Raw genomic sequence first — 60,948 nt, forward strand, 5'->3', positions numbered from 1 at the left:
TATCGTGTCCTGAGCCGCCCACCGCCAAGCAGCTTCTGCAGCCACAACTCAAAAGAGCTGCTGTGAGTAGAGAGCCCAGAATCTGGGGCCCAGGGTGGGTTATGGGATAGGAGGCGCCCAGGTCACATCAGATGTTCCAGTTCACGGACCCCCCATTTAACCCCTTCCCAGGAAGTCACCGGTCTCACTGGCGGCCGGGGAGGGCCCGGTAGCGGGACTGTCTCGAGCCGGGTGCCCAGTGGTCCTGCCATTCAGTGCCACTCGCAAAAGCCCCGGCGACGTGCCCAGGCTGACAGCCCGACTCTGGGAGCGCCTCCTGGGGCGGGGACACCACGGAGCCACCCTGAACTCACAGGGGCTCCAGAGAAAAGCCAGAGGAGGGGACATCTGCAACAGAGACCCCCAAGATGCAGATGTGAGGGCCGGAATACTCCTGCCCTCGGGATGGCGGAGGCAGGGGGGAGAGCGCTGTCCCCACGCAGCCCCCTCGACACCCGTCCCCGACTGCCCTCTGGGTTCCAAATGCTCCCAGTGGGTCGGGCAGCTGTCCTGAGCTGGAGACCCCATCAGGGGACGAAATTCTTTCTCCACAAACGGAGAACCCCTTGGTCTGGTCCTGCCCTCCCCGACCCCAACCTGCCTGAGGCTGGAAAGAACCTGAGGGTCCGAGTGGACTGTGGGCTGAGGGCATCTCAGCTCCCACACACAGCCGCCTGGACTGTCCCCACCTCGGCCCGCCTCTGGCCCCTGGAAGTTTCTAGAGTCACAGGCAGACCCTCCAGGACCAGCCTGGTGACCCCTCCCTGTGGGAGCCCTCCCTGGGAGAGCTGACTGCCTCGGGGTCAACAGAATTGGGAAAAGCAGAGCCCAGACATGTGGGACGGGGGGACAGGAGGGGGAGACGCCTTCCGGGGAAGCAGCCTGGCCCCTCTTCGGGGCTCCCGGCCCCCAGGAGGCTGCCTGTGCTGGGCGTGTGGACCTGCTCCCCTGTGAAAGGGCTGGCTGCCCCGACAGGACGGGGGGGTGGGGTGACCAGAAGGTCCAAGAGAAGCTGCCCCTCAGGAGGGGAGGCCGGGGTGGGGGGCAGCTGACGGGCTGTGCTGCCTGAGCTCCCCGGCCTGGGGGTGCCACGGAGCTCACTGGTGCTCACAGGAAGTTGTTCTTGAGCACGGAGTGTTTGTGGGAAGGCCGCTGGGAATCAGGGCTCAGAGCGCAGCCCCGGGCACCCCCCACTCACAGGATCCTAGGACGTCACTTCTCCAGCACCCATCGTGCCGCTCGGGGGTGGCCACGGTGCCCAGGTGACTTGGGCGCTGCACCCAGGCCAGCACCACCCAGAGGAGAGCCCGGGGCTGGGCAAACTCGACAGGGGCTCCAGGACGTCTGACCCCCAGCTGCAGCCCCTCCTGCAGCTCCGGCCTCGCTCCCACTCCCTAGAGGCTTGCTGGCATCAGGGCTGGCCCCATGTGAGGGCCGCGGGGGTCCCTCCTGGGGTGTAGGAGCCACGGGGTCCCTCCTGGAGTGTAGGAGCCGCGGGGTTCCTCCTGGGGTGTAGGAGCTGCGGGGTCCCTCCTGGGGTGTAAGGGCCTCTGTGTCCCTCCTGGGGCTCAGCCCTGCACCAGGCAGCAGCTGCGCGTCTTCCACTCCAGCACAAACCCGAGGCCTGGTCTGTGCGACTGGCCCACCCTGGGAGCGTCCAGCAACTTCCTTCTGCCAGTCCCTGGCGCCGCTCTTCTGTGAGTCAGGACCTGGGGCAGAGGCGGGAGGCCTCAGGTGACGGCTACAGTCATGGGGGGGGCGCCCGCTTCTACTTCTTCAGGGGCCTTCTCCTCCCCCCACATCCCCTCACATCCCTCCCCAGGCCGGGGCAGCGTACGTGGAGTCTAACCTGGGTGGTTCCTGGAGCGGCACCCTGAGCGGGGGAGAGATCCTGGGTGGGGAGCAAGGAGCCCCAGGGGGCCTGAGCAACTCTTCTCTGACTCCAGAAGTTTCGGCTGCGACTCTCGAATCCCTGAGTCCCAGGAGGGTCAGTGGCTCTGTGGTGGGCGCCGTGTCTGGAGGTGGGGCAGGGGCCAGGACGGGCACGGGCCGGGCTGCCTCCTGGGTGGCTGCCGGGCTGCAGCTGGTCCTGTGTGCTCATCTCCAGATGCCCGGGACCCTCCCCGCAGGGCCCAGGAGAGGGTCGGGGCTTCTCCCTGGGGCGGGGGGTTGGAGTGGCTACGCCTCCCCCAGCCCTTGAAGTGTGGGGGGATTTCTGCTTTCAGGGCACCCTCCCGTCCGCCAAGCCCTCCCATCCTTTCAAGGGGTGTTAATAACTGAGGGGTGGGGACGGGGTGGCCGGTGGATGGGCAGAGAGGGGTGGGAGCCCCCAACTCCAGGCCCTGGAGGGCGAGCCGGGGACTACCCTGCTCGCCAAGTGCAGGGCTGCAGCTGGAGGGTCTCCGTGCTGGAGCGCCCGGGCCCCGGCCTGCCCAGGGGACACATGTCTCCTCCGCTCGGCGATGCACGCGGCCCCTGCTGCCCTGAGGCTGTACCTGGGGCCCCTGTTCTGGGGCAGAATTTGGGTGGGGAGGGGCTCCCAGCAGGTGCACCAGGAGGACACTCACTTCACTAACCCGCCTCCCGGTGCCCCTCGCTTGGGGACCACTGGTGCCTCCAGCCAGGGGCTGAGGGCCAGGCCGGTGGCTCTGGCATCAGCCGCGTCTCCCTTTTGGGTTATCGGCCACTCCCTCCCCAACGCGTCCCAGGACGGGGCTGGGTGGGGCGGGACGGGGGGACAGGGAGGGTGGGAGGGGGACTCGGCCTTCCTCTCTTCTGCGCTGTCACTCAAGCTCCCCAAAAGTTGACTCTTCCTTTCCGTCGTTTATTCCGATCAAGCCCCCCTTCTTCCCGCCCCGCCCCCAGGACGCTGGTGAGGACGCGGAGGCCCAGGATCCGGCCTGGGGACCTTGACCAGGAGCTTCGCCCATCTGCAGAATGGATGTCACTAGGACCCACGGTCAGTGGGTCTACGGCACGGCCGCTGTCACCCCTTCAGCCCTCGTGGCCCCCAGCCCCACCCAAGGCCCAGCACAGTGAGGGAAACACGGGCAGGAGCTAATAAATGGACACGTGTGGGGCGGAGCCACGGGGCCCTCTCCGTGGTGCTCCCCATCCCCTAATCCCCCACCCTCCTCCCATCGACGCACAGCGGGAGGGGCACCCCAGGTGTTTCTCATTGAGGCTTTTCTGTGGCGTCTCAGGGCTGGCTGGGGACGGCCGAAAGCGCTGCCTAACCCCCCAGGCCGAGCCCCACGCAGTGGAGTCGGGTTACTGCACAGGGGTCTGTCTTTTCCCACTCCCCGACACTTCTCGGGTCAGCTGGAACCCAGCCCCAGCCTCCAAGCCCCCGCTCCTCCCCCTTCCTTCCACAGCAGCCGCCAGCCGTCCTTTCAAAGAGCAAAGTGAATTATCCCAAGCCATTACTTTAAAATCCTCCAAAGGCTGCCCGTTTTTTTCAACAGGCTCTGATGGGTAGTGTTTTCCAGCTCCCGTGGTGTAAGCATTCCCACCACGGCCAGTCTCAAGCTTGGTACACAACCAGCTGTCGCGAGCCAGCGGGAGCCGGCTCCAGCCACCACTCCAATCCTCCTGGACCTTGGGCCTGGGGTACAGGCCTCCTCTACGGGCCCAGCTGACCTCCCCACTTCTCCCCTGGCTGCCTTCACACCAGGCAGACAATGCCTCCCTCCTGCTGTGCTCAGCCAGCCCCTCTGACCAGCCCTCCTCCTCCAGGCAGTCTGCTCTCACCACCACCCCGCCAGGCCAGACCAGGTCCCCTTTAGCTGGGTCCTAAAATCCTGTCCTTGGACATCGTAGATTGTTTAACACTGTGTGTCTGCTCTTGCCACTAAACTGTGGGTTCTTCAGATGCCAGGCTGTGTTCTTGCCCCTTTCTGGATCCCTAGCCAATGGCCCAGAAGACACCTCTGTGCTTGGATGTTGAAGGAATGAGAGGACATGGAGCGAGGATCCAGGGCCCAGGGCTTCCACAGGGTCCCCGTTGTTCTCTGGGACCTCCCTGGCAGAGCCCGGAGCTGCCTTCCTGGCCAGCTTTCCAGGGGGGCTGCAAGGCAGGGCCGAGGGCATGGCCTGTCCCAGCCCACTGTGGGAGGGGGTTGGCCCCTGGCTCCTGCATCTGAGACAGGCCAGTGCCACCCCCAGGTGCCACCCCAGCCTGCTGCTGGCACATAGGGACAGGGCGGGAGTGAGCGGGCACCCCACCCCCAGGCCTGTGTGTTCCTGTGCCTCGGTTTCCTGCAGGGCGGGTTGTCGTTGTTGGCTTTGGCACCAGCCCCCGGGGGGGAGGCCCTCCGGCCCGTGCCTGGGAACAGCCCTGGGGCCTGCTCAGGGCCGTGCCAACCCTGCCCGCCCGGGTGGTCCTTCCTGACCATAATGGGCAACACCGTGGCTTCCAGCGGGGAAGACCCAGCTTACAGGTTAGCTCGGCCGCGTAGCAGCTGTTTGACCTGGAGCTTCAGTTTCCTCCTCTGTAAAGAGGGGGACCCCTAGCAGCCTTGTGGGGGTTCTGGGAATGTACTAGAACAGCCTCCAACATGGAGTGGCTGCAGAGAGCCCGCCAAGAGGCCAAGCAGAGTGTCCCTTGGTCTCACCCCAGCCCTGCCCCGTGGCCCTCGAGGGAGAGCCGGCAGCTCCCCTCCTGCCAGGGGGAAACCAGCTTCCGAGGAGTTCACGGCCGCACAGTAACACGGAGCAGCACATCTGGTGTGGCAGGAAACCTTCATGAAAAAGGAAACATGTCTAAGTCTTTTAGAGCAGGCCTTTCCTGTAGAACCTCGAGGGGCAGAGCTATTGATAAAACCCCTTCTCCGTAGGTGGACACGCCATGTCCCACAGGCCCTGTCCTGGGCCAGGGGTGGCCGGGCCGGCACCAGAGGGAGGCTCTGGGGCCCATGTGGAACGTCTTCCTCAGGCCCAAGGCTGCAGGGGTTCCTCTCGGAAGGGTGGACACTGGGTCCGGCAGCAGGGGGCCACTAGGCCTGGCTCGCGTGGGGTCAGTCACCTGCCTTAGCAGAACGCTGGATGGTGCTAGAGGTCACCTCATCTGCTGTCACATCCTACAGGAGGGGAAACTGAGGTCCAGAGGGAGAGGACACTAATGAGTGACCAACCTCCCTGGGGCTCCTGACCCCTTCCAAGCCCCTTGGTGCTGTCACCAGTTTAAGAACAGTAGCAATGTCTATGTTTTATTGAGGCGGGTAGTGGACCAAGGGCTTTCCATGTCCCCCCTGGGAGGCAGCCACACAGCTGGTGAACGGCGGAGCCAGGATTCTGAGTCCAGGCACCGGACTCTGGAGGCTTTGCCATAACCACCATGCTCTCCTGCCCCGCTGTGGGCTCTGAATGGGTAACCTCTCCTCCTGCCCCCTGCACACCCCTTTGCTTGGGGCTGACCGGGTGGCTAAAAGCCCCAGTAGGGGAAGCCCTTACACCTGAGGCTGCAGCTGCAGGAACAGGTTTACCAGTGGAGGCCAGTGTGGGTCTGGCCAGTCAGGCCCTCGGCCTACCAGGGCGATGTGGGTTTGGGATTGAGATGCTCCCCTGGAGACGCCCCTCGGGGGCAGCCCAGGGAGGCCAAGCACCAAGCTCCTCTGGGTCTCCCTAAGGGGAGGAGGCCCCGACCCTGGGCTGCCTCATGTGCCCGTGCCTAGGAGAAGTGGAGCCCAGATCCAGCTGTGCAGGTGCACGGACCGCGGGCCTGCGGGAGACAGCGCCTTCCTTACTGGATAGAGACGCACCCGCTCGCCGAGCCGTGCCCCAGTGGGAACCCTTCTCCAGCTCACCAGGACAAGGTCAGCCAGGTGGTGTCCGGGGCCTGACGCAGACCACCCCTCCTGTCCTCTGCCCGCTCACCTTGCAGGGTCTCCACGGTCCTCCTCACCCAACCCAAAGGGTCATGCTTGCGGATTCTCAGTCAGGGTCTGAACTTGGACAAAGGAAGGGTTCTGATGTAAGAAGCTGGTCATAAAGAAATCCTTATAGGTAAAGAACGTTTGGGTTCTGCTGGGTTTTGGAAGGACAAATAAAGTCACTGTGCTGGTTTAAATGTATTATGTCCCCCAAAATGCCATTATCTTTGATGCAATCTTGTGTGGGCAGGCATATTAGTGTTGATTAGATTGTAATTCTTTGACTGAGTGTTTCCATGGAGATGTGCCCACCCAACTGAAGGTGATAACTCTGATTGGATAATTTCCATGGAGGTGTGGCCCCGCCCATTCAGCATGGCCTTGATTAGTTTACTAGGGCACTGTATAAGCTCAGACAGCAGGAGCGAGCTGCTACAGCCCAAACGGACACTTTGAAGAACTCACAGGAGCTGAGAGAAGAGCTGCAGCTTACAGAGACATTTTGGAGATGGCCTTTGAAAGCAGATTTTTGCTCTGGGGAAGGTAAGAGAGGACAAATGCCCCAAGAGCAACTAAGAGTGACATTTTTGAGGAACTGCATCCCAGAGAGGAACATCCTGGGAGAAAGCCATTTTGAAACCAGAACTTTGGAGCAGACGCCAGCCACATGCCTTCCCAGCTAACAGAGGTTTTCCAGATGCCATTGGCCATCCTCCAGTGAAGGTACCCCCTTACCTTGGACACTTTATGGACTTAAGACTGTAACTTTGTAACCAAATAAGCCCCCTTTATAAAAGCCAATCCATTTCTGGTGTTTTGCATAACAGCAGCATTAGCAAACTGGAATAGTCACCTTATCCATAAAATGGAACACTACTCAGCACTAAAAAGAAATGCAACTTGGATGAGGCTCAGAAGCACTCTCCTAAATTAAACAGCCAACCCAAAAGACTTCATACAACATTCCAGAAAAGGCAAAACTATAACAACAGAAAGCAGATCCCCTGGAGGGAGAAGGGGCCAGTACAAAGGGACTTGGGGAAGTTTTGGGGTGTGATGAAACTTCCACGTCATGATCGTGGTGGTAGTTACGTGACTGTACATGTCTGTAAAAGAATTGTACAAGAGTGAGTTTCACAGTGTGTAAATTATAGCTTAATTTTTAAAAAAGATAAAACTTCATTTCCTTCTCTGCCCCTTGTCTGCTCATTTGCCCTGCATGTACATTTGGATTGTTGAGGGATTTCACTTGGTGAATATTCCTGAAGGACCTCCTGGGTGCCAGGCGTGAGTCCTGCAGGGAGTAAGCAGTCAGGTCCAGAAACCCAGTCTCCGTGCTCACTCGGGAGGCTGGGACCCTCCCCAGCTGTGTCATCCGCCCCCCACGCCAATCTCCCCACCTCCAGACACACGTGTCCAGGCCAGTGCACCCCTCTGTCCCTTTGGGGGGACTTCTGGATCCCTACAACCTAATGCTGAGCATGGGGTCAGTCAGTTCCTATGTGCCAAACACTGGAGTTTCAGAGACCTTGTTATGGTTTATGGGACCATAACATTAGCAGTGCGAGCTGGGACCCGACCTTGACTCCTCCCACCCCCCACGCCCACACGCACCCAGGGGAGGGCCGAGAAAGGCAGGTGGTCCGAGGGGGTCCCAGGCTTGTCAGTGCACTGCCCTCCATCCTGGTTCCCTTCCGAACGCGTTCACAGCCCCTTCCCCCCGTCCTTTGCTCCAGGCCTCCCCGCTGGGACCCCCAGTCCTTCTGGTCTCCCCCAGGTGCCCTCACACTGTGCCAGAGGGATATTCAAAGACAAAAACCTGACAAGTGACTCCCTGAAAATCCCTCGCATACAGGAAAGTCATCCCGATCCATCAGGGAAACACAAAGAGCCATGAGAGAAATGGCCCCCAAAATATGAAAAAGCAGTTCCCTGCAAAAGAAACACAAACGGCAAAAACACGTGAAAATGCACAGAGTTTCTGATTGGGATGAGACAAAAGTTTTGATCCTGGACGGTGGTGACGGTGGCACGACTGCGAACCCAAGCAACTACGCTGGGTTGTTTATGTGAATGTGGCTAAAGGGGGAATGTTAGGCTGTACATGTGGTACCAAAATAAAACTAAAAAAAAATCCATGGAGCTACACAAACAGTGAACCCTAAGTTAAACCACGGACTGTAGTTATTATAAATATGTGCTGTCATCAGTTGTAACAAATGCTGCACACCAACGCAAGGTGTGAATAGTAGGGTGGTGTATGGGGATCCTGTGTTTTATGCATGATCGTTCTGTGAACTCAAAATCTCCCTAATAAAAAATAAATAGATAAAAGCACATGGAGAGGCAGGGCAAGATGGCGGACTGGTGAGCTGTATGTTTTAGTTACTCCTCCAGGAAAGTAGGTAGAAAGCCAGGAACTGCGTGGACTGGACACCACAGAGCAATCTGACTTTGGGCATACTTCATACAACACTCATGAAAACGTGGAACTGCTGAGATCAGCGAAATCTGTAAGTTTTTGCGGCCAGGGGATCCGCGCCCCTCCCTGCCAGGCTCAGTCCCGTGGGAGGAGGGGCTGTCAGTTCCGGGAAGGAGAAGGGAGAACTGCAGTGGCAGCCCTTATCGGAAACTCATTCTACTGATCCAAACTCCAACCATAGATAGACTGAGACCAGACACCAGAGAATCTGAGAGCAGCCAGCCCAGCAGAGAGGAGACAGACATAGAAAAAAAAAAACAACACGAAAAACTCCAAAATAAAAGCGGAGGATTTTTGGACTTCTGGTGAACATAAAAAGGGGAAGGGCAGAGCTCAGGCCCTGAGGCGCATATGCAAATCCCGAAGAAAAGCTGATCTCTCTGCCCTGTGGACCTTTCCTTAATGGCCCTGGTTGCTTTGTCTCTTAGCATTTCAATAACCCATTAGATCTCTGAGGAGGGCCCTTTTTTTTTTTTTTTTTTAATCCTTTTTTCTTTTTCTAAAACAATTACTCTAAGAAGCCCAATACAGAAAGCTTCAAAGACTTGCAATTTGGGCAGGTCAAGTCAAGAGCAGAACTAAGAGAGCTCTGAGACAAAAGGCAATAATCCAGTGGCTGAGAAAATTCACTAAACACCACAACTTCCCAAGAAAAGGGGGGTGTCGGCTCACAGCCATCATCCTAATAACCAGGAAACACTCCTGCCCATCACCAGCCCCATAGCCCAGAGCTTCCCCAGACAACCCAGTGTGATGGAAGTGCTTCAAATAACAGGCACACTCCACAAAACTGGGCGTGGACATTAGCCTTCCCTGCAACCTCAGCTGATTGTCCCAGAGTTGGGAAGGTGGAGCAGTGTGAATTAACAAAGCCCCATTCAGCCATCATTTCAACAGACTGGGAGCCTCCCTACACAGCCCAGCAGCCCAGAACTGCCCTGGGGGGATGGCACTCACCTGTGACATAGCACAGTCATCCCTCAACAGAGGACCCGGGGTGCACAGCCTGGAAGAGGGGCCCACTTGCAAGTCTCAGGAGCCATATGCCAATACCAAGGACTTGTGGGTCAGTGGCAGAGACAAACTGTGGCAGGACTGAACTGAAGGATTAGACTATTGCAGCAGCTTTAAAACTCTAGGATCACCAGGGAGATTTGATTGTTAGGGCCATCCCCCCTCCCTGACTGCCCAGAAACATGCCCCATATACAGGGCAGGCAACACCAACTACACATGCAAGCTTGGTACACCAATTGGACCCCACAAGACTCACTCCCCCACTCACCAAAAAGGCTAAGCAGGGGAGAACTGGCTTGTGGAGAACAGGTGGCTCGTGGACGCCACCTGCTGGTTAGTTAGAGAAAGTGTACTCCACGAAGCTGTAGATCTGATAAATTAGAGATAAGGACTTCAATTGGTCTACAAATCCTAAAAGAACCCTATCAAGTTCAGCAAATGCCACGAGGCCAAAAACAACAGAAAATTATAAAGCATATGAAAAAACCAGACGATATGGATAACCCAAGCCAAAGCACTCAAATCAAAAGACCAGAAGAGACACAGCACCTAGAGCAGCTACTCAAAGAACTAAAGATGAACAATGAGACCATAGTACGGGAGACAAAGGAAATCAAGAAGACCCTAGAAGAGCATAAAGAAGACATTGCAAGACTAAATAAAAAAATGGATGATCTTATGGAAATTAAAGAAACTGTTGACCAAATTAAAAAGATTCTGGACACTCATAGTACAAGACTAGAGGAAGCTGAACAACGAATCAGTGACCTGGAAGATGACAGAATGGAAAATGAAAGCATAAAAGAAAGAATGGGGAAAAAAATTGAAAAAATCGAAATGGACCTCAGGGATATGATAGATAATATGAAACGTCCAAATATAAGACTCATTGGTGTCCCAGAAGGGGAAGAAAAGGGTAAAGGTCTAGGAAGAGTATTCAAAGAAATTGTTGGGGAAAACTTCCCAAATCTTCTAAACAACATAAATACACAAATCATAAATGCTCAGCGAACTCCAAATAGAATAAATCCAAATAAACCCACTCCGAGACATATACTGATCACACTGTCAAACACAGAAGAGAAGGAGCAAGTTCTGAAAGCAGCAAGAGAAAAGCAACTCACCACATACAAAGGAAACAGCATAAGACTAAATAGTGACTACTCAGCAGCCACCATGGAGGCGAGAAGGCAGTGGCACAATATATTTAAAATTCTGACTGAGAAAAATTTCCAGCCAAGAATACTTTATCCAGCAAAGCTCTCCTTCAAATTTGAGGGAGAGCTTAAATTTTCCACAGACAAACAAATGCTGAGAGAATTTGCTAACAAGAGACCTGCCCTACTGGAGATACTAAAGGGAGCCCTACAGACAGAGAAACAAAGAAAGGACAGAGAGACTTGGAGAAAGGTTCAGTACTAAAGAGATTCGGTATGGGTACAATAAAGGATATTAATAGACAGAGGGGAAAAATATGACAAACATAAACCAAAGGATAAGATGGCTGATTCAAGAAATGCCTTCACGGTTATAACGTTGAATGTAAATGGATTAAACTCCCCAATTAAAAGATATAGATTCGCAGAATGGATCAAAAAAAAATGAACCATCAATATGTTGCATACAAGAGACTCATCTTAGACACAGGGACACAAAGAAACTGAAAGTGAAAGGATGGAAAAAAATATTTCATGCAAGCCACAGCCAAAAGAAAGCAGGTGTAGCAATATTAATCTCAGATAAAATAGACTTCAAATGCAGGGATGTTTTGAGAGACAAAGAAGGCCACTACATACTAATAAAAGGGGCAATTCAGCAAGAAGAAATAACAATCGTAAATGTCTATGCACCCAATCAAGGTGCCACAAAATACATGAGAGAAACACTGGCAAAACTAAAGGAAGCAATTGAGGTTTCCACAATAATTGTGGGAGACTTCAACACATCACTCTCTCCTATAGATAGATGAACCACACAGAAGACCAATAAGGAAATTGAAAACCTAAACAATCTGATAAATGAATTAGATTTAACAGACATATACAGGACATTACATCCCAAATCACCAGGATACACATACTTTTCTAGTGCTCATGGAACTTTCTCCAGAATAGATCATATGCTGGGACATAAAACAAGCCTCAATAAATTTAAAAAGATTGAAATTATTCAAAGCACATTCTCTGACCACAATGGAATACAATTAGAAGTCAATAACCATCAGAGACTTAGAAAATTCACAAATACTTGGAGGTTAAACAACACACTCCTAAACAATCAGTGGGTTAAAGAAGAAATAGCAAGAGAAATTGCTAAATATATAGAGATGAATGAAAATGAGAACACAACATACCAAAACCTATGGGATGCAGCAAAAGCAGTGCTGAGGGGGAAATTTATAGCACTAAACGCATATATTAAAAAGGAAGAAAGAGCCAAAATCAAAGAACTAATGGATCAACTGAAGAAGCTAGAAAATGAACAGCAAACCAATCCTAAACCAAGTAGAAGAAAAGAAATAACAAGGATTAAAGCAGAAATAAATGACATAGAGAACAAAAAAACAATAGAGAGGATAAATATCACCAAAAGTTGGTTCTTTGAGAAGATCAACAAGATTGACAAGCCCCTAGCTAGACTGACAAAATCAAAAAGAGAGAAGACCCATATAAACAAAATAATGAATGAAAAAGGTGACATAACTGCAGATCCTGAAGAAATTAAAAAAATTATAAGAGGATATTATGAACAACTGTATGGCAACAAACTAGATAATGTAGAAGAAACGGACAATTTCCTGGAAACATATGAACAACCTAGACTGACCAGAGAAGAAATAGAAGACCTCAACCAACCCATCACAAGCAAAGAGATCCAATCAGTCATCAAAAATCTTCCCACAAACAAATGCCCAGGGCCAGATGGCTTCCCAGGGGAATTCTACCAAACTTTCCAGAAAGAACTGACACCAATCTTACTCAACGTCTTTCAAAACATTGAAGAAAATGGAACACTACCTAACTCATTTTATGAAGCTAACATCAATCTAATACCAAAACCAGGCAAAGATGCTACAAAAAAGGAAAACTACCGGCCAATCTCCCTAATGAATATAGATGCAAAAATCCTCAACAAAATACTTGCAAATCGAATCCAAAGACACATTAAAAAAATCATACACCATGACCAAGTGGGGTTCATTCCAGGCATGCAAGGATGGTTCAACATAAGAAAATCAATCAATGTATTACAACACATTAACAAATCAAAAGGGAAAAATCAATTGATCATCTCAATAGATGCTGAAAAAGCATTTGACAAAATCCAACATCCCTTTTTGATAAAAACACTTCAAAAGGTAGGAATTGAAGGAAACTTCCTCAACATGATAAAGAGCATATATGAAAAACCCACAGCCAGCATAGTACTCAATGGTGAGAGACTGAAAGCCTTCCCTCTAAGATCAGGAACAAGACAAGGATGCCCGCTGTCACCACTGTTATTCAACATTGTGCTGGAAGTGCTAGCCAGGGCAATTCGGCAAGACAAAGAAATAAAAGGCATCCAAATTGGAAAAGAAGAAGTAAAACTGTCATTGTTTGCAGATGATATGATCTTATATCTAGAAAACCCTGAGAAATCGACAATACAGCTACTAGAGCTAATAAACAAATTTAGCAAAGTAGCGGGATACAAGATCAATGCACATAAGTCAGTAATGTTTCTATATGCTAGAAATGAACAAACTGAAGAGACACTCAAGAAAAAGATACCATTTTCAATAGCAACTAAAAAAATCAAGTACCTAGGAATAAACTTAACCAAAGATGTAAAAGACCTATACAAAGAAAACTACATAACTCTACTAAAAGAAATAGAAGGGGACCTTAAAAGATGGAAAAATATTCCATGTTCATGGATAGGAAGGCTAAATGTCATTAAGATGTCAATTCTACCCAAACTCTTCTACAGATTCAATGCAATCCCAATCAAAATTCCAACAACCTACTTTGCAGACTTGGAAAAGCTAGTTATCAAATTTATTTGGAAAGGAAAGATGCCTCGAATTGCTAAAGACACTCTAAAAAAGAAAAACGAAGTGGGAGGACTTACACTCCCTGACTTTGAAGCTTATTATAAAGCCACAGTTGCCAAAACAGCATGGTACTGGCACAAAGATAGACATATAGATCAATGGAATCGAATTGAGAATTCAGAGATAGACCCTCAGATCTATGGCTGACTGATCTTTGATAAGGCCCCCGAAGTCACTGAACTGAGTCATAATGGTCTTTTCAACAAATGGGGCTGGGAGAGTTGGATATCCATATCCAAAAGAATGGAAGAGGACCCCTACCTCACCCCCTACACAAAAATTAACTCAAAATGGACTAAAGATCTCAATATAAAAGAAAGTACCATAAAACTCCTAGAAGATAATGTAGGAAAACATCTTCAAGACCTTGTATTAGGCGGCCACTTCCTAGACTTTACACCCAAAGCACAAGCAACAAAAGAGAAAATAGATAAATGGGAACTCCTCAAGCTTAGAAGTTTCTGCACCTCAAAGGAATTTCTCAAAAAGGTAAAGAGGCAGCCAACTCAATGGGAAAAAATTTTTGGAAACCATGTATCTGACAAAAGACTGATATCTTGCATATATAAAGAAATCCTACAACTCAATGACAATAGTACAGACAGCCCAATTATAAAATGGGCAAAAGATATGAAAAGACAGTTCTCTGAAGAGAAAATACAAATGGCCAAGAAACACATGAAAAAATGTTCAGCTTCACTAGCTATTAGAGAGATGCAAATTAAGACCACAATGAGATACCATCTAACACCGATTAGAGTGGCTGCCATTAAACAAACAGGAAACTACAAATGCTGGAGGTGATGTGGAGAAATTGGAACTCTTATTCATTGTTGGTGGGATTGTATAATGGTTCAGCCACTCTGGAAGTCAGTCTGGCAGTTCCTTAGAAAACTAGATATAGAGTTACCATTCAATCCAGCGATTGCACTTCTCGGTATATACCCGGAAGATCAGAAAGCAGTGACACGAACAAATATCTGCACGCCAATGTTCATAGCAGCATTATTCACAATTGCCAAGAGATGGAAACAACCCAAATGTCCTTCAACAGATGAGTGGATAAATAAAATGTGGTATATACACACGATGGAATACTACGCGGCAGTAAGAAGGAACGATCTCGTGAAACATATGACAACATGGATGAACCTTGAAGACATAATGCTGAGCGAAATAAGCCAGGCACAGAAAGAGAAATATTATATGCTACCACTAATGTGAACTTTGAAAAATGTAAAACAAATGGTTTATAATGTAGAATGTAGGGGAACTAGCAATAGAGAGCAATTAAGGAAGGGGGAACAATAATCCAAGAAGAACAGATAAGCTATTTAACGTTCTGGGGATGCCCAGGAATGACTATGGTCTGTTAATTTCTGATGGATATAGTAGGAACAAGTTCACAGAAATGTTGCTATATTATGTAACTGTCTTGGGGTAAAGTAGGAACATGTTGGAAGTTAAGCAGTTATCTTAGGTTAGTTGTCTTTTTCTTACTCCCTTGTTATGGTCTCTTTGAAATGTTCTTTTATTGTATGTTTGTTTTCTTTTTAACTTTTTTTTTTCATACAGTTGATTTAAAAAAGAAGGGGAAAGTTAAAAAAAAAAAAAAAGAAAAACAAGGAAAAAAAGATGTAGTGCCCCCTTGAGGAGCCTGTGGAGAATGCAGGGGTATTCGCCTACCCCACCTCCATGGTTGCTAACATGACCACAGACATAGGGGACTGGTGGTTTGATGGGTTGAGCCCTCTACCACAGGTTTTACCCTTGGGAAGACGGTTGCTGCAAAGGAGAGGCTAGGCCTCCCTATGGTTGTGCCTAAGAGCCTCCTCCCGAATGCCTCTTTGTTGCTCAGATGTGACCCTCTCTCTCTGGCTAAGCCAACTTGAAAGGTGAAATCACTGCCCTCCCCACTACGTGGGATCAGACACCCAGGGGAGTGAATCTCCCTGGCAACGTGGAATATGACTTCCGGGGAGGAATGTAGACCCGGCATCGTGGGACGGAGAACATCTTCTTGACCAAAAGGGGGATGTGAAAGGAAATGAAATAAGCTTCAGTGGCAGAGAGATTCCAAAAGGAGCCGAAAGGTCACTCTGGTGGGCACTCTTACGCACACTTTAGACAACCCTTTTTAGGTTCTAAAGAATTGGGGTAGCTGGTGGTGGATACCTGAAACTATCCAACTACAACCCAGAACCCATGAATCTCGAAGACAGTTGTGTAAAAATGTAGCTTATGAGGGGTGACAATGGGATTGGGAAAGCCATAAGGACCACACTCCACTTTGTCTAGTTTATGGATGGATGAGTAGAAAAATAGGGGAAGGAAACAAACAGACAAAGGTACCCAGTGTTCTTTTTTACTTCAATTGCTCTTTTTCACTCTAATTATTATTCTTGTTATTTGTGTGTGTGTGCTAATGAAGGTGTCAGGGATTGATTTAGGTGATGAATGTACAACTATGTAATGGTACTGTAAACAATCGAAAGTACGATTTGTTTTGTATGACTGCGTGGTATGTGAATATATCTCAATAAAATGAAGAAAAAAAAAAAAAAAAAAAAAAAGCACATGGAAAAGTTCCAGCCTCCTTTGCAACTAAATCAGTGAAGATAGAAACACTGATGCGAAACCATCTCCAATCCACGGGCCCCGCACCCCCAACCCTGAAGGCACCTGCCGGGAAAGAGAGAAACGAAGTGAATGATGGCCTCGGTTGTGGTGAGGGGTGGTCTCGGGACGCTCACGTGCTGTCCCGGGCGTGTGAACTGCTGACCCCAGGAGGGCCACCGGAAAGGATGTCCCCTCCGGCCCAGGTGGGAGGTAGCCCAGGTGTGTCCTCGGCAGCTCACGGTGATGTCTGCCCAGTGAGGCTCCAGCAGGGTGGGCAGCAGGTAGCAAAGCCTGGGGGTGCAGCGGCCACAACAGGGACAGTCTTGGCTGCAGCCGTTGGAACTGCACGGGTCAGACGGATACGGGGGAAAAGGGGAGCTGCAGAGCCCGGCATGTGCAGCCCTGCTCCTGGTGCATCTTTGTAAAAGCGTAGGCACATCTTCACAGGTAATGCATGGACATTTTTCCCGAAGCCTGCACTGCAGAACAGTTAAATGACATTGCCTTTGTGGGGACAGACAGGTGGAGGAAGAAGGCTCTCACTTTTCTTTTTGGGCTTTTCTGTTCTTTGAGTTTCTAACCATGTGCACATAGTATTTTAATTTTTAAAAGGTTATCAGGAAATGTCCAGGTGGGGGGGTTTGAGGCCAAAAATCAAAATCAATGTTTGTAAATGTTGCAAGGCAAACATGGCCTGGGACTAAAGTCCAAGCCTCCGAACAAGCCCTGGGAGGGCCTGCGGCTCCTGCAGCCTCCACAGCCCCCGCAGCCCCTCTCTCCTCACCCCTGGCCCGCCTGCCCCAGCCCCATCAGCACTGGCACCCACAGCACCTGGCTTTCTCTGACTCCTGGGCTGTGGTCCTTGCTGTCCCACCCACAGGGAGTGCCGTCCCCTGTGCACCCACAGGTGTCCGGCCTGCCCCCGCGCACCCACAGGTGTCCGGCCTGCCCCCGCGGCACTCCTGCTCAGCTGCCCTCGCCCCATAAGAGCCTTGACAGGACAGACAGCCTGGTCCATCGGTGACGTCCAGCGCCCAGCACCGGGCTGGCACACAGGAGGTCTCCACACTACTGTGGAATGACCTGGACGAGAGGTCAGGACCCCAGGCTTCTCCCCGACCCGGGTGGCTGGGCAGTGGGTTCCTTGTCCGGCTGCAGACCTACCACCGAGCCTCGGCTCCCAGCCTCGGGGGGCAGGCCCAGCACTCGGCCAGGGGCCCCCGCCCGGCTCCATGGTGGCTTTTATTTCCTCTTCTGTGGGTGCCAGGTCCCTGAACAAATATTTTCCTGGAGTGGAGGAGCAGCTTAGCTCCCAGCCTTAAGTGCTGGGAACACCCTGACGGGGTTGGGCAGGTTCCAGGAGCCAGAGGAAGCACAGGCTCTGACTGCAGCTGGGCCACGAGGGGTCACCGGGGCTGCCCTTCCTGGCCGTGCCCACCCTCCCGGATGCCTGAGGAGGGGCCGCCCAGCCCCGCTCGCCCGGGCAAGCAGCCACTTGCTCTGTTCCACATGTGTCTCTGAGGAGCTTCTGCCCTGGGCCTCTGCCTGTAAATTACCATCCTCTGGGGTCCTGGCGCAAATGAGGCCCATTGGGGCCCCCTCATTTTTGCTGAAAAAAACCACAGTGCTGTTTGAGGGAATTAATTAGGATCTCAGAAGCCCTCTATAAACTTTTCTTTTTCTCCTTTAACTTTCTTATTGTGAAATAACACACACAAAATACACTGATCTCAAGTGCATGACTTGATGATTTATTTACTCAAGCTTCCATCCTTATAATCACCGCCACAGCAAGCCACAGGACGTCTTCAGCACCCACTGAGGGTTCCTCCATGTCCCCAGCAGAGCTATCCACTGGCTTTAGAACCATCCATTTGTTTTGCCTGCTCCTGAACTTTGTGTAAACGGGCTCTTCTGTGTTGGCTTCTTGTGCTGACATGTTGCCTGGGGCATTCACTGATGTGCATGCAGCAGTGATTTGTTCTTTTTCATTGCTGAGTAGTATTCCACCACTATAACTATACCACAGTTTATCCCTTCTGCTCATGGTCATTCAGGTCATTTCCACATGTTGGCTGTGATGATTAAAGCTGCTATGGACATCCTATAGACACTGATAAAATTAGGTAGAGAAAGCCCTGGGGACCCCTCAGAGCCAAAAAACACCCGTGTCTTACTTCCTCTTTGAATTCCCTCTTGAGTTTCCTCTCCATAGTTTTTAAAATCAGAAATCCCCACCAGGCAGCTGACCCAGATAGCTAATCAAGCCCCTAGTTCATTACCTTTGACCCAATGCAAAATAAAGCCCACCTGCCCTAAACCCACCCCTATAAGACAGACAAACCCCTGTGCAATCAACAGGAGTGAAGTCAACATCCTTTTTATGTTTATAAAAATTGTCTGCCCTCCTTAGAACCCAGAAGCTACTTCCATCCTTGCAGTCATCTGGCTTCCTTTGCCGTAGCAACACTTTGGTGTCCCGAATAAAACGCTGTAGTCTGCAGACTCGACTTGGCTTTGTCTTCTCGACAGATTTGGAGGCCCCAGTGAGATACAGAAGGTGCCCTCTGGGCAGAGCACCTTGTACCTGCTGTCCATAACTGAGACCCCGCATCCCCCACGGAACCCCATCCTAGAGCTGATCGCAATTTGTATCGGGTTCTATTGCCTTTTATTCGGACTTTGATTTAGGTGTACCTTGGCTTGGTTTGGGCTCTATCAGCAGATCTTCCATTTGGTTTCATTTCACTTCTCCCTCCAGCTCTCTCATTTTCTGTTTCTCTTGGAGATTTAGGATTTGGGAATCCACGCGGACTCTGGACCTGGGTCACCTGGCAAGCAGTGTGCCAGTCCCCTCTCTCCCGTGTCCTGATTTTCCACCCACATGCTGGCTGGGCTCCTGTCCACCCGCCGGGGGTCCCGTCCACTCACCAGGGCTCCCATCCACCTGCAGGGGACCCTGCTGTGGGCAGAGCGGAATCTGATGGGCTGGGCCCAAAGGCCTGGGACCCGGGGGACATTTCATCCTGCCACAGCTCTTCTTGCTCTAAATCTCCCTCTCCTCCTCCACTAAAACTCCCTCTGCTTACATACTCTCACTATTGACCCGCGACTGTCTGTTCATAGTCGAGCTGACTAACGATGATCTGTCTTTGTAGTGGCCACTTTGAGAAACTTTATAGGAACAAAATCGTGCAGTTGAGAGGGCCTTAAAAAAAAGAAAGGATCAGAGATTGGTACTTGGAGGCTGCTAGAGGACAATCGGCCTCCACAATAGCTTCACTTAAAGGCTCATTAGAGAAAGAAGAGGCCAAAAACAGAATCACGGGGAACAGACTCCAAACCAAACCTGTAGCTTCCCCCTTCCTAACCCAGGCTTTCCCCCACAGCTGCTCCAACCAGTTCCTCCTGACCCCGGAGGGAGAATTATCTAGTCCAGGCTCATTTAAAGGTTAAGCCTTCTATGGAAGCTGGCTGCCAGCTAGAGTAGAGTTTAAACCTTGGACCTGAACAGAATTAAGAGCCAGAAGTAAAGGTTTCCCCAAATAAGCCCAGCATATATGGATGGGAGAATTTAGAATTCCTTTGGGCGCGTGAAATCCAGGGCTACCTACATCAGCTTGTGCACACGTCAGTCAGACCCTAAGGGGCCAAATCTGAGAGGGCAAAATCTTTGTGGAACAACCCAGAAAGGGACCTACAGGATCCTGATTTCCACAGGAAATCTGAGAGTGAAAAAAAATTGAGAAACAGGTCAAAGTTTTTGTAAGATTACACATCACAGCAAAGAAAATCTTCAAAGTCTCCGCTACAAATTACAATGGAAAGCTTCAGTCCTCGTATTAAATAAGTAATCTCAATGGTCCCATCTGCCAAGAACAAAAATTCTAATGAATATGAAAGAGTGGATCAAGGAGAGAAAGCCAGCTCTTTTATATGAACTAGTGAGTTTTATATTTCTATGTTTCTGTGCTTTTATGTCTGACTCATGGCTGAAAAATTTTAATTGAGGTTAGAAGCTCTCCATTTGTGTCTGCCGGTATAATTGATTTATATTTTCCTACTACCAGATGGTAATACCAAATTAATAAATAAAAATCCTTAAAAGAGCTCTATTCAAATTGCTTTAAAAAAAATCAGTGTTTGCATATAAATTAGCACTCCTAAAATCCCAGAAATTAAAGAAACCAAACTTCTAATACTTTCAATGTAAAAAGAGTATTCGTAGAACAAAATCCAAATGTTTTAAAAATTCAAGTGCACATAATCTACATAAAACTTTAGCAAACAAGACTAGTTTAAGATTGATAGTTAAATAAAAACAGCTGTGTCTCCTGAGTTATCAGTGTTAAATACAAGTATATTCTTTTATTCTACTTGGGTAGATCAAATAAGCTAGAATTATATCTATTAGAAATTTAAAATGATGAAAAATGTGTTTTTCCAAATTGAGTTATTATTCAGACAGACTTTATTTCAAGTGTTAATGTGTTTTGTAGGATGTCAGCTTGAACAATTTCCAAGGCCATTTTGGGTACTTAAGTAAGGTATGCAGGACATGTTTTTCTTAAGGAAAAAGAGTAGTTTTGTCTTAAAGTAAGTGGATTGGGTATTGTAGAATGAGAAACAGGAAAGTATTGGACAAAACCTAAATGGACATAGAAAGTTGTAGATTTGTGGAAATGAATTTTGTCATGGTCAATGCTAAGATGAGATAGGCTTACTTATAAGATTTTTTGAGAGCTTTCGTATCAAACAGTATATTCGTGCAAAACTAAAATTTGTTTTTTGTCTGTTAAAATCATGAAATTTTCTTGGATTATTGTTGTGCTCTTAGTGAGAAGTCATAAAAGTTTTTTCTTAACTGAGTAATCTGCCTAGAAGACAAAGATTATATGTCCTAACATTAGACTATCAGAATAATATCCTCATTGATATTTGTATTGACCTAATCATCCTTTATTATTTTAGATTAGTTAAATTATGTAGATCCCTCTCTCTACCCTGGCCTAGGGTTCTTCCCTTAGCCTTGACGGCCATAGATCTAGCCCATTGGGATAACTCCAGCTAACCCCTATGACACCATGGTGGGGAGACCCATGAGGCTTATTATTTCTACTTCTTTATCGACTCCAGTGCGAAATTGTTAATTATCATAAGGGACTAATTGCATAGACCCCATTCCACCATACACAGACCTTGTCTAACTTTCCTGAGATTCTCTACAGTGGACTCGACGTGGCCTTCAACCAGGAAACGTGATGCACTGGAAGAGACATCAATGAAAGGCTCCTCCAGCACTAGACGGAAAGGACCTTATGCAGTCCTCCTGACAACCACTACGGCTGTAAAACCAAGCACTTCCATTTTGGATCTCAAGCTGAAATCAACATGAGGATTCCAGAAGTGGACAGCATCTGATGGAGACAGCTTCTGCCCAAGATGTCGGAACAAGTATATGACCCCAAGATCATGGACTAAGATGTGAATTTCCTTCTCTTATTCTCTGTCTCTTCCTTTTCGTCTCTGTCTAAACCTTCTCTTATTCATCCTGTACTCCTTACAATGCCCAGTCTCCATCCCCAATAATACCCTACTGTCACCATGATTTTCTTTTACGTCTTCTTTAACCTTTTTCTCCCCTTTGTCCTCATGCTTTGAACACAATTCCTTTGTCCTTCCAGTAACCAAACAGCAAATGAAACCAGTCAGAGTTGCTGCTGGGTCTGTGCTCACCCCCTCCCTCCCTGCCAGACTTCACCCCAAAGCAAGTATTCCTCCAGTATCCATCCCCTTCCTCTTGTAGACTCGGCCCTGTCAGATACCCCGTCAGATAGAGCTTTCTGGAATGACTCTGGGCTGTGCCTCAAGAGTCGCCAAGGCTGGGAGTACAATGTGGCCTCTCTCACCCAAGGAATGTGGTGTTTTTACCAGTAACCAGACAGACGGCACCGGGCACCCTGGAGGGCACAGTAGTGTTCAGTTTCTATATGGCGAGACCCCTTTCACGGCCACGAGCCAGGAGCACACTGCAGAGCCAGACTCCCTTTAAAGACACCATTTTACTCCAAGCACCCCAAGGTTTTAGTAGCATAAGAACTTATTCCTGAAGGCACAATAGGCTGAAAGTTCAGTCAAGGGAAATTGTTGATTAAATTGGACTAAGATATCAGATAACAATGAAGATGATTGTTCTCCATTGATTCTTCTTTTGGAGTTTTCATCTAATTATCTCTACACACCAATACCCCACTCCTTAAAGGCAATAGATCCCTTATTAAGCTCTTCCAGGGCATTGTTTCGTATGTGGACACAGACATGAAAAGCACCACCTGTAAGTTGGGTTAGATCCTGTTACATAACTTACGCTGATTCCCAGATGGCTATTTATGATAAGCTTCCAAAAAGGAAAATTAGAAACATGAGGGATCTTATGACTTCTCCCTGTCCTCTAGAAACTCATGAAGAGACTGTTGCCGGAATAGAGACAGCTTTAAAGGCATCATGGAAAACCCATAGCCCAGGCTAAACCCGTGGGGTGTTGTGTTCTTAGTCTTGGTCCCCTTGTCATTTCCCGTGTTGGAAAACACACTCTAAGATTACAGATGGTGATGGAGAAGGTAGCTTTATAGTCAGAGGAAATCTATCTCCCACTTAGGGCAGGCCATCGGCTCACCAGCTGATGGAATACTGCAACATCACGAAATGACACGACAAAATCGATAAGCACTAGACTATATTCTGGCTCCCCAAGGAGGTGTGGGTGCACTAGCGGGTACCCAGTGCCATATGCTTGTAAATGTCAGTCAAGAGGAAGTTTACCGAGAGGCAGTGGCTGCTAATCCATGCTAGAGAAGCAGCCAAACCAGCTGACACATCTCCCGAATCTGGTTCGTCTGAGTCGCTTTTTGGTTGGCTGCAGGGTCATGGAGACCTGGGCTCAGAAATGTCTTAAAAGGGGAACTTGTTATCCTCTTAATCATATTCATAATATCCCTCATTTGTTGTCTAATCTCGACTCTTAATTGCTACTACGTAGCCACTAACTTGACGATTGATACAACTGAGGCTACAAAACCAGTGTGAATGGGACGAAGAAAATCTCAAACTTCCACTAACCCATGAAATTGGTGATGAAACAAGGGACTTGATGAGCGACTGATGCTATCTTTGGTCAAGCTCTTGTAACCCAGGGAATGACATAAAGGGGGAAATTGATAAAATTATATAGAGAAAGCCCTCAGGACCCCTCAGGGCTAAAAAACAAAAAACAAAACAAAACAAAACAAAAACCATGTCCTACTTTCTCTTTGAACTCCCTCTTGAGTTTCTCTCTGTATCATTTGAAATTGGAAATCCCCACCAAGGCAGCTGACCCAGATCAAAAGTAGTTCCTTATCTTTAACCCAATACAAAATAAAGCCCACCTGCCCTGAACCTGCCCCTGTAAGAGGGACAAACCCTCATCCAAGCAATAGCAGTCAAGCTCACTTCCTTTCCACATCTATAAAAATTGCTTGCCATCCTCGAACCCTGAAGCTACTTCCTTCTTTGCAAGTGATCTGGCTTCCTTTGTTGCAGCAAAATGTTGGGGTCCTGATAAAATGCTGTCATCTGCTAAATCGACTTCGATTTGCCTTTGACAACGCCTTTCAGCAGACATGAGCTCTCATTTCACTTGGATCATGGAGTAGTCGTGTGTTTAGCTTTAGGAGATAGGGCCATGAGAGTTCCAGCTGCTCCACATCCTCTCCCTGATATTGTCTGCCTCTAACGTTAGCCTCTCTGGTGGGCGTGAGGTGGAGTCTGGATTGTTAAGAAGCTTCTATAAATTGCTTAATTCACCACAGGACTGCAGCAGGGGGCAGCCAGAGGGAGAGCCGCAAGGACACAGCCTTCCCCTATTTGCAGCGAGCCTCCTGCAGAGGCTGATCGATTCTGTCCTCAGGGGACAGCCAGGGTAGTATGGGGGCCCACACGGACATGGACGTGTAGTAACGTGGCGGGAGAAGCCCAAGAGGAGCAAGTGGCCAGGAGTTATGGATGCACAGAGAACATAAAATGCCTCTCCCTGGAGGAAGGCCAGGCTTGGAGTCGAGTAGACATGGGGTGGAGCTCCTGGGAACCTGATTTTGGGGCACACACCACGAGGGCACAGAAGCTGTCCAGCCCTCCCCATCACATGCTCGGGTCCCGACACACCCAGCACGAAGCCCAGCTTGAGGATGGGGACGGGAGCAGGAGAAAGGGGGAAAGCCTGCCGAGCGGCTATTGACAGGGCTGGGCAGAGCTGGGCAGGATGGGATCCCCCAGCTCACTCGATCTTAGTGCAAGGTAGGCCCAGAGCAGGTCCCAAGCCCCCTCTCTCCTCCCTGCTCAGTGAGCTCCGAGGGCCGGAAGCTCACGTCCTCCTGCAGCTCCAGTTCACCTGCCTTTCCGGCCAGTCTGGAGAGAAGGGGATGGGGCGTGGTTGGTGGGGTGTGGGTGGACAGGGTGCTGTGGAGGCGGCAGCATGGCCCATCACCTCCCTGTGTAGCTACTTGTGGGCCTCTTTTGAAGCCTTTTCTCCTGGATGCTGTTGTGAGCCCCTCCCATCTGCGCCTAACCTAGGAGGGCATCCGTGGGACCACCCACCACGAATCGCAGCCCTGGGACTTACTGTCCCTTCTGCTGCCGTTAGCCTCCCCCTTTGGCTGCAGTGAGGACAACCTCATCACAGGTGCCTCTGCCCTCAGGCTCCACCTGAGAGCAGGTACTTGTGGAGAGCAGGGCAACGCCCGTGAGGTGGGGCCGAGCCCCACAGGTCCTGCCAGTTCTCTCTGAGGTCGTGAACTCTCTCTGGGTCTCTGAAGCAGCCCCTGAACTGTCACTGGGCCTCTCGCCCCTCACCCCTCTGCAAGCCTGATCGTTTGGGAAATGCCGTCTGCTTCCGAGCCTTCTGGTCACCCCGGCACTCAGAGAGGCTGCTGGACGCAGAGAGGGGCCCGGCCATGGCCCTCCAGGCCCGTCTCTCCCCGGACCTGCCTTCATGTCACAGGCGCCCAAAGCTTCCGGAGTCCTCACTTGTGCCTCGGCTGTGCCCCCTGCCCGGAATGCCATCTGCCCTTTGAGAGGTTAATGTGAATTTGTCCTTCAAGACCCAGTTCAAGTGCCCCCCACCCTGGACACCTCCCATGACCCAGACCCCAAGCCGAGCTGGGTACCCCGGGACCCCCAGAGCCCCAGCCTGCACCCCACCAATGTTGTTGAAACTGCTCTTCCGTTTGTCTGTCCCCAGCCTCCCACCCCCCAGAGCACAGCTCCTGAGAGCAGGGAGCCGAGCCTGGGAGAGAAGCAGGGCAAACGCTGCGATTTAAAACAGAAACCGACCACAAATTAGGACTGCGACATAATTACTCCAAGAAGATGGCTCCCGGGTTTTGGGGGTAACTTGAAAGAACTCTTAGGGCAAGACTCGCCGAGTCCCCGACCCCGTACTCACCCCACCCCGGCCGTCTCTGGGCACGGCCTAGAGGTGAGGGCGGGAGGAAGTGGGGCGCATTTGCTCTGCTCCCGGGCAGAGAGGGGGGTGGTCTAGGGAAAGCAGGAAGGAGGCAGGAGAAGGGGCTGGAGAGGCCGCAGGGAGGGCTCCTGCGGCCGGAGGCCCAAGGGACACGCAGGCGATGTTCAGACGACTTTGCCTCTTAGCTCCTTCACTGTGGGCCCCAATATTCCCTCAGCTCTGTCTCATGGCACAGTCCCGTCCCGGGGGCCCTGGCAAGCGTGGCCCAGGGCAGGGTCACAGGGCAGGAGGAGGTGGGCAGAGGGCAGCCTAATCCACCGGGGTATCAGGGAGAAGGTGGCCGGGGAGGCTGGAGACTGGAACCCTGCAGGTCAACGAGTTAGGGGACCCCCCTCCAGTTCAAGCACCGGTTCAGCGAGCAGCCCGGCCCCTGTGGGTTCCAGAGCCAGGCTGCCTGCACCCAAACCCCAGCTTCTCTGTCTGCTGACGGTGACCTTGGCGAGACGCTCCCTCTGGACCACAGTGTCTCATCCCTAACGTGGGGAGGACGAAAGCAGGGCCACCTCCTCGGCGTGGAGCAGTCATGAGCAGTGAGTGACATCAACCCGGTGGCGTGCCTCACACGTGAGCTCAGGAACAGTTTTATTCCCAGAGCGGCCAGAGTGGCCACAGGCCGCACCGTCCAGCCTGGGGACAGGCAGAAAATAGGCCCTGAGTGTTTTCACTGTTTGTTGAATGAATGACTGACCTGGAGAGCTTTGTCTGAGCCTCCAAACCCCTCAGAGCACAGTGTGGTGGGGACAGTACAAGTCTCCACCATGAACCGCTGCCCAAGCCTGCAGCCTGGGAGGGACCAGGCCTCCTCACCTGCCAGGAACCACCTGAGGCCTCGTGGGGGGCTGGCTGGGGGCCCCTGGAGGGGAGATGCCACGGGACGGGGAGCTGAGGGCCTGGGGAGGGCACAAACAAATGCCCTCAGGACACTGGGGTTCCTGCCCCAGTCCGGGCCTGTCAGCCCAAATCCTTCACTGCAGCTTTGTCCCAACCTGCGGACGACTGTCCTAGACCTCCGGCCCATGAGACTGTTTGCCGGTGGTTTTCCTGAGCCACACCAGTGAGCGAGCAGGAGGGAGAGCAGCCTTTGAAAGGGGCCACCTGTGTCCTTGAGGAAGGGAATGATTGGTCGGAGCCCCGTTTAGAAGAGGAGGGACTGGGCCAGGGAAGGGGGGCAGAGAACCCCAGGATGGGGTGAGGGTGAGCAGGGCAGAGAGGGACACCTACTTTGGTCACAAGGAGGGACCGGGTGAACCCCAAGTTCTCTACTCAGCCCACCCCAGAGCCGCTGCCCCCTTCCCCCTGGAGAAGACGACACAGGCAGGACGTCATCGGGCCTGGGAGGGACACCACCACCATAGCAGCTGCAGCCAGAAAGGACAAGTGCCTCTTGTTACAGTCACACGGGGGCCTGGCTAGCAGCCGCGGAGCAGGGGCGGGAGGGCTGGGAGGGGGGCACTCCCCGTGTCTGAGAGGCAGCCCCCCGGCTCCAGGCCTCTGCAGGGGCCCATCGGCCTCAGGTCCAGCCGGGCCGGGCCGGGCCACCTGTCCTCTTCGGGCTGCTCCAAGCTTGGCGACAGGCTGGCCTCCACCAGGCCTTATGTAACCCTGGCTGAGCCCACCGACCTCTAGGAGAATTTTAGCCAAGACCCAAAACAAATAAACCAAAGGGACTGTGGCCCTGAGTCCCTCACCTCGGAGAGACAAAGGCACAGAGATTTTAGCCAAGTTTCCAGGTACGGTGGGTGTTGGGGCAGAGACTGGTCACGGCCCGGCCAGCACAGCAAGAAGCAAGGTGTCAGAGCCCACGTGGCTACTTTATATTAAAGTTTATTACATTTGGAAAACCTACTGTACAGGGAAAAACCCATTGGATTAAGTACAGTTTTGCCAAAAGCAAAAGACTATCCCTCTTTGGAAAACATTCCTGATTTCCAGCCCCGGGTGGGGCCACAGGAGCGAACTGAAGGCAAACCTGGTCCTTTGCCAAGGAGCTCAGTGCTGGGGGGTCCCGAGACCCTCGTGTCCAGTTCCAGGAGGATGTGTCCCACGGAGATGGCTCCAAAGGAAGGAATTCCAGGCACTGGCCGCAGAAGACTCCGGACTCACAGCCACTGGCCCCCCACCCCAGTAGTCCTCCTCCCCAGACTCCAGCCCGGGGCCCCCAGGACCCCCAGCTTCACTGCAGCTCCGGCCCCAGCCATGGGCACGAGTTCACAGACAGGGGCCTGGCCACTTGAGACAGGGTGGCCCCAGGACAGTGCATGGTAGCTAGACCCCCGATGGGGGTCATGGGATGTTTCGTACCCTGTCGTGCACGTGAGCGACAAGCTCAGGCAATGCACAAACGAAGCCTAATGTCGGCTTCGGGATTTGGTGATCCTAGTTTAAAACCAAACGAAAGAGTCCTCTTAACCCTGATGCTTTCTCCTGACTGTAGATTAGGGGATACCAGATCAACTAACTTACCTGGGAAAGAACCAAGTCTACTGGGATATGAACAAAGAAACTATAGGAAACGTGCAAAATCAGTTGATAAATGAGACCTCCCCACGAAACGGTGAATTCAGGTAGAGCCCTGACGCCTCTCCCCTGCACCCCAAAGCCCCTGGTCCCCACTGGTAAGTGCTGTAGGCATGTCAGCCAGAAGCCAGAAGCCCCCCACCAGGGCCCCCGGCCACAGGGGGCCATCCAGGTCCCAAGCAGTGCGGAGCCGGGCTGGGGAGGGGCTGCTCCCGTTTGCAGAAACTGAGTCAGAATGGCGAGATGCCAGGTTCTAGCTGTGGTGGAAAGTTCACCAGCAGGAAACTCCCTGCACCCCAAGTCTTTGGGCAGAGGTCAGAGAAGCAGAGCGGCCCCCCACCCCACCCCAGGCCTCGGGGGGCCGGGGGCAGGCTGGGGAGGCTGAGCTTGCAGTTCTCCTTGGAGGAGCGAGCGGGGTCTGGAGTGGCTGCCCCGTCAGGCATAGAACTCCTCCTGCTTGCTGGGCTTCTGGTAGGCGCCGCCGTTGGCTTGTTTCGGCTCCTCCAGGGAGTAGCTCCCCTCGTCCTTCTTCTTCATCCGGTACAGCATGAAGCCCACCAAGCACACGGCAAAGATGAGCCCCACGACGCCGCCGGCGATGACCCCTAGGGCAGGCGGACAGGGCCCAGCTCGGCTCAGCTCCCCCCCGGGCAGCCCCGCACCCGGGTAAGGACAGCGAGTGAGCCCCCCACCTCACCTCCCCACCCACCGACCAGAAGGGAAACTGACCTCCCAGGACCTCTTTCCTGTCCAGGAGGCCCTGGGAGGCCCCCGGGCTCCCCGGCTCCTCGGGTTGCTGGCTCCGAGGCCCAGGCTCCACGGCATCCATGCTCTCCTCGGATGTTTCGAAGATGAAGTCCTGGGGGAGGCAGACGGAACCAGGCTGGGGGTGGGAGGCCCTGCCCGCTGCTGCACCCAGCTCCGCTCGCAAACCCAGAGGCAGCTCCTGCCTGGCGATGGCCCCAGCCACCCACGTGGACCCACCCACCACCTGCACCCATGCCCCCCTCCACGGCTCACTGACCCGGCTGCACACATCAGGGGATAAAAATCACATGTTTTTAATACTAAAATAACCAGGTCTACTTTTGTATAACGTGTGACCTGACCTTGATGTGAGCTTTTACCCTTGCAGCGGGGGCGCCTGCATTTGGGAAACCCCTCTTTTCATGATCTTTAAGGGCTTTTTGGCTCTGGTCACACATTCAGACTGTCCTGCCCCAGGCGTAGGGGTGAGTAGTGGAGACTATGATGTACTCCAGGGTACAGGAGCCTGGGCTCCCTTTATGACTATGCCAGGCCCCCACCCCACCCTCAGGCCACCCGGTGTCCCCAGAGAGACAGCGGACAGCAGTGGACAGCACCCACCTGCTCCCCGGAGCCCTCTTCTGCTGGGAACGGACTGGAGGCTCCGTCCTCCATGGCAAGAACCTGCAGGTCGAGCCGGCTGGGCTCTGTGGGCGCCAAGGTCTCGGGGTGCTCAGGCTGTGTGTCCCTGTGGGGACGGGTGGTGGTGGGTGCCTGAGCTGTGGTGGCTCTGGCTGTTGAGCCCTGGGGGGTGGCTGGGTGCTGTGTGGGCCCCCTGGGGGGGTGGGTGGTCTCCTTCTCCTTGGCAGTGAGGTCAGGCTCTGCCTCTGCCAGGACCACCGCGTGCTCCTCCACGGGCCCCTCTACAGCTGTCGGGGTGGAGGTGGGGGCAGCGTCGGTGCCGGTGGGCTCCGGAGCCTTGGGCGTGGTTGTCAGGAGCCATGGGTCCTTCCAGGTAGAGGGGGTCTGATGCGACAGGGTGATATCTTGCAAGGCACCTGCAGAGCCAGAGCAGAGCTTGTCGGGTGGGGGAGGCCCAGAGCAACCACACAAGCCAAGCTCGGGCTGCCCAGCGGGCAGGAGGGATGTGTCCACCCTGCATGAGGACCCAGGGCCCTAACCCCAAGCCAGCAAGGCTGCAAACCCTTCCCTCCATGAGAAGCTGTGCAGTGGAACTGGCTGAGGCTAAGCTCAACTTTGGATACAGGCAAGGAAAGTGGCTCTTTGCCACTGCAAGTGCCTGAGACAGCCCGGTCCCTGCAGCTACAAGAAGGAGCCTTTTCTAGAACCACTGACATCGCTCCCTGGTGGGCTCCTTGGGGGCACAACGCCTCACCCAGGAAACACACTTCTCTAGCCCCCTCCCCGTCACACCTGCCCCCTCCCAGAAGGGCCTAAGCTCCTAGAGCAGAGGCCTATAGCCTACCTTCCAGCTCTCGGGCCACTGTTCCCACCAGACAGCCTGACCCTCCCGTCTCCCAAGGCCTCACTCAGGGGCTGCTTCCTCCAGGGGGCTTCCCTGACCACACCCCCCCCCCATGGTTTCTCTCCCCCGGAAAAGGGGAAACAGGGAAGATAAGGGAACATTTATTGACAGTCCCCAACCCACAAGTCTCTGTGCAAATTTATAAGGCCCAGGTGTCATTCCCATTTCACAGATGAAAAAGAGAGGCTCAGAGAAATCAGATAACCTTCAGTGAGTAAAGAAGAGACCATGCACCTGCCTCTGTCTGCAGCAGCCCCCCAGGGCCTCCCGAGCCCAGAGTGCACTGCACGCCCTGCGTGTTTTCTGCGTGACCAGGTGCACGCTCAGTAAAATGCCCCGACCACAGCCTGGCCGCGGTGGCTGCCTTCTGAGCTCACCTGCACCTGAACCGGAGAAGTCAGAGTCATCCCCAGAGCTGTCCTGATCTTCGGGGGGCACATTTGTGGTCACGATTTGCTGGAAAAGGATGAGAAAAGGGTGTAAGTGGAGGCTTGAGTGGGGCCCTGTTGTTTCTTGGCCCCCATCCCTGTGCTCTCACCCCCAGGCAGGAGGTTCTCTGAGTGGCCTTCCAGGAGCTCTCAGTTCCGGGCAGCCCTTCTGTCCCTCAGCATACCCCCTGCTGCTGCCCCGGGTGCTGGAGTGCAGGGACACTCAAGAGGCTCAGCCTGGGGAGGGAGTCCCAGGCATTTTAGAAGGGCAGTGAGAAGCAACCATTCCTGGGAACTTAGGTAAGGAGCGGGTCTCGTGAGCTTAGCCCAGGGAGCCTCAGGGCCCTCGCACAACAGAAGGGCTTTCAGGAGCCCCCCAGGAAGAATCCCACAACGACCTGGGTGTGGAGAGGCAGCTTCTCCATGTGCTGAGCACCAGGTATGGGGGGCAGGGGCGGCACAGCGGTGAGCTGTGTGCTGGGGCAAGTGTCCCCACACCAGGCCAGGCTCCTCACCCGCACCCGGCTGTGACCAGGCCCTTCAGCTGGAGGATTTTCCTCCATGGAGGAGGAAGGACATGGCATACATCAGGCCAGGGACAAACCAAGGCTGCTTTTGGAGGGGCGCTGCCTGGAGGAGCCAGCCATGGCTGAGGGCCTGGGCTGGGCCCTGTGTGCCGGGAATGTGCCACCGGCCCAGCTCCAAGAGGCTGCAGGTGCCAGGGTGCATTTCCCCAGCTCCGGGACGGTCCAGGCCGGCAGGATGGGGGAATGGGGCCAGCAAGGAGCAGAACACACAGCACACAGCGGAGCAGACCCGGCCAAACCAGAGCAGAGGGTCAGGGCCATAGGCCACCAGTGCCGGCTCCTCGGTGGCAGGTGGGCAAAGAAGGGACAGAGATGATACTGCCACTCAGCCATGGGACTCGGATCCAAATGGCCCCATGGCACAGACTGTGTTACGAGGGCCCCAGGGTCAGGGGCCGAAACAGAGAAGGAGCCGAGAAGCAGGAGCGCAACACCCAGCACGTGGCCTTCAGAGGCCAACCTGAGCTTGGCCACTGGCTTGCTGGGTAGCCTCAGTCTCCCCATCTGTGCAATGGGGGCGACACTAACATCTACACCCCAGAACTGGGGCAAAAAGTAAATGAGGCCATGCACGTGGAGAACCTCACAGAGCCTGGCCTGGGGTAAGAGCCACCAACAGAGGCTGTTGCTCCTGGACGGGAGCAAAAGCTTTGGGGCCCACAGCAGCCTCGGACACTGGCAGGCCTGGCCGGAGGGCGGGTGGGATGGAGGAGAGGAGGGTTTCAGGAGAAGCGGGTCCATGCGGGACTGCACAGACTTGTCCGGTGAGCTGTTGCCCCTGCACCTGGGCTCCAGGGGAACCAGCCCGGAGGCCTCCTTGGGTGGAGCAGAGCGGGGTGGGGGCAGCAGGCCAAACCTGGCCCCCCAGGCAGCCTTGGTGCAGAGCTGGACTGGGTCAGAGGGCAGCATCCGACACGTGTTGAAACCGCGAGGCTGGAAATAACACCGAGCTTCCTTTGAAAGCACGAAACCAGAATCGCACCCCCACCCTGCCCAAGAGAAGGGTCTTGGGCCCAGAGGAGCTTGTCTGAGCCCCCACAGCCCCTCCACAGCAAGAAGAGCATATCCCACATGCCACATGCCCTCCTCACGTGGTGGGGCCTCCACGGAGCTGGGAAGCCGCCCCCAGCCTCCTCCAGGCCTCTTCAGATGGAGACAACACCCAGCAGGCGGGCCCCAGAGCACAAGCGCCCCATCCCCCCTTCTGCCCCCACCTCCCACCCCAACATATGCGGCCGGCGGGGGGAGGGCAACCCACTCGGGACCGGCCCCACTCACCGAGGCCACTGCTGCACCCCCACCCATCGCCTCTGCCCAGCCCTCACTCCCGAGGGGCCCCTTTCCCTCCCTTCAAGAAAGTGTTCAGGGTGGCAGAATGGGGCTCCAGCCAGATGTGCAAGCACCACATCCAGAAGCAGCACCGAAATCACAGCGGGAGCTGGGTCGTCAAGTGCAGACCCCACAATACAGGAGAGGTGACGGTGCCCTGGGGCCAGGACCACCTGGGGGGCAGCGATGACACCCGGCCTCTCACCTGCACAGCAGAACCCGCGGGCTCAGCTTTCCCAAGAGAGCTGATAAGGCTCCGGTCTGCCCAGGCCCTAAAAACAATTTGTTCCCTTAACTCCACTCAGCTTATCCCGCTGACATCTTGTTTACACAACAAGCTCTTGAGCAAATGTTGTCTCCACTGCAACCACCTCCCCAGGCCGCAGGGGCCTCTCCCCTCTATGAGCTCAGGCCCTAGTGAGGGCTGAGGCCGTGGTGACGCCCCCAGGCCCCCTCCAGCATTAACCTCCTGCGATAATATCGGATAATGTGGGATGATGAAAACGTGAGACTTTGGCTCCAGGGGAAGAAATTAGTTGTAACTGCCAAGTTTGGGGTGCCAGCAGACGTGGGAGCTTCTGGCAAGACGTCCAGGGGCTGACAGTGTCCAGCTTTGGGTGGGGACATCCTCCGAGGGTCCCCGGGGAGGCCGGCTCAGCCCAGAGCCCACTTCAGGCTGTCTCAGGGGAGCGGTAGCAAGCAAAGCCCGTGCCTTCAAAAAGGGCCCTTTAACCTCGCCAGTCCCAGGAAAGTCGGCTTTTTCATACAAGAAATCAAAAACCTTGCGGAAAGTAAGATCTAGACTTGCACGCACTCGGTTTACTCGAAGCAAGGGGCCATCTGCTTCTTCCCATCCACGGCCCAGAGCCCAGAAGCCCACTGGTGTGAGAGCCCGAAGTCAGGTTTGGCACGGCTGGGGGGCAGGGGCCACAGGGCAGACGCATGAGTCTGGGGGCAGGGACCAGCCCACCTGCCTCAGCCACACTGACCCCCTGGCACACCCGGGGGCCGCTTGGGAAGGCACAGGCTTGAGTTCCTGGGCCAGGCGTGGGAGGAGCAGGGCTTTCCCTGCGGCTGGAAGGCACTTGCCACCCATGGCCGCCTTGGGGTCCCCCTCCCTGGGTGAGGTCAGCACCATGACCGATAAGGCACGGCCGGGGCAGGGTGAGTGACAGGCCCAAGGCCACTGGCCAGGGAGTGTCTGCAGACTTGCTCGCTCCCCTCACCTGCCACCTCTCCGCCTCGGCCGGCCGGGCCGGGCCTCACCTCCCTGGCAGGCTGCAGGGTTGTGGGACGGGCATTTCATCAAGTAAGAGTCCCCGACCCCAACAGCGCTTCTGTTTGGGATGACGGAGAGATCTGGGTAGTGGGTGGTGGTGGTGCAACGCTGAATGTGATCGACGTCACTGAATTTGTGCTTGGAAGTGGGTAGGATGGGGAAGAGCCTCTTGTATCTGTTATATTACAAATTAAACAATGAACCAAGAGTCCCCGCCCCGCCACAGTGGCAGGGGTCCCAGGATGCTGGTCACACCTGCGGGTCAGGGCGACTTGGGCTGACGGCGTCCGTCAGCCCCTCCCAGAGGAGGCCTGGAGACCGGTGGAAGAAGCTGGCTGAGAAGCTTCCGGAAGGCAGCGTCCAGCCCACTCCCACCAGCCCTGGAAGAAAGGGGGCCATGCTCCTGGGCCGTCTCCAATGGAGCGGGGCCCCGTCCTGGCCGAGGCACCCTGGGGCCGAGGGTGGTTTGTGCCGCTGCATCTCTCCAAGGCCTTGGTGGGGCCCGGGGCTTCTAACTGCGCCCCCACCCTCACCCACCCACTGTCAGCCCCCAGGCCCAAAGACTGCAGCTTCCAGCCCGCACCCCGGGTCACTAACAGGTCGCACACGCTGCTCTGCTTGGGTGAAGATAAAAACACACATCCCGTGAAGGGCATGACTGTGTCCGCAGGGTCGCGTGCTTTCCAGCCGACAGATTCTAAAAGTGCAATAGCATTTGAGGGGGCCATGTTTTAATGTTTAACAGGGTCCTCAACTTTAAAAATCTGAGAACTGATGGGCATTCTTATACACTATATAGATAGCACTTTTTAGGTTCTAATGTATTGGCACAACTAGAAGTAAACATCTGAAACTATCAAACTCCAACCCAGTGGCCTTGACTCTTGAAGACGATTGTATAACAATGTAGATTCCAAGGGGTGACAGTGTGATTGTGAAAACCTCATGGATCACACTCCCTTTATCCAGTGTATGGATGGATGAGTAGAAAAATGGGGGCAAAAAATTAAAGGAAAAATAGGGTGGGTGGAAGGGTACGATTTGGGCGTTCCTTTTTCACTATTATATTTTTTTACTCTTATTATCACTTTTTCTGGTACAAGGAAAGTTAAAAAAATAGATTGGGGTGATGAATGAACAACTATACGATGGTAATGTGATCAACTGATTGTATATTTCGGGGGATTGTATGGTGTGTGAATAAATCTTAATAAATAAAAAAAATTTGAGAACCTCCGTCGAGGGGCTCTGGAGAGAAAAGAGCCCCCAGCTCCGACACACGGCGGGTGCCCCACTGCACGGGGCCCCGGGGGGCTGGTCCGGGGCCTGGCCTTGAGCCCCCACGCAGACCAGGAGAGGAGCCCACGCTCACCCCGGTGTCGGCGACGCTGGCAGGGCCTCTGCGAGGGCAGCGGACTTCGGCCCGAGTGGGAAGGAAGTTTGCTTTTCGGTTGGGTGTAATTGAACTGCTGTGATAAAGGCAGCCGTCGGCTCCAGAGGGCGGGAGCCGGACCGAACAAACAAGCCTCTGAGTCACAACACGCAGCGCGCAAGTGAGGATGAAGGGCTGCCCCTTACCGAGGGGCCGGACCACAGGAGGCCTCTCCCCGGCGGCCCCGGGCGGCCTTGGCGCTGAGGGACAGTCGCGCTGGGAGCCTGGAAGGGGGGGTCACGTCGGGGTAAAGACCTCCCTTCACTCACGTCCCTTCAAGATGCCACTCGGGAGCAAGGCCCTGAGGAGGCGTCAAAAGGACTTGCTTGCTTTTTCTAACTCTTCTTCACTTCCCGCCTCCCTGGTCAGAGCCACGGATTAAAACCAAGGCGAATGGCTGACCACCTCCAGACACAGCAGCAGGCACTGGGCTCTGGGCCAAGCCCGCACCCACCCCAAGCCCAGATGCCGAACCGGCGAGGGACGCATCCACACCGTGACCTGCGTCCAGTCCGGGGACTCTCCCGCTTGGGTTCCACACCCGGGCACCATCGCAGAGGCTGACTTGTGGGCCTGGGGTCCTGGGGCACGCAGGCGGGCTGCAGACTGCACTTCGAGAACCAGCCCAGGGCCGGCAGAGCTGGGACCCCCACTTCGGCCCCCTGGCTGCACCCAGCATTCAGAGAGGCACGGAACAGCAGCGGGGCCACGGAACCTGGGAAGGCTCTGGGGCATCCCCTCCTCCACACTCCCCATGTACCATGGAGCCCCCATTTGGAGGGAGGCCTCCAGCTGGAGCTGGGGGAGCCCCGGAACTACCAGAGGCACCTGAGCCCCTTGATTCCAAGCAGTGGCAAAGGCAGGTCATAGTGCAAAGCAAAAACTGTCCTGACACCAGGCTAAGAGTCCTTCCTGCCTGGACCGAAAGGGTGAGCCCCCTAGTTTTGGGCTAAACCCACAGGAGCAAGCAGGAAAGCACAGCTGAAGCAAAGTGGCCGCAGGGTGGACGGCCTCCCTGAGAGGAGACACAGCCTGCAGAGTCCCTGGGGTCCCCCTGGGTACATGTGTGCTGGGCGAGGGTGAGAGAACAGAAAGCTGGGTGAGGGTGGGGAGAGAATGCTGCAGAAACGCCCTGTCCACTCCTGTGCCCACCAAATGCCCCGGTGCCCTGCAGGCCACCTCTCTCTTTCAGCCCTGGCCAAAATGACCTGAGCACACACCAGGGGGGCCCAGCAGGGAAAACCAAAGCGTCTTGGAGCAGGGGTCTCAGGAAACAACCAGATCCTGGGGCCTCTGGGGTGGAAAGAGCCCTCATGGGGGAGGCTGAACCCCAAGGTCAGGGCCCATCTGCTCCCCAATGGCTCTCTGCCTCTTTCTGGACCTGTTCTCCACCTGGGCAAGAGAAGGGGCTTGGATGAATCATCCAGAAACTCCCTTAAGGCTCTGAAAGGCTAAGCTGGGATCTGGGAGTGGCCCCGCTGCCTCATCAGTGAGACCAGGGTGGTGATAAGGGGGACACAGATGAGGAGGCGGGACCCAGGAAGATACGTGGCTCCCTCCTGCCCAGGATTTCAAGGCAGTCTTAGACAAATCACTCCCTCTCCGAAGGTTCGTTTCCTCACTTGGGAACTGGGGAAACCACAACTTGCCAGGACACTGAGGACACTGCTCAACCAGCTTTGGCCTTGAGACTCCCGCACCTCCCTGCTGGAGAGCCCCCTACTCCCCATCCCGGCCCCCCACACTCCCCACCCGCCCTGTCACCGCCCAAAGCCACAAGACAGCATCAGTATTTCCGGCCGACAGGCAGTGATTTATCAGCTCACTCTGGCTCTGGCGAGGTGCAAGTCAAGCCGGGACCTGCCGGTAGGACAGGTGAGGAGTGACGGGCACAGCCTGGGGCAGGAGGGGCCGGGGGGGGCGGGCAGGCCAAGGGGAGGCCCACTTCCGCCTCCTCCCAGGATGTGCCCCACTGAGGGCGTGCCTGGCCTGGGGGAGCCCCCGCCTCCGCCCCCACCCATCAGCACTTCCACTGGGACCTCCTGGGCACACACCACACACCGGCACCCCCCGGCCACACTCAACCCGGCCTCAGCGGCCCCCACCCTGGCCACTCGCTCGGACACAGATGCCACTGCCCGCGGGGGCTCAGGCTCGGCCTCCAAGGCTCCTGCACGGTAGCTTTCCCGTGGTACCAACATCGGGGCTTTTGCAGGTGGGAGAGCCTCCCAGCCCCAGGCCCTTCCCACTGCCCCCCACTGCCAGCTTGGGGCACCCTGGGGGGGCTTGGGCCTGCTGTGGGGCCCCTGTGGGAAAGCCGGGGTGCTGGTTAAGGGAGGGGAGATCTGGCATACCGCTGCTGCCAGGCCTGGTGCCTGAGCCAGGGCAGCGCCACTGCCAGCGGCCCTCTACCCACCCCTCCACGGGCTGGCGCCTGCTCCAGCAGGGCCCGCGTGCCAGGACTAGTCTCGGCACAGGCTCGGCCGAGGGCTGGGCGTGTAACCTGCACGGCGGGAAGACCAGTTCCTCTGCTTTTCCCCACCTGCCGGAACACGGGCTGGGCAGGGCCCACTTTCACTTGGGCACTGAACAACGAGCCTTTGCACCCGGTGCCCCTGCCAGCCAGACAAGGGACGTCATCCCCCAAGACTCGTCAGCCGCCCCCTTTGCAGAGGCCCATGCTGGCCGCGGGGCATGGCCAAGGGAATGTGTTGGGACCCAGTTGGGAACCCTGCCTCAAGTCTGGGCTGTTCTGAACGCAGCTTGTGCCCTCAGAAAAGGCCCTGCCCTGCCTCGGGCTGCCCGGCTGTACAATGGGTCAGCCAAGGTGGTTGCAAGAGGGCTCCCGGTTCAACAACCCAGGCTTCTATTCTCCCCGTGGCACGGGGCAGCCGGGCATAGCAGCCACAGCAGACTGCCCACTCGAGGGACGTGCACTACAAACACGCACTCAGGAAGGGGCACCCACGATGTCAAGCCGGGGGAGAGGCCTGCCCTTAATCAGGGTCCCTCAGGGTCATCCTTCCCCCTCAGCTCCCCGAGGCGGGTTACGGCCAAGGCAGGACGCTGGAGTTCCCCCAAATCAAGTGGTTTTGGAGATAGTAACCCATGGTGGCGGCCAGGGCCGCCTGCTCCCCCACCTTCAGTGACCAGAGGGCACTGGGCCTCCCTTAGCCCTGGACAACTGAGTGAGCCAGCCAAAGCCAGAAGTTCAGGGCAGGATGCCCCAATCAGACACCACCCCTGAGGGCCCTAACACTGCTATGCAGCTCAGCAGTCCCCAGACCCCACGGGGCTTGGGTCTGGCCCCTCTGACATATGGGCTTCTAGAGACACCCTCTCCCTGCTCTGGCTAAATAAAGCATCCTCAAGCTTCACTGAGGCAGAAACTGCAGCTGGGACACACCTGCAGCCAAATGGGTCTCCAGCTGTTTGTGGATGGGGGGATGGGGGGAGACACTCCACTTTATCACCAAAATCTCTCTTATCCATGTCCCTTCAGTTAGTCACAGTATCCCATTTAAAATAAAAATGCTTCTGAGAAGACAGCGGATTGCTAGTCGTTCACACTATAGTATAAATCAGTTACATAAGGGGGGCAGGGGCTAACTCTGAAACTGGGGCACGAGTAGGAGTTAAGGGAGATGGAGAAGGATTATGAAAGAGAGAATGGAAGATGCCAAGGGCAATTTTTTTTTTACCTCTGTCAGAATATGGTCACCAGGCAACCCCACACCCAAGCAAAAAAAGTCTCAATTCTCTTTACTCCCACTTTGAGTCACAGATGTACGTGGTTTCTCTCCCCTCCAGAACAATGTGCTAGCCTGGAAACCTGCCTCTGAGATAAAGCACAGTTCGGGCAGAGCAGGCACTGAGGTCCCTGGAAAGTCTGCACAGGGACACAGGTGGGACAGAGCACCCCGAGGAGGTCCCCTGGGACCAAATGGGGCAAAGCAGCCAGGCCCCTTCACTGCAAGCCCAGCCCCTCCTCAGGACCACCCAGGGTGGCTGAGAGACTTGCAGAGCCCCAAACACTCAGCGCTGAGCTATCCTGGGCCCTGGAGGCATCTGCAAACAGCAGGTGCAGAGGTGGTTGAAAGGGGGCTGAGGGTGCAGGCCCAGTCCTGGGAGCTCAGAGTCACCCCAGAAAAGGGAAGTAGCCACAGCTCCTTGCCCAGGACTCAGGGACAGTCGGAGAGATTGGCGGCTGGAAGGCAGGGTCGGGGGAGAATGTAAAACTCTGGCTTGGGCTGGCCTTGGAAAAAAGAAAACAATGGTAATCGCAGCTAATGCTCATTGAGTATTATACACCAGACACTAGTCTAAGCACTTGACCTGAATTGAATTTTCACAACATCCTTAGAATCTAGTACCACGTCCATCTTACAGATGAGGAAAGTGAGGCACTGGGGATAAATAACTTGCCCAAGGACACACAGATCCTGACGTGGCAGACAGAGGGTTTGAGGCCAGGCAGTTTGGCTCCAGCAGGCAAGCTGCTAACGGGGCCATCAGGTGAAGGTCAGGAGACACGTCCCCTTGGGGAAAAAAAGCCAACATTCCCGCCTTCTGGAAGAGGGCGGGGAAAAGTGCAAAAGGAATGGGGGGACCCGCAGCCTTGCCCGGCCTTGTGGGCATCCACAGAGAATCCAGCTCACCTTCAGGGCGACCTTCAGCCTGGAGGTTCTGGGCACAGGCCACTGTCCCCTACAACCAAGGACCCCCTCGGTGGCCTGAGCCCCCACCCAGGAAAACTGGTGTCTGGGTTTGCCCAGCCTCCTGCCACTGCCCCAGAGCCTCGGGCCGAGGAGAGCAAAGTCTGGCTGGCAGCAAAGGCTCATCTTTCTGAGAAGGGGCAGAAGCCGTGTTTGCAGACCCTGTCATGCCAGCATGGCTGGGGTAAGGCCAGCCGGCCGCTCACACGGAGGACAGCACAAGGGCTGGGCCACCCCACCCCTCCCCAGGCACAGCCACCTGGGCCCCCCACAAGGCTCCCCAACCCGCATCAGTCCCAGAACTCTCCCAAACTGGCTCCTCCAGGCAAGGAAGGGGCTGCCAACAAATCACCTAAAAAATATTTCATTGAATCCTTTCAAAAGCCTCCGAGGCACAATAAGAAAACCCCCATGTTACAGGTGAGGAAACCGAGCCTTAGAGGTGGATAAAGACACCTGCCCAAGGCCACCCAGGGAGGAAGTGATGGAGCCTGGCTAGGATCCAGGTGGGCCGGACTCGGTCCCTGGGTGCTCCAGCCTGGGGTGAGGGGGACGACGTCCACGGGCGGCAGACCCAGGCAATCCGGCTCAGGCCACTGCTGTGATGCAGGGAGGACGGGGTGGTCAGGACCCTCTGATGACCCTGCTCCACAGGGGGTGAGGGGTGAGGGTGAGGGGTCAGGGCGAGGGGCCCTCCCCCAACTCCCAGGACCAGCCCTCCTCAGCCTGCACGGACTCAGCCTCAGGGGCCGGTTTCCTGCTTTCCAACAACCTTCCCACCGCTGCTCAGCCACTGGTCCCTGACGCCTTCAGGTCCCCTGTGGGGGTGCAGGGTGAGGCTGGGGTACGGTCCGCGGACTCCACCCGGCCCGGCCCAGCCTTTGTTCTCTTGGCCCAGCTCATCCCCACGCCCTACCCAGGAAGAGATGCGCTCAGCACTGACGGTGGCACCGCACCCGTGTCCTCGAGGGAAACTGGGGTGACGTCAACCTCGACAACGGTGTCAGAGGCTCCTGAGACACCCCACAGCCTGCGGCCCGGCGAGCCCCAACCTGACCCCCAGGCCCGCCCGGCCGCTCCCTGGAGACAGGACATCCAGGCCCAGTCAGGATGCGGAGAGGCTCCAGGAGCGCAGGGGATGCCTGGCTGCCTTGGGCCCCGGCCACGGTGTGGACACACAACAAGGCCCAGGCCAGGTGAGGCACGGCTCCTGGGGCGTCCGACGTGGCACAGCCGGGGCCAGGGCTTCAAGGACACCCCGAGACCCCCAGAGCTGCAGGGACAAGAGCACCTCAGCCCACCTTCCTGCATCCCAACCCTGGTAAGAGGCCAGGGCCCCTGGGAGAGGCGTGACACTCAGCCTGCCCACCCACCCGGGCCCGGGCCCCAGAAGCCCGCCGCCTCACCTGCTGAGGGGGGCAGATTGCACCCAAAGGGGTCAGGGTGGCCACAGAAAACACCAGGTAGACCCAGGGAGAAAACACCTGAACTCAAGTTAATGTCTTGCTTGTTTTCAGGCTGCTAAATCAAATCCCATACAACGGGTTGACTTAACAACAGGGCTTGGGCGGCTCATGGTCTCAGAGCTGGAAGGCTGGCTCCCTCCAGGGTTGGGACCTGCTCACCCGCCAGCAATCTTCGGGGTCCCCTGGCTTTTCCGTCACATGGCAATGCACATGGCGGCCTCTTCTCCTTTCTCTTCCGGTTCCGTTGACTTCAGCTTCTGGTGACTCCCTTTGGCTTCTCTCTCTGTGGCCTTCTCCATAAAGCTTCCAGTAATAGGATTAAGACCCGTCCTGACTGAGGTGGACCCCACCTTAGCTGAACCCGCCTCATCAGCAGGCCCTATTTACCACGGGTTCACACCCACAGGAATGGATTAAGATTAAGTCTTCCTGGGGTACATGACACCAAACTGCCACAACGTCCCTGGAAGGTTTGTGGCAGAGACTTCTCTTAAGACCTCTGGAGATCAGAGATGGTGCCCAATGTCTCTGGAGCTTCTGCAGCAACCATGGACCCCTGCTGACGATCCCCTGCTCCAGGTGGGAAAGCAGCCATGAATGTTTGGAGTCTAGAAAAATGGCCTTCAGTTGTCACCACCCCCTCTGGTCGCTGCAAAGACTGACTCTCGTCTGGTTCCAGTAGTGGCCCCGACCCTCTTACCATGTTCCTGGACCAGGCGCGGACCCCTGCCCACCTAGGCAGGGCTACATACACTGCAGGTGCCCTGGTCTGGGCTCTGGAGTGGAGCAAGCCAGTTAGGGCTCCTGAATCCCCCAGTGTTCCAGACGGAACTCTCCCTTGAGGGCAGGAGCGGAGATGCCCAGCAACGAGAGGCCAGGCCCACCCAACGGCCTGGCAGTACCTCTGCCTCTCAGCCCCCCATTTCCCAGATGGGGTCACTGAGGCCCGGGGCGGCCCACTTAGCAGTAAAGAGGCAAGGCCAGGGCTCGGAGCCGAGTCTGTGCCCAGCTGTATCCCACCGCCCCCCGCCTGTGGCTGGTCCTGGGTGGGCTCACAGTCGAGGCTGGGGGAGGGGGTGAGTCTCCAGCAGGATCCGTGACCCAGCACCGTGACTCAGCTGATGAGCGCAGCGATAAACACGCCCACCTTCCCCAGCGCCCCAACCTGCCCAGTGCGGCTTCCGTTCCCGCTGACGAGCGGGCCTCGGGCAGGCGCCAGGGCGTGTGCAGCACAGCCATTACCTGGCCCCAGGCCCAGCCCGGCCTTGCCCGGGGCCCTCCGCCGCCTCTGCTTCCTGCAGTGAGCCCTCCGTCCACCTCCTCCAAGCAGCCTGCTCTGCTCTCTGCCTCCAAGGGCACGGGTCCGTCCTAGAGAGGGTCCCTTGGGCAGCTTGCCCTCCCTGAGCCCCCAGAAGGACCTGGAGCCCTTCACGAGTCCCCCAGGGCCACCCTCACCCTTCCCAAGACAAAGACCCTCTGCACCACGTGGCTCTTGGGACTGAAGAACGGAAGGCAGGCCCCTCGTGCAGAGGGGGAAGCAGGCCCCCAGGGGCACTGACCTGCCCAAGTGTACAACGTGCTGGGGGTTAAACTGGAACCAGGAACGGCAGGTGTCCTGGCCGCCCTTCTACGTAGGAGTAATTTCTGCAGACGTCTAAAGTCAAGGTCACAAGCAGTGTCAGAGCAGAAGCTGAAAGGGGAAAAGATGTCAGAAAAGGAGGGTGAGGGGAAGAAAGCTTCCTAGTTTCTAACGGGGCAGGGTGAGGCTACACACAGGTGGGGACCAGCTTCCCCCAAAACTAGGATGTTGCCTAACAAGGAGAGTCCACTGGGGAAAGCCCAGTTGCCCAAAGACCAGCTGTGTTGCAACGCACGCTGTAGACCCACCCACCCCAACACCCCACGGGCGCCCGCGTACACACGGCCTCTCTTGGGGAGCATCCTCAAGATGCTCATGAAGCCATACGCAGAGCGGGGCAGCCAGGAGGGGCTCCGGATGAGGAGAGGGGCAGAGAGGCACGCACGTGGAAGCCTCTGAGTTCATAAACCAACAGCAAACATCACCAAGCCAATGAGCAGGGCCAGCCCCCACCCGACCCCACGGCCCCAAGCCCCAAGATTTCCCCCCACATGCTCCCACTTACCCCAGAGCTTACCACCTCATCCTTGAGGGCCCAGCCACAACCCCTGGCTCCCCAGACACCCACGGCACGACAGGCAGCGAGGACACCAGTCGGAGCCAGCTCAGACCTCCCCTCGCCCAGGCAGCCTCCCTGCCCCACAGCGCTGACCACCAGGCCCCCTCCAGCACCGTCTCCCCACCCACACGGAGGCTTCCCCAGGTAGGCAGAAGCCGTGACGTCCCACAGACGAGTGAGGCCTTCTGGGGGAAGTTGAAGAAAGGGCTTCCAAATCCACCTGTAGTTGCCATGGTGACCCTGAGCCCGAGGGCTGGTCCAGAGGCTACCTCTGGGGCCTCAGTTCTGCGCCTTCACCCCAAACCCGCCTCTAAACACACAAGCCCACTCTCCCTTAGTGCCCACTCGCAGGGAGGTTCCAGAAGGCCACTCCCACCCCAAACCCAACTCGGCTGGAATGGCTCAGAGGAAATGACCCTGTGCCGAATGTGTTCTGGGATAGCCCTCTTTCCAGAGATTTCCTTAATCCCATCCCTTCCCTCCAACACATTTCCACAGGCCCTCAAGGGGGCTTTTACCTGAAGATGCCAAATGGGTAATTTAAAAAGAGCAGGCAATCAGAAAAGAGATGGTTCTGTGAAAGAGTTCTCCTCCGGCTGGACTACCAGGGTTCTGGGGCTAAAACTGACCTACCAGCCCATCCCTGGAGTGGGTGCCCCCGGCCGGGCCTGGCGTTGGAGGGGCCAGGACACGGACCTCAGCACAGGAGCCCAGAGTCCACCTGTGCCATGGTGCCCACCTGCCAGGCTTAAGAAAGGAGCTATTAATCCTGCAAGTGTTTCCCCAGGGCCCAAGATGAAAGACTGGGCATACTGGGTGCTGCCCAGGGGACAAGCACGAGCTGCCAGGCAGACGCGGGGGACCCCGTGACCCCCGTCAGGCCACTTGGCACCAGCCCCGGTTTCCCACATTTCCCACCGGCCTCCTCGGGTCCCACAGTTGTCCCCTGACCGAGGCTTCGGCGAGGGCTCCTGCCCAGCCCTAACCACAACCATCAGTTGCAGCCAACCCCCACCCACGCTGTTACCCAACACTAGGGGTTTGCCTCAAGGCACCGTCCAGCCCAGTCCCACGCCCCCCATTCCGGACGCTCGCACCCTGTGTTTCTCCAGGAGGGAACGACAAACACCCAGTGGGGCCTGGCAGGGTCCCCCCAGGCTTCCCGAGGAGACTTGACAGCCCATCGATTTAGCCCCACCCTGCACACCCCCAATGCTGGTTCTCCCATTTCCCACCCTTGGAGGGCTCACTGCTACAGGCCTCAACTTCCTTGGGCACAAAATGGGGGCAAGGATATATACCATGAAGGTTTGGGGTAAAGACTAACTATAAGAACGTAGGAAAAGCACCTACCATCCAACAGCAGGTGCTCCCCAACAGGTAACCCTAACTACACCAACAGCGAACTTTCCTCTAGCACTTGCATTACAAAGCACTTTCACCCACTCATCATGCAATGCACATGCCAACGACAGAATGAGGACAGGGAGAACAGGTATTAAGCTGTACGCCCGCTTTACTGATGAGGACACCAAGACTTGGATGTAAAGTGACTCACCCGAGATTATGTCGTAAATCAGTGGCAGGGTTGGGACTGGGTCCTGGGGCTCCACGAAGCCACGGCTGCGCTGGTGTGCCAAACAGTGTGGGCGTAAATTACATAGGAAAATGAACTAAAACCCAAGTGAAATATATGGGAAGAGGAGACAGCACCAAAGCTGGGAGTAAAAGCCAAGGGTCCAGAGGGTCCCTGCCCACCAGTTAGCCCAGCGGGGTCCAGGCCACCAGGGATCGGCAAGTCACTCACAACCCAAATGGGGCTGTGGAAGTCGGGACTGGGTTCCCCGGTGCTCCTCCGAGAGAGGCGATGCTGCCCCTGTGTTCCCTGCAGGGTGCCCGGGGTCCCCGACCTTGTTGGCCACTCGGCTCCTCCAAGTACTGGCGGGCAGCGTAAGCTGGACACACCCCGGACCCACAGTGCACCCTGCATCCCTGCGTCACAGGCCAGGACGAGACCCTTCCTTGGAGCCCCCAAGTCTGGTTTCAGAAATAATTCCAGGACATCTGATTGGCTTCTCCAGACTGCTGGAGACAAGCAGCAAATCAGGACTGGACAGAAAAGCTGCTGGCAACACTCAGGGACACAAATGTCCCTTTTGGCTGCCATCAGGCAGAGATGGAAGAGGACAAAGAACAGACCAGAATTCAAAATAAAGCAATCTAGAGGCACGAGCCACAGGAGCAAAATGCTCTTCTGGGCTCAGTGCACCCAGGAGGCAACACCATCACCCAACGGTGATGGCGATTCTGGTGTCTGGCGGAGATTAAATTAAGCTCAGGATGCTTTTGTTGATAAAGGAAGAAATAATATTTCAGAAAGAGTCCTACCCAAAGTAATAATACTTGTGAGGGTGACATGGATTCTTAGCTCACCGACAACCCAGATACCAAGGACATCTCATTTCCAAAGGAATCCAAAATTCTGCTACATGGGAAACTCTATAATCCATTCAGCCCTCTCCTCACTCCTTCCCAGGCCCCTCCCTCGCCCCCTCACTCCTCGGCCCACCAATCGGCCTTAATGAGGTTTCACTGGAAGCCACCAAGAGCTGCAGGTAGGGACCTAAGCCGGCTCCGCCCTCGCAGTGGAGGACAGCCAGGAGTGACGTCACCTCTGGGAGCCGGGGAGGCAGCCAGCGCCGCCCCCACCCTGGCCCCGCCAGGCCGCCGGGAAGTGCCTCTACTAACCCCCATCATTAAGGCAAAAAGGGATTTTTTGCCTTTCAAGAAAGAGAAAGAGAAACACCATGTTACTCTTCCAGAACAAGCCATTTTTCTTCCATGGCCGAAACAAAAGACCACAGGAAACACACACACAGAGGAACCTTTTTAGTCACACCTGCCCTAGTCCCTTGGGAGTGGTTTCAGGCGCCTCCTGTCCCATCGGCCTCCCTCATCCGTTCAAAGTCAGGCGCCCAAGAATGACACCCACTCCACGGGTCCCCAGGAGTTTTCTGACCCACTTCCCTCTGGGGCCAAAAGGCAGCCAGATTATCTGCCACCTGCGAACGCCTCCTGTCCCGTCGGGCAAACCCTACCTGCCTCCTTCCTTCTAGGAAGGGAACAGAGGGGGGTTCCTGGGGAAGCACTTTATGCCCCTACTTTTAACCAAACGGGGACACCCATGGTGGGAGGGAGTGGCCAGGCCTGGGAACAAGAAAACAGAGCACACTATGAAAGAGAAACAGGAGAGCTAAGCCAGAGGCTGACTCAAAAGCTCAGGGCAAGCCCTATCCTCCAGGAGACCTTCCCACACCCGGCTCCAAGGAGCCCCCTCCCCACTCCCTCCCGAGCTCTGCTGCCTCCCGGGCTTGCACTGTTAGTTCTGGGTTTCCAAAACGAGTCAGTTTCTGGGTGAAAAATATTGCCCCAGCCCGCGGCATCTGCCCCTACCCAGCTCACAGAAAAGCTCCCAGGAAACACAGTCCCCCGGGACCCCCAGACCCCGCCAGCCCCCTCAGTGTTAGTGGCGCTCTGGGATGCGTGCTAGGGTGCCATGCTCGCCCAAGCCAGGCAAAGGAGCCACCACTGCCCCTTCGAGTGCTGGCTGGAAACAGGTGGGGCACCCCCTTCAGTGGCCCCCAACTGGGGAGACTGGACCAGGGTGGGGAAGCAAGCAGCCCCCCTCTCATCTCCAGAGTGTGGACGAGGATTCAAGGGGCATGAGTCGTCCTAGAAGCCTCAAGCCTAAGGGGAAAAGGAGAAGAGGGGCCCCACTTTCAGGACCTGAAAGCCAGGAGTGTACTGGAGACGAGCTCAGAAGTCTTATCACCTGGCCACAGCGTCCCCAGACCTGCCCACCCCACCCCCAAGCGTCTGCAATTCTAGAGGAGTCAGGGACCCTTGATTTCAAAAGGCTCCAAGCTAAGCAGTCACCCGGGAAGCAGGGGAGGCACTTTTCAGATCAGCCTCAGAAACAACAGTTCCTACTTCAAGGGAATGAACTGTGAAATGCCCCGAGGCTCTCGCGACTATTATCCTAGAGAGGAAAGGCCAGATGTGCCGCGAGGCTGGTGCAGACCACGCTTTGGGAGCGGAGGCCCCGGGTGCCCACCCCCGAGGCGCGCGCTCCCTCCCTGCCCGCGTGCCTCCCTCTGCCAGAGCGAGGGAAGTCGGGCTGTCCAGGGGTGGCGGCGGGAGACCGCCACTTCCGGGAGGGGAAGGGCCCCTGGCTCCGCGCCTCCCCTCTCCATCCCCGGGGAGGGCCCCAGGGCTCCCGCACCGGGACTGGGGCGCCGGGCGGCCAGCGCTGACACCCGGCGGGGGCCCAGGTCCCAGCCCGCGCCAGGAGCCGGGGTTGGCGGGGCGGCTCCCAGGAAAGGGTTACTGAGGCCGAGAACAAAGCGCCCCGTTGGGGAAGGCGGGCTAGCGGACGGCGGCGGGGGCGCGAGATGGGCTTTCGGGGGTCCGTCGGGCTGCGCCGGGCCCGCCAGGCCCCTCTTGGGAGGGCCCCGACCTCTCGCCCAAGGTGAGTGCCGGAGCCCTGCCCGGAGGCCTCGCCCCAGCCGCGGGCCCGGCTGTCCCTCCTTCCCCAGCCCTCCTGGGCGGGCCGAGGGACCCGCCTTCCCTCCGCGCGGCTTCAGCACAAAGCCGGGGGAGGGGGCCTCTGCTTGCGGGGGGAAGCGCCATTCCCGGGACCACTCGCGTGGCAGCCGGGCCCCCGCCTCCGCCGTGCCAAGCCCGGGAAGGCGCCCCGGCGGGGGGAGCGCAGCTCCCGCAGCCCAGAAGTTGGGTTCCCTCCGGGTCCCTACATTCTCAAGCCAACTTCCCGGGCCTTCCCGCGGCCCAACGGAGAGCCCCAGGGCCCCCTGCCCCCCGTCCCGGTCCCCGGCGCAGCCCGTCCGCGGGTCGGGTTTGAATTCGACTCTGCCGGGCGGGGAGCCGGGGCCGCGATCAGTCCCTCCTCCCGGTTCCTCGCGGCCGCCGCAAGCTGGCGGGCTCCGGAACCGGGACTCGATGCTCACAGGCCCCCCGGCCCGGGCCCGCGCGGGCAGAGGAGAAGCCCCCCGCTCCCCCTCACACGTGCCGCCCGCCACCCGCGCAGCCCGCCGCCACCAGGGCCGCACTCACCGCGAGGGCCGGCGGCGGGCGCAGTGCCAGGGCGCAGAGCCAGAGCCAGAGCGCCGCGCTCCTCATGCTGCCCGGGCCGGCGGCGGGCGCGGGGCTGCGCGGGTCGGGGCTGCGCGCTCGGGGCAACCTGGGCTCCGGCCCGGCCCGGGACCAGGGCGGCGGGGTCGGCTGGCTGGCTCCTGCCCTCCTCGGAGGAGTCCTCTCCGCTCGGCGCCGCTTCCGCCCGCACCTCTCCCGCCGAGCTCCGCCTTATAATAAGCGCACCGGCCCCGGGCCGTGGCCAAACCTGGCCGCCCCCCCACCGGCTCCGCCAGGTCTCGGGGACCAGCCCCGCGGCCCCGCCCCGGCCCCGCCCCTCGTGGCCCCGCCCCCCCCCCGCCCTGCGCGAGGCCGAACCTTCCCGGGGGACCCGGGTGCCCGCCTAGCCCGGCTTCCCGGGTCTCCCTCCGCTCCCGAGGCGGTGGGGCCGGGGCGCACCCCCTTTCCGCCCCTGCCCGGACCACTGAGGCGCAGCCCGGGAGAGGCGGGAGGGGCGGCGGCCGGCCCCGGCCCCACGCGCGAGCCTGCAGCGCCCTCTGGGCGTGGACGCGGGGCGCAGCCAGGTGCGCAGGACGCCCCGCTGCTGGCGGGAAGGCTTTCGGGGGGCGGTGGGGGGCCCTCAGGCTGCCGCAGCCCCTGCGCCGCCCCCGCGCGGCTGCCCACCGGCACTCGCCCTCTCCCGGGAGCACAAAGTGGCGGACTCGCGGGGCCTCCCTTTAAACGGCGGGGCGCGTTCGGGAGGCGCCTGCGAAAAAGAGTCGCGGCGTCTTCCCTCCGAGCCCAGGGAAAAAGGAGCATCTGCCTTGTGCGCCGTGACCGCGGGCTGCAGGCCTGGAGAGCACGGGGTGGACACCTGCTCCTCGTGGTTCCCCGCGGGGCCCCGGACCTCAGGGTTTCCGTCCCCACCTCAGTCCAGGAAGGCTGCGGAGGCCCGCGGGTGTGGGGCAAACGGTCGGGGAGCAAAGGGGAAGGACCGGGCGGGCGCTGCCTGCCGGCTGGGAGGCAGGAGCAGGTGCCCAGGAGCCTTCGCACCCGGACCGCCGAGAGGGCGTCTCCCTCCCGCGTCTCCCAGGCAGAGGTCAGAATTGGCCTCAGTGGGCCTGAGCTGCGTCCGGAGGAGGTCTCCCGGCCTCCTGCCCACTGGGCTCCTCTATAAAAGCAGTAAACGTGCCAGCAGGGACAGGTGGCTGCGGGCCTGCGGGTTCTCCCACCCACCAAGCAGATTTGCCCGGAGCTGCGCGGCCTCCAGCTGTCCCACTGACCCAGCGCGGACAGAGCACTGAAAGGTGGTGGGTGCCCCAACAAACAGCGCGCAGCCCGCTTGGGCCCCTCCTCCCCAGGGTCTGTTTGCGTCTCAGCTTTTCCAGGTCTGTCTGTGGGATGACAGGCTCATCAGGGCTCTGGGGACCTGAGGAGGGCTCTCCAAGTGCCCAGGTTTCAGGGGTCATTCATCAGAGCCAGGTACCATGGAAGGTAGAGGCTAGGACCCTGGGAGAGCACAGCCAGCCCCGGTGGGGTAAAAAGGCCCTTTTGGAGAAGGCAGCGAGTGTGGCTACCAGGGCCAGACCCCAATGGATCTAGAGGCAGCTCTTCACTCCGTCAACCAAGTATGGAAGTTTGTAATCTTGGTTTCCTTTATTGCTTAAACTAGAGAAAGTTGGAGCCGTGGAGGCTTTAATGGGATCTTTTTGTATTTGAAAAATCACCCACTTACTAGGGAAAAATGTGGAAACATTAAACTTTCCCACCTGGGGAATTAATCCTATTCCCACAAGCATTGGGGGCTAAGCCTACTTATAATTGTGCCTAAGAGTCACCCCCAGAGAACCTCTTTTGTTGCTCAGATGTGGCCTCTCTCTCTAAGCCAGCTCAGCAGGTGAACTCACTGCCCTCCCCTCTATGTGGGCCATGACTCCCAGGGGTGTAAATCTCCCTGGCAACATGGGACATGACTCACAGGGATGAGCCTGGACCCGGCATGGTGGGACTAAGACAGCCTTCCTGACCAAAAGGGGGAAGAGAAATGAAACAAAATAAAGTTTCAGTGGCTGAGAGATTGCAAATGGGGTTGAGAGGTCATTCTGGAGGTTATTCTCATGTATTATATAGATATCCCTTTTTTGATTTTAGTGTATTAGAATAGCTAGAAGGAAATACCTGAAACTGTTGAACTGCAATCCAGTAGCCTTGATTATTGAAGACAATTGTATAATAATGTAGATTACAAGGAGTGACAGTGTGATTGTGAAAACCTTATGGCTCACACTCCCTTTATCCAATGTAGCGATGGATGAGTAGAAAAATGTGGACAAAAAGTAAATGAATAATAGGGGAGGGATGGAGGGTATGGGATGTTTTGGGTGTTCTTTTTACTTTTATTTTTATTCTTATTTTTTTTTTTTTTTTGGAGTAATGAAAATGTTCAAAAATTGTGGTGATGAATGCACAACTATATGATGATACTGGGCACGATTGTACACTTTGGATGATTGTAGGGTATGTGCATATATCTCAATAAAATTGCATTAAAAAATCACCCATTTAGTGTTTCTTCCAAAATGAGTAAATTTGCCCCAGAGCCACGTGTCTGCCTGGGCAGACTGGGAAGAGGAGGCCCTCCGGACGGGCCCCAGGGAGAATACTGACACAGGGAAGACGAAGGCCCAGCTGACCCCTGGCCTTGCTTGCTTCTCCTCCTTGCCCAGATCCTGCCTCTTCCTCCAAGAGGCTTTCTCAGCGTCCCATGGCACGGACCTGCCACAGCCTTCAGAACATCAAGGCCATGTCCATATGCACCCACGTGGGCGTCCCCATCTGTACATGTCACCTCTTCCTGGGGCCCGCCGAGACCTCCTATAATCTAGCAACTAAAGGGTTAATGCCTGGCTCAGCAGGGGGCCTGCTTCTGCTTGGGTGACACTAAGGCCAGGCCACCTTCCTGCTTTGTGTTCCTACCCCTGGTTATTAAATATTTTTACTACCATCCCTAGCCAATCACTGCCTTGAGTGTTCCTCATTCTCATGAGGGCGGGAAAGGTCCTGGTGGACAGAAGCAGCCTCTGCTTGCCTCATGTCTCCCATTCTTCCCCTGGAAACAGGGCGTGCCCCTGGGAGAAGCGCATGCCTTTGGCACCAGGGTGGCAGCCGGAGGGCAGGGGGCCGAGACGGGGGAAGGCCAGCAGCTGGGTGGGACCTGGACAGGCTGGAGGCTGAGCAGGAGGGATGTGAGTTGGTGTAGACTTTCCCGGGCGAGTTGACAGTACCCGCTGAAACTGAAAATGCACTTATCCTTTAACGCAGGAGCTGTACTTCCGTGGACTCAATCTTCAGGAATGCTCTCTCCCATGTCCAAGGATGCATGTCTACTAAATCGTCTTCGATAAAGGAAAAGTTAAATAAATGTGAGTATTCCCACACTGTGGAATACTGTACAAACATCTTTAAAATGAAGTAGATGGGTGAGTCCTGACATGGAAAATTATCCAAAATATATTTTTAGGTGAAAAGAGCATGCGTGTAATGTACATGTACTGTCGACATGTGTAATAAGAAAGGTCTAGGGGAAGAAAGTGGGATGGGATACTGGAGGAGAACGTCTGTGTTTACTCTGTATTCTTAAGAGTAATGAGAATATAATGAGATATATATTGCTTGTTTATTTTTAATTAAAAATTGTTTACTGAATCAATTAAGATATTTTCAACCTTAACGAAAAACCTCCCCTCCAGCTGCTTGAATAATAGCACATTTATTGCCTGTACCTGAAAATCACGTGATGGGCTGGATCACCTGCGCTGCCATCTACAGCTCACACCGCTGACATTTGAGTCCCTCCCACCCTGCAGCTCTGTCATCCCCTATGTCACCTTCATCCTGGGGATGGCAGCAAGACGGCGGCCATCAGCCATCGTTCCGGCCATCAAAGCTAGCACCGCCATGTCTTGAAAAGAGGCTGTTTCCCCCTAGTGTCTCTCTTAAGCGTGAGGAAATACTTCCCCAGACCCACTTCTTTTCACATCTCATTGGCCCAAAGTGGGTCCCATGCCCTTCTGAACCCATCATTGGCAAGGGGAGTTTGATTTCCAACATGGGTTTAGATTCATCAGCTGGGGGCATAGATTTGGGGGAGCCAATACCCCATCCACTAAATATTTCGACTTCTTAAAGAGTGTCAGATGTGTGTAAGGGCATTCTTACCTCAAGATGATACAAAACACAACTTTTGATCATAGCAACTTCTTCCCACTGTGAAACATAGGAAGCAAATTGTTTTTTTGTAAACTATTTCAAACATATAAGAAATAATGCAATTACATGCCTGTGTAATTACCACCCAGTTTATTAAATCTGAACTTGAAGTCATTTTTCTTTTCCTTTTATCCTTTTTTTATGAAATAGAACATTGCAGATACAATTGAGGTCTTCCAGTTTACGTTTTGAGATTTATCCATGTTGATACATGTGGCTCTGGTTCACTTATTTTAATTGCTGTATGATAATTCATTGCATTCTTATGCCAGAATTGATTCATGAACATTTGGTTGTTTCCAGTTTTTTGATGTCACAAACGGCACTGCTGTCACTTCTTGTACCTGTCCCCTTAAGTACAGGTGTGAGACTTTCCCTATAAGATATGAACATCTTCAACTTTCTTAGGAATGACTCTAAGCAGTTTCTCTAAGCAAATAGCTTTCCAAAGGAGTTATGGCAATTTACATTCCCAACTCAGTTGTGAGAGTTCCCATTTTCCCACATCCTCTGTATGATTTGGTGTTGCCGAGACTTTTACTTTAGGCCAATCTGATGCCGGTGAAATGTTATCTCGTTGTTTTATGTTGAGTGTCCCTCCCGTTAGGAAACATTTTGCTGAAACCTTTCATTGCTGACTGATTGGGCAGACACTACTGGTTGTTTCCCATATCTGTTCTCCCTTCTTTCTTGGAAAGAGAGCCCCAAAATTTCAGCTGGGCTCATGGCCACGCAAAATAACCTACCTTTCCCGGCATCTCCTATGGCTACGTGTAGCTGTGTGACTGAGGTTTTGTCAGTGATATGTGAGCAGAAGTGGGAAGTGCAATTTCAGCGAAGTGTCCTCAAAAGGAAGAGGCATGTCCCTCTCCTGCCATCCTCTCTTTCCTCCTGGCAGGAATGCAGGAATGTAGATGCAATGGTTGCAGCTGCAGACCATGAAGCAAACTTGAGACTAGAGGCCCTGTGTGGTGGAGCAGCTCGCTGGAAGGTGCCGGGGTCCCTGGCCCGTAGAGTCCGAGCCAGCCCCAGACGCCCACCCAGACTTGTGCATGGCGGGGAGAGATACTTCTTTTTTGCTTAAGACACCATTACTCTGACTTTCCTAACACGTGCAGGCAAATCTTTTCCTAACAAATACTCAAATAAATTCACATCATCCAGATTGAAGTTATTGCAAATGTCCTGGACTTGGAGGCCTGCTTCTCGCTTGCTGTCCTCCAGCCCTTCCTTACTGTCGGGCTACCTGAGCATTTCTGTTTTACACTTTCCCTTGTCTTTCTAGGTCACCCCACATATTCGGTAGAACGTCAGTGACGGAGGAAGAGAATAGATGTGTCTTTCCTAAACATCACTGGAATTTACACGTCCGGGTTGGAGCTTGTGCTGCCTTGAAGAGAACCCCTCGGGGGGCTGCGCTGCTTCGCCTGGTGCTGCTAGCCTCGGAGAGGCCCAGGGACGCCTGCAACTATGGGCAGAGCTGGGGATTTTTGCTTGTTTTGTTTTGTTTTGTTTTTGGAAAGGGAGGAGAGTGGAGGACAGTTGATTCTTCTGATCAATGGGCCTGGAGCTGCAGTGTCACCCAGCTCCAGGAAGTGCCATCCCCGTGCCTTCCGCTAAACAGCGCCCCGTGGAGCTGTGCTCCGGGGAGTCACAGCCCGTGGCTCTCGGCAGAGGGGTGCCCCGGAGCGGGATGGAGCCACGGGGCCACAGCTGTGGAGTACGGAGCGCAGGGCTGGATGCTGGGGACGCAAAAGTGAAAACATAAGGTTCTTATTTTGAAGGAGTTCAAGCTCTTTGGGGAAAAGCAGATATGAACGATCATAAAACAAAGAGGTGCGTGTAATACCAGCCTGTTAGCAGCAGTTGAAGGCAGCAGTGGATTCCGAAGGAAGGAACGAGCTTCCAAAGCGTTCCCGGACGAGGGTGGGGCAGGTGGCATGTGGGGAGGCGGCAGAGCCTGGCCATGACACAGAGATTGGGTTCGGGCAGTAGACTCGTTTCCTGTGGTGGCTGTGACGAATGACCACAAACCTGGTGGCTTCAAGCAGCACCCATACGTGGTAGAGAAATATAATACTGCACATTTATTCTTTTACTGTTATGGAGCCCAAAATCAGTGTCACCAGGCCCAAACCAAGGTGGCGCAGGGCTGTGTCCCCCTGGAGGCTCTAGGGGGGCCCGTTCCTGGGTCTTTCGGCTGCTGGGGCTGCCGGCCTCCCGGGCTGGGGAGAACTTCGCTCTGGTGTCCGAGGCCAGCGACTTCGAATCTCGGCGTCTGCCTGCCCATCGCCTCCTGCTCTGGGTGGCTAAAGCCCTCCTCAGATAAGGACACCTGTAGCTGCAGCTCTGGAAAAGCTCCCCATCCTGAGATGCCTGACGGGTGTCGCTCACGTGGCCCAGGCATTAGAAGGTGCGTGTCTTTGGGGTTGTTATCTGCCTCCCACCGTCAGGGAGAGGGGCTGAAAGGCCGTTCCAGGCGGGGAACCCAGCAGACAACAAGCTGAGGGGCTAGAATGAACCCACGGGTCCAGGAGTCGCCAGGAGCGTGGCAGCCCAGGAGCGGCGGGAGCTGGGGAGCAGGAGGCGTGAATGTCGTGAGTGGGCGCGGGCCCCTGAGCTGCCAGGGCCGCAGGGGGACGGGGTCAGCTCCGCGTGTCGGGAAGCTCCTCTGGCTGGCGTGGGGAGGAGGGGCTGCAGGGCAGGGGGTTGCAGGTGGGGACACTGCAAAGGCCGGCGGGGACATGGGACAAGCCTGTCTGGGGTCAGGGAGATGGGGAGACAGGATCCAAAACCCCAGGGGAGGTGGAAACCCATGAGGCCTAGGGATGGGCCTGGTTTTAGGAAAGCTTTGGTGATGGCCCAGTGCCTTCCTGTCTGTGTAAACAGCTGGCATCGGGGGCAAATCGAACCAGCACGGAAAGTGGCCGCCCAGCCTGGGTGCCCTGGACCTGTGGACTCCCCGGGGCTCCTGGCTCAGGAGCTGCCCTTGTCAGAGGCTTGGACCAGATCCCCGCCAAGACATGTGCAGACAGCAGCCCCACCTCCCGGGTGCTGTCGCAACGATTCACCCTGAGCCACTTCCTGGGTGGGGTGGAGGTCCACTCGCCCTGGCTCCCTAGCCCGCAGCCGCCGGGCTCCCTCTGACTCAGCCCCTGTTGGGAGTAAGGGCTGAGTGACGCTGCTGCTCTGCAGGCCAGGGGGCCTGCGGGTCCTGGGGCCAGGGATTGAGTGACATCATGCCTAGAAAACACTCAGTGCCCTGCAGGGCTCCAGGTGGGACCCCGGAAATGCTAGTCAGAGAAGCTGGGCCTTCTAAAGGCCCCGGGGAGTCCGGCCTGGGCGCTGAAGGCAGGCTGTAGTCACGGTGCACTGTCGGTGTGTGTGCCGGCGTGTACACACACGCACGGGTGTACTCACCTCCAGACCCAAAGGCGATTCTGCATCCCGTTAAGGAGGTTGCCAACTGACAGCTCCTCGAGCGGAACTGGACCTGGACGAGTGACTGGCCTTCACGGTGTTTAGAAAACGAGATTTCCACAAAGGAATTGCGCCTCAGAACCCAGATTTCTGGATCTCTACCAGAATTTTCTATCAGAACCAGAAGATGTTGTCACACTGGGCCCACATCCCTTCTGACAAGGACGAGCGGAAGATCACACAGGTGTGCCCTTCTGGCGGCCCACTGCCTTCCTGGGCCCGGTGGGGGTCCCAGGCCCAGAGCCCTGGCACAGTGGGGAAGGGTCTGGGCTCTGGCATTGGACTGTGTGGGCTCCAGCTCCAACCCTGCCACCCTGGACGGGCCACACGACCTCTCTAAGCCTCAGTTTCTCCATCTGTAAAATGGTTGTCCCAAGAGCACGGTCCTCATACAGCTGTGAGGGGAGGATGAGAACGTGCAGGTGAAGTACTTGGCGCCGGGCGCTCAGCAGACGTTCCGTCATTTTCAGCTATGGCTGAAACCTGGCATCTGTGTGGATTCCAGCGTCAAAGCTGACCTCCCTGAAGACCGCAAGAGACTTCCTGTTTGCACTTTCCTCGCTTGCCCTCCTCGGGTCTCATCCCTGTGGGCGAGTGGGGACCTGCACTTTCTCCCGGGACCTGAGATTCCCATGTGCCCACGTGTGGACCCCCCACCCGCCCACGCCTCGGAGGCCTCATCTCGGAAACACTGGGACAGAACTCCAGTGTGCTCTCATGGGCGCCATGTTTGACCACCCAAAAAGGAGTTCCTTTAAAGCATGGGACTGTGCTTTGGGGAGCAGTAGATAGTCGTGACTCTCAAGGACACCCCCCCCATCTGAGACAGACTGACAGATGGACAGGCAGACACCTCTTTGAGATACCTGTCCCAACAGGGGCCAGGCAGTCAGGCCGGGCAAGTTCAGGGTGGGGGGCTCCTGGAGAATGTGGGGCCTCTGATGACTCGGGGGCTATGTAGGTAGAGAGGGAAGGGACACGTGCTCAGGCAGAGGGTGCGGTGCCAGCGAAGGGGGGTGGGCTGCAGAGTGCCGCGTTTCCTGGAAACCAGAGCCTTGGGATTACGTTGGGACAGCGGGGCGGGTGGGTAGTCATGGCCGGGTGCTGGGGTCTGGCACCCCCAGGGGCTGGAAAGCTCTGTCTGATGAGAAGACGGTTTTTCTGCACCTCCCACCCAGCCAGGGGGTCTGGGTCCTACAGACAAGTCCTCTTGGCAGAGGACACAGATTTGGAGGGACAGCCTAAGCTCCTGCCAAACGGTCTCTAAATTAATCCATCTTGTGCAACCATTCGGGCATTCATTTATTCATCCATCAGACATTTCCCTAGAATATAGGCTTTATTGTTATTTTAATCATAAAATTAATATTTGCTTGTCACAACAAATTCAAACAATACCAAACCATTTAACCGGAAATGTCAAAATTCCTTTTCCCTTAGCCCACTCCCCAGGAGTAGCCACTGTTAAAAGTTTGTTACGGATCCTTCTGGAGTTTTCCCCAAGCACACACGGTTATATGTGTGTGTGTGTTAACATTTATGTTAAAAACATATATTGGCCTATTATTTGGAAATAGATCCAATCTCATTTTTTGAAATACAAGTAATACATGAATACTTTCATGCTATAAACAATTCAAGCTATTTTCTGTTCTCTCCCTCCCTACACCCTCTCCCCTGCTTGGTGGGGTATTTCAGACCAATTCCTGTGCATTACATATAGACGTACTTCTACAAATATATCATCAATTGTGTCTTTTTAGCAAGCCCTGCAACTTGCCTTTTTGACTTAGAAATGTCAGTATTTACAATCATCAGGCACAGGCTGGCCACCTGCTTTTCAGGATCCGCTGGGCCTCGACGGATCCAAGCATTGCTCTTTGGAAGGGCGTTTGTTGTTTTTAAACACTTTGCTGTCACACACGCAGCTGCAGGCATCCCTGCACGGGCTCCTCCACGCGGGGGGCAAACCTCCCCCAGGACCAGAGCCCTGGCTGGGTGGGCGGACGGCAGCCGAAGCCCTCGCTGAGGAGACTCGGAAAGTGGCGTCCAGTGCCGTTCCCAGTTCCCAGCCCGGGGCGCAAGTCTCAGAGTCCTATGATGGGGTGATTCAGGAGCCAGGGGACCCCAGAGCTGGGGGTCAGAGGTCGGGTCCAGCTTCGTGTAGGAGTTGATGCCCCAGCAGAGACCTGGGTATTAAGCAGCAGTTTGCCAGGCAGGGCAGCAAGCAGGAAAGGGGGCTCCAGGTAGAGGAAGGTAGAGGGGGGCAGGAGGTGGGGCTCACAGGGAATTTGGAACAGATCAGAAGGACCTTCAAAGCCCAGCTAAGGAGGGTGACCGACGGCCCAGAGATGCCGGATTCCCGGATGTCATCAGAGGCAACACGTGACAAGTCCAGAGCAGGAGAGCGACAGGGGAGGAGGACAGATGCCCACTGACGGGCAGGGGCAGAGCCCACATCCACACAGAGCCCACTGTGCTTCAGCCCCGAGAGAAACAGGGGTTTATCCTTTTCAGTCATTCCTACTTCTCTCCTCTCATTTTCTTCATTCGTCATTCCTCTGTAATCTCGTGGTACATGAATGCATCCTCCCTGGACAAGCAATCAAGCACAACTGCATGTAGCACCAAGGTTTTCACCTGGTCCCCACCCCACCCCCAGTCCCTTGCCTACGTTATTTTCCAAATGAGGAAAGCGTGTCCCTGAGATCTAAGTAACTTGCTACTGGGTCCACACCAGGCAGTCGGGGGACAGCTGCCTCCCTTGGAGGTTGTTGGAATGTGGAGTCAGGGGCGCTTGACTTGAGGGGGGTGGGTGGGTGGGGGGTCCGGGTGAAAGGGAGGAACTGGACGGACGCAGGACCCCTTGCTTTGGGGTGGATGTGTGTTCTGGAGCCAGGCGCCCTCACCTGGAGACGTGTCTTTGTGAGTGAGGTGTGGGTTCAGGCTGGGTGCTACTGATTTGGGTTGGGAGTGAGCAGTGGTGGTTGGGGAGCCACGCTGACTCCCAGGCCCTGGGCTTTGCTGGCTGGTTGAAGGAGCTGAGCCATTAAACAAGAACAGAAGCCAGGAAGGAAAATCAGGAGGCCACGGGGTGGAGGGAGAGAGAAAAGACCACGGCGTGTTCACGTCAGGAGAGGGGGGCTGGAGGTGCCTCTGCACCATCCGAGAGGTGTCTAGAAGGCACTGTTGATGCAGTTTGGACTGCAGGAGAAGGGCCTGGGTTGGAGATGCAGGTTTGAGGGGACCGTGCCATGGAGGTTGAGGCCACGGCAGCAAATGAGGACACCCAGGTGGGGCAGGTAGAGGGCGAATGGAGTTCATTGGTGTGCAGGACACAGGCTGAGCTCCCGGGTGTGCTAGGGAGCCAGGAGAGGCTAAGGGCAGGGGCCCTCAGCAGACGTCATGTGCCCTAAAAAAAGTCCTATTTGGGGCATGACAACCCCGTGACAGCAGCCCATGCCCTCTGCATGGTCTCCAAATGTTGTGTCTTTCCCATGTTTTAAGGTAATAGATTAATAAGAGGTTGTTAAGAGTACAGCAACAAGACTTTAAAAGAAGGCCCTTAGATGCCACGTGACGGTGCCCAGTTGTTTGGTCAGGCAAGCCCTGGCCTGATTGTTACTGTGAAGGTATTTGCAGATGGGTGTGCCAGTTTGGATGTATTATGTCCCCCCAAATGCCATGTTGCAATCTTGTGGGGACAGATGTATTAGTGTTAATTAGATTGGAATCTTTGGATTAGGCTGTTTCCATGGAGATGTGACTCACCCAACTGTGGGTAATACCTTTGATTAGATTACTTCCATGGAGGTGTGGCTCCATGCACCGGAGCCCTATAAAAGCTCACAAACAGAAGGATCTCAGAGCAGCTGCAAGCTTAGAGAGACATTTTGAAGATAGCTGTTCAAGGTTAACACTGGCATTTTGAAGAATGCCATTTTGAAATGCAGCCTGGGAGTAAGCGGACGCCAGCCACGTGCCTTCCCAGCTAACAGAGGTTTTTCTGGATGCCAATGGCCTTTCTCCAGTGAAGGTACCCTATTGTTGATGCCTTATCTTGGACATGTTATGGCCTTAAGACTGTAACTTTGTAACCAAATAAACCCCCTTTATGAAACCC

At 55.3% G+C, this 60,948-nt stretch overlaps 1 protein-coding gene across 1 annotated transcript; it reads right to left on the bottom strand.

The window, feature by feature from the left end:
- Positions 1 to 27,492: 27,492 nt before the first annotated feature.
- SDC1 (syndecan 1) lies at positions 27,493 to 49,348 on the bottom strand. Its single transcript, XM_037813246.1, has 5 exons — positions 49,059 to 49,348; positions 30,872 to 30,950; positions 29,570 to 30,006; positions 28,931 to 29,060; positions 27,493 to 28,806 (listed from the first exon to the last, which is right to left on the bottom strand). The coding sequence occupies exons 1-5, from the start codon at positions 49,122 to 49,124 to the stop codon at positions 28,637 to 28,639; spliced, it is 882 nt and encodes a 293-aa protein (XP_037669174.1). The 5' UTR covers positions 49,125 to 49,348; the 3' UTR covers positions 27,493 to 28,636.
- Between the last annotated feature and the right edge of the window lie 11,600 nt (positions 49,349 to 60,948).

The sequence above is a fragment of the Choloepus didactylus genome, chromosome 20 (assembly GCF_015220235.1).
Source record: "Choloepus didactylus isolate mChoDid1 chromosome 20, mChoDid1.pri, whole genome shotgun sequence".
NCBI classification, from domain to species: Eukaryota; Metazoa; Chordata; class Mammalia; order Pilosa; family Megalonychidae; genus Choloepus; species Choloepus didactylus.

What these genes read in the sequence shown, in the direction of transcription:
- SDC1 (XM_037813246.1), bottom strand. Translation starts at nt 49,124, where the DNA reads ATGAGGAGCGCGGCGCTCTGGCTCTGGCTCTGCGCCCTGGCACTGCGC. An exon ending in AAGAGGGCTCCGGGGAGCAG is followed by an intron (nt 29,061 to 29,569) that starts GTGGGTGCTGTC and finishes TGCCTCCCCCAG; the next exon opens with GACTTCATCTTCGAAACATC. An exon ending in CAGGAAAGAGGTCCTGGGAG is followed by an intron (nt 28,807 to 28,930) that starts GTCAGTTTCCCT and finishes CGCCTGCCCTAG; the next exon opens with GGGTCATCGCCGGCGGCGTC.